Source organism: Rattus norvegicus, chromosome 11 (assembly GCF_036323735.1).
Source record: "Rattus norvegicus strain BN/NHsdMcwi chromosome 11, GRCr8, whole genome shotgun sequence".
NCBI lineage: Eukaryota > Metazoa > Chordata > Mammalia > Rodentia > Muridae > Rattus > Rattus norvegicus.
In genome coordinates, this window is record NC_086029.1 from 55,943,898 (window position 1) to 56,015,986 (window position 72,089).

Genomic DNA, 72,089 nt, shown 5'->3' on the forward strand with positions numbered 1-72,089 from the left:
TGTGTAGTGATCCTGTTTTTACAAATAAGAACTTTGATTAGTATCTGGACAAAGTCTTTCATTTGAAGACATCTGAAGAACTGTATGCAAACGAAAAGGCAGTGGAAACTAAACTTGGAATTTTAGGAACAAGTTGTACGAAAGAAAGAAAGCAAGGTCAGCAGGTGTGCCATGAGGTAAATATCCAGGCGTACGCTGCTACTCCAAGATAGTATTTAGTTGATCTTCAAAAATATAAAAACAAGACCAAGGAGCGGTCTGTCTTGGTACCAGAAATGCAACATCTTCTCCACTGAGAACTATGTATCTTAAATGTGTTATTTCTTATATCAACAGTTCTTATATCATATCTCAAAAGGATTTGCTGTTATAAATATGGGGTATGTGTGAGTGTGTGTGTGTGTGTCTGTATTCACACACACTTCTGAGTGTTGTATGGAGGCCAGAGGTTCTGCATATTGGGTATTCTCCTCTATTATTGCTCAGATTATTTTTAAAAGTATATATTATATTTTATAATATAATTATATTAATATACAAAATATATAAACATAATTAAAATATATACACTTTATGAAGTTAATTATCTAACAAATGAAGTCAACATCCAGTTGGATAAAGCAAAATGCAGGACTTGTAAATGAAATGTCATGGTAAAATGAGCAAAGGAAGAACATAGAGGAAGAATAGTGAACACACAAAAGAAATATCCATGATGATATGCTATAAACCTGCAGTTGTGTTTCTAGACAAAGACTATGAGACAGAAGCAGTATTTAAAGTGCTGATCACTTAGAATTTCCAAACCTGCTGACATTAACTAACACACACACGGCAGATGTTCAGTGAACTTGAAGACAGAAAAAATTTAAGTTATCACAATTTAAATTGAATTATGGTAAAAAAATGCTAAAAAACAAACTAAAGAAGAGATTCTCAAAAAATATTAGAGACACACTCATGATATGTTGAATGTAGCAATGGCATTCTCAGTAGAAATAAAAGTAGTCTGACGATACCAATTATTATCTTTAAAAGCTAACATTTAGACTTCTGTTCTTAAAAATTCTTACAAATGGGGGCAAATAGAGAGTTTCCCTAAGGCTAATAATGCAGAAGCTGGGAGAATATCAGGTATCATCATTGCTGTCTGCTAGAAAGTCAGGGGCACAGATACTGATACTTTTCTCATTGCTTTAAGAAGAAATACATTATGTGCCAAGAAACAATTTCAAGAGGGCTCACAATTTCCGGGTACAGCCCGTCATAGCAGAGGTCACATGACACCAAGAATATGAGGTAACTGGTTACATTGTTGTCATAGTTAGGAAACAGAGAAGGATGAATGTTGATATTCAGACTGTTTCCTACCTTTTATTTAGTCCAGGTTGCCAATATTAAGGGTCCATCTACCCTTTTTAGAAACACCCCCATATACACACCCACAAGTGTGGTCCCACAGCGCCTCTGAGTCAAGTGAAATGGACAATAAAAGTTAAGCATTTTAACCAGAATAGAAGTCCTGAGGGATGATGCACATAAATGGTTTCAATATCAGCAGACAATAGGAAAGGCTCAACCCCAATCAAAAGCCCAGGAGAATACTATGCTTTTATGTTTCCTGAAAGAACATTGTTTGCCTTGTATTCTATTCTTCCCTCCACAATTTTCAGCATCCCATTAACAAGCATGAGATCAATAAATAAATGGTTACACTTTCAAATAAAATGATCAGCAGAGTCAGATTCGCTGGGAAATACTGGAGAGGTTAACTAACTGCCAGGCAAGGACTATAAAAGTAAAAAATCCACATAAGAAAGTCTAGAGCATGAGCAGAAAGATGGGTTAGTGTAGGTTGATGTCATTATGCAGGTGAAGGCAGACAAGATAAAATGAGGTTTGTCATTGGCCAAGAAGGAAGGGAGGCAGGGACAGAGTTTTCTGAAGGAGAGGGAGAAGCAAGCAGAGGAAAAGGAGCTGGGAAAACATGGTGGCAGATGTTAAGATTCTTCTCTGCACATAGATACAGGTTGTTGTGAATATTTTTAAGGGATGGGTGTGTACAGGATTTTGTGCTGTCTAGATGGGCAAATTATATCTTATCAATTGGATCAGAGGTTATTGTGTGGTATGTTCGTCCATGTGGTGATTTGATTGAGTTCACAATAAGAGAGCCTCGAGACAGGCAGTCTCTGTATGAAACTGGAGTGGCAGCAACCCACTTTGAGAACTAGATGGGTAGAGAGATTGATGCTGGGCTCAGAGAGTAGCCATCAGCAGTATGAGATGGGATGGAGCTAAGTGGGTGAGACGCTTTGCTGACTAAGATGAAAATATCCCGTAGATGTCATGTGGCCCTTCTGTGACACCTTTTCATGGCCCTGTAGTCTGCCGATGAAATGCATAGGAGAACCATCTAGGGTAGATAAGTCAGCAGGAAAGCTTACATTTGTTCTGAGCTGGGACTTGTATAGAGTCAAGGGCACAGTCATCTGGGTTGGTGCACATACACCATTCAAATGTCAAGGCAGGGAAGCACTACAATCACTCTTGATGACTAAAAAAAAGTAGAAAAGTCACCTCTTTAATAAAAAGGGCTCTTTGCGTCAGCTTCTAAAAGCATCCACCTCCTTTGTGACAGGCTGAGGCTGAGGCTGTTGCACTGTAGACCTTCCCAATTACATTCTTGTATTCCTCAGATTTTCTAAATGGCTATGATTCCATAAAGCATGTGCACTACATAACAAAAGCTTTCACAATACACATCCTGAATCCCAAGGCTACTGCTTTTTAAATGGTGATGCTTTTAGATACCCCTAACACAGTGAGGTGATCAAAGGCAGCCCTATAATTGCTACAGTGAAAATTTTAATCATTATTATAGATGAGGGTCACACATGAGTTATTTAGTTTTGTGGAGATGGCTTTAAAGAGTTAAACTGCTTGGGTATGTTTCCTATGACATCTTTTCTTTTAATATAGTGTTAAGGACCTACTGGAATGTACTTGGCTGAAAATAACAGAAAACTCTGCTCAAGCTTATTTAAATGCAATTTAAATATTATTTGAATAATAATGTGCTTAAGTAAGCATATTTGTGAGCCCACTGGAGAGGACAAGACAAAGGTTGATCAGGCTCATGATGTTAAAAAAGAGGCTCAGTAACGGCAGAAGAAAGCCATCTCTTCTTTTTCTCTTCTGTATGCAATATTAGAAGATGATTCCTCTCATGATCATGCAATGTTTTCCAGGCTGGGCCTCATGTTTCCTCAGATTTGTGTACTGGGATGAGGATTTCACTTTAAGGGTGAGAGGGAAAAGTAAGAATCAGAAGAGAAGCCACACCCGCGGATCCCGGCCCGCAGCAGCTCTCTGCTCCCAGACCCGGTGAGAGAGAGACCCAACCGCCTGGTCAGGTGGGCACTCCTGAGGCTGCAGAGCGGAAGAGACCACCAACACTGCTCACCCCTGCCCACATCCCTGGCCCAAGAGGAAACTGTATAAGGCCTCTGGGCTCCCGTGGGGGAGGGCCCAGGAGCGGCAGGACTTCTGCGCCTGAGACACCGCCGCAGGAACCTGAAAGAAACAGACCGGATAAACAGTTCTCTGCACCCAAATCCCGTGGGAGGGAGAGCTAAACCTTCAGAGAGGCAGACAAGCCTGGGAAACCAGAAGAGACTGCTCCCTGCACACACATCTCGGACGCCAGAGGAAAAAGCCAAAGACCATCTGGAACCCTGGTGCACTGAAGCTCCCGGAAGGGGCGGCACAGGTCTCCCTGGTTGCTGCCGCTGCAGAGAGCCCCTGGGCAGCACCCCACGAGCGAACCTGAGCCTCGGGACCACAGGTAAGACCAAATTCTCTGCTGCAAGAAAGCTGCCTGGTGAGCTTGGGACACGGAAGCAGAATTTCTCTACGAGGCACGGTCTGTGTTTACCGGAAGTCCCACACCCGCGGATCCCGGCCCGCAGCAGCTCTCTGCTCCCAGACCCGGTGAGAGAGAGACCCAACCGCCTGGTCAGGTGGGCACTCCTGAGGCTGCAGAGCGGAAGAGACCACCAACACTGCTCACCCCTGCCCACATCCCTGGCCCAAGAGGAAACTGTATAAGGCCTCTGGGCTCCCGTGGGGGAGGGCCCAGGAGCGGCAGGACTTCTGCGCCTGAGACACCACCGCCGGAACCTGAAAGAAACAGACTGGATAAACAGTTCTCTGCACCCAAATCCCGTGGGAGGGAGAGCTAAACCTTCAGAGAGGCAGACAAGCCTGGGAAACCAGAAGAGACTGCTCCCTGCACACACATCTCGGACGCCAGAGGAAAAAGCCAAAGACCATCTGGAACCCTGGTGCACTGAAGCTCCCGGAAGGGGCGGCACAGGTCTTCCTGGTTGCTGCCGCTGCAGAGAGCCCCTGGGCAGCACCCCACGAGCGAACCTGAGCCTCGGGACCACAGGTAAGACCAAATTTTCTGCTGCAAGAAAGCTGCCTGGTGAACTCAAGACACAGGCCCACAAGAACAGCTGAAGACCTGTAGAGAGGAAAAACTACACGCCGGAAAGCAGAACACACTGTCCCCATAACTGACTGAAAGAGAGGAAAACAGGTCTACAGCACTCCTGACACACAGGCTTATAGGTCAGTCTAGCCACTGTCAGAAATAGCAGAACAAAGTAACACTAGAGATAATCTGATGGCGAGAGGCAAGCGCAGGAACCCAAGCAACAGAAACCAAGACTGCATGCCATCATCGGAGCCCAATTCTCCCGCCAAAACAAACATGGAATATCCAAACACACCAGAAAAGCAAGATCTAGTTTCAAAATCATATTTGATCATGATGCTGGAGGACTTCAAGAAAGACATGAACACACTTAGGGAAACACAGGAAATCATTAATAAACAAGTAGAGGCCTACAGAGAGGAATGGCAAAAATCCCTGAAAGAATTCCAGGAAAACACAATCAAACAGATGAAGGAATTAAAAATGGAAATAGAAGCAATCAAGAAAGAACACATGGAAACAACCCTGGATATAGAAAACCAAAAGAAGAGACAAGGAGCTGTAGATACAAGCTTCACCAACAGAATACAAGAGATGGAAGAGAGAATCTCAGGAGCAGAAGATTCCATAGAAATCATTGACTCAACTGTCAAAGATAATGTAAAGCGGAAAAAGCTACTGGTCCAAAACATACAGGAAATCCAGGACTCAATGAGAAGATCAAACCTAAGGATAATAGGTATAGAAGAGAGTGAAGACTCCCAGCTCAAAGGACCAGTAAATATCTTCAACAAAATCATAGAAGAAAACTTCCCTAACCTAAAAAAAGAGATACCCATAGGCATACAAGAAGCCTACAGAACTCCAAATAGATTGGACCAGAAAAGAAACACCTCCCGTCACATAATTGTCAAAACACCAAACGCACAAAATAAAGAAAGAATATTAAAAGCAGTAAGGGAAAAAGGTCAAGTAACATATAAAGGGAGACCTATCAGAATCACACCAGACTTCTCGCCAGAAACTATGAAGGCCAGAAGATCCTGGACTGATGTCATACAGACCCTAAGAGAACACAAATGCCAGCCCAGGTTACTGTATCCAGCAAAACTCTCAATTAACATTGATGGAGAAACCAAGATATTCCATGACAAAACCAAATTTACACAATATCTTTCTACAAATCCAGCACTACAAAGGATAATAAATGGTAAAGCCCAACATAAGGAGGCAAGCTATACCCTAGAAGAAGCAAGAAACTAATCGTCTTGGCAACAAAACAAAGAGAATGAAAGCACACAAACATAACCTCACATCCAAATATGAATATAAAGGGAAACAATAATCACTATTCCTTAATATCTCTCAATATCAATGGCCTCAACTCCCCAATAAAAAGACATAGATTAACAAACTGGATACGCAACGAGGACCCTGCATTCTGCTGCCTACAGGAAACACACCTCAGAGACAAAGACAGACACTACCTCAGTGTGAAAGGCTGGAAAACAACTTTCCAAGCAAATGGTCAGAAGAAGCAAGCTGGAGTAGCCATTCTAATATCAAATAAAATCAATTTCCAACTAAAAGTCATCAAAAAAGATAAGGAAGGACACTTCATATTCATCAAAGGAAAAATCCACCAAGATGAACTCTCAATCCTAAATATCTATGCCCCAAATACAAGGGCACCTACATACGTAAAAGAAACCTTACTAAAGCTCAAAACACACATTGCACCTCACACAATAATAGTGGGAGATTTCAACACCCCACTCTCATCAATGGACAGATCATGGAAACAGAAATTAAACAGTGATGTCGACAGACTAAGAGAAGTCATGAGCCAAATGGACTTAACGGATATTTATAGAACATTCTATCCTAAAGCAAAAGGATATACCTTCTTCTCAGCTCCTCATGGCACTTTCTCCAAAATTGACCATATAATTGGTCAAAAAACGGGCCTCAACAGGTACAGAAAGATAGAAATAATCCCATGCGTGCTATCGGACCACCACGGCCTAAAACTGGTCTTCAATAACAATCAAGGAAGAATGCCCACATATACGTGGAAATTGAACAATGCTCTACTCAATGATAACCTGGTCAAGGAAGAAATAAAGAAAGAAATTAAAAACTTCTTAGAATTTAATGAAAATGAAGATACAACATACTCAAACTTATGGGACACAATGAAAGCTGTGCTAAGAGGAAAACTCATAGCGCTGAGTGCCTGCAGAAAGAAACAGGAAAGAGCATATGTCAGCAGCTTGACAGCACACCTAAAAGCTCTAGAACAAAAAGAAGCAAATACACCCAGGAGGAGTAGAAGGCAGGAAATAATCAAACTCAGAGCTGAAATCAACCAAGTAGAAACAAAAAGGACCATAGAAAGAATCAACAGGACCAAAAGTTGGTTCTTTGAGAAAATCAACAAGATAGATAAACCCTTAGCCAGACTAACGAGAGGACACAGAGAGTGCGTCCAAATTAACAAAATCAGAAATGAAAAGGGAGACATAACTACAGATTCAGAGGAAATTCAAAAAATCATCAGATCTTACTATAAAAACCTATATTCAACAAAATTTGAAAATCTTCAGGAAATGGACTATTTCCTAGACAGATACCAGGTATCAAAGTTAAATCAGGAACAGATAAACCAGTTAAACAACCCCATAACTCCTAAGGAAATAGAAGCAGTCATTAAAGGTCTCCCAACCAAAAAGAGCCCAGGTCCAGATGGGTTTAGTGCAGAATTCTATCAAACCTTCATAGAAGACCTCATACCAATATTATCCAAACTATTCCACAAAATTGAAACAGATGGAGCCCTACCGAATTCCTTCTACGAATCTACAATTACTCTTATACCTAAACCACACAAAGACACAACAAAGAAAGAGAACTTCAGACCAATTTCCCTTATGAATATCGACGCAAAAATACTCAATAAAATTCTGGCAAACCGAATTCAAGAGCACATCAAAACAATCATCCACCATGATCAAGTAGGCTTCATCCCAGGCATGCAGGGATGGTTTAATATACGGAAAACCATCAACGTGATCCATTATATAAACAAACTGAAAGAACAGAACCACATGATCATTTCATTAGATGCTGAGAAAGCATTTGACAAAATTCAACACCCCTTCATGATAAAAGTCCTGGAAAGAATAGGAATTCAAGGCCCATACCTAAACATAGTAAAAGCCATATACAGCAAACCAGTTGCTAACATTAAACTAAATGGAGAGAAACTTGAAGCAATCCCACTAAAATCAGGGACTAGACAAGGCTGCCCACTCTCTCCCTACTTATTCAATATAGTTCTTGAAGTTCTAGCCAGAGCAATCAGACAACAAAAGGAGATCAAAGGGATACAGATCGGAAAAGAAGAGGTCAAAATATCACTATTTGCAGATGATATGATAGTATATTTAAGTGATCCCAAAAGTTCCACCAGAGAAGTACTAAAGCTGATAAACAACTTCAGCAAAGTGGCTGGGTATAAAATTAACTCAAATAAATCAGTTGCCTTCCTCTATACAAAAGAGAAACAAGCCGAGAAAGAAATTAGGGAAACGACACCCTTCATAATAGACCCAAATAATATAAAGTACCTCGGTGTGACTTTAACCAAGCAAGTAAAAGATCTGTACAATAAGAACTTCAAGTCACTGAGGAAAGAAATTGAAGAAGACCTCAGAAGATGGAAAGATCTCCCATGCTCATGGATTGGCAGGATTAATATAGTAAAAATGGCCATTTTACCAAAAGCAATCTACAGATTCAATGCAATCCCCATCAAAATACCAATCCAATTCTTCAAAGAGTTAGACAGAACAATTTGCAAATTCATCTGGAATAACAAAAAACCCAGGATAGCTAAAGCTATCCTCAACAATAAAAGGACTTCAGGGGGAATCACTATCCCTGAACTCAAGCAGTATTACAGAGCAATAGTGATAAAAACTGCATGGTATTGGTACAGAGACAGACAGATAGACCAATGGAATAGAATTGAAGACCCAGAAATGAACCCACACACCTATGGTCACTTGATTTTTGACAAAGGAGCCAAAACCATCCAATGGAAAAAAGATAGCATTTTCAGCAAATGGTGCTGGTTCAACTGGAGGGCAACATGTAGAAGAATGCAGATCGATCCATGCTTATCACCCTGTACAAAGCTTAAGTCGAAGTGGATCAAGGACCTCCACATCAAACCAGAGACACTCAAACTAATAGAAGAAAAACTAGGGAAGCATCTGGAACACATGGGCACTGGAAAAAATTTCCTGAACAAAACACCAATGGCTTATGCTCTAAGATCAAGAATTGACAAATGGGATCTCATAAAACTGCAAAGCTTCTGTACGGCAAAGGACACTGTGGCTAGGACAAAACGGCAACCAACAGATTGGGAAAAGATCTTTACCAACCCTACAACAGATAGAGGCCTTATATCCAAAATATACAAAGAACTCAAGAAGTTAGACCGCAGGGAAACAAATAACCCTATTAAAAAATGGGGTTCAGAGCTAAACAAAGAATTCACAGCTGAGGAATGCCGAATGGCTGAGAAACACCTAAAGAAATGTTCAACATCTTTAGTCATAAGGGAAATGCAAATCAAAACAACCCTGAGATTTCACCTCACACCAGTGCGATTGGCTAAGATCAAAAACTCAGGTGACAGCAGATGCTGGCGAGGTTGTGGAGAAAGAGGAACACTCCTCCATTGTTGGTGGGATTGCAGACTGGTAAAACCATTCTGGAAATCAGTCTGGAGGTTCCTCAGAAAATTGGACATTGAACTGCCTGAGGATCCAGCTATACCTCTCTTGGGCATATACCCAAAAGATTCCTCAACATATAAAAGAGACACGTGCTCCACTATGTTCATCGCAGCCTTATTTATAATAGCCAGAAAATGGAAAGAACCCAGATGCCCTTCAACAGAGGAATGGATACAGAAAATGTGGTACATCTACACAATGGAATACTACTCAGCTATCAAAAACAACGAGTTTATGAAATTCGTAGGCAAATGGTTGGAACTGGAAAATATCATCCTGAGTGAACTAACCCAATCACAGAAAGACATACATGGTATGCACTCATTGATAAGTGGCTATTAGCCCAAATGCTTGAATTACCCTAGATCCCTAGAACAAACGAAACTCAAGACGGATGATCAAAATGTGAATGCTTCACTCCTTCTTTAAATGAGGAAAAAGAATACCCTTGGCAGGGAAGGGAGAGGCAAAGATTAAAACAGAGACTGAAGGAACACCCATTCAGAGCCTGTCCCACATTTGGCCCATACATATACAGCCACCCAATTGGACTAGATGGATGAAGCAAAGAAGTGCAGACCGACAGGAGCCGGATGTAGATCGCTCCTGAGAGACACAGCCAGAATACAGCAAATACAGAGGCGAATGCCAGCAGCAAACCACTGAACTGAGAATAGGTCCCCTATTGAAGGAATCAGAGAAAGAACTGGAAGAGCTTGAAGGGGCTCGAGACCCCAAAAGTACAACAATGCCAAGCAACCAGAGCTTCCAGGGACTAAGCCACTACCTAAAGACTATACATGGACTGACCCTGGACTCTGACCCCATAGGTAGCAATGAATATCCTAGTAAGAGCACCAGTGGAAGGGGAAGCCCTGGGTCCTGCTAAGACTGAACCCCCAGTGAACTAGTCTATGGGGGGAGGGCGGCAATGGTGGGAGGGTTGGGAGGGGAACACCCATAAGGGAGGGGAGGGGGGAGGGGGATGTTTGCCCGGAAACCGGGAAAGGGAATAACACTCGAAATGTATATAAGAAATATAAAATAATAAAAAGAAAAAAAAAAGAAAAAAAAAAAAAAAAAGAATCAGAAGAGACCTTGGCTGGGTAGGTAGCTAAGCCAGTAGAGTGCTCACCCTACCACACAGGAAGCCCTGGATTTTATCCCCCGCCAAGGGAACTGTGAGTGAAGCAGTGTGGCATGGTGCCACACTGGAATGGCTCGCTGAGTGCCCGGGTTAGAGAGTACCATGGGGGTCAGCGTGGAGACACTGAGATAAATTAGCTCTAGTTCCTATGGCCCACTGGATCTGGAACTAGCAAGAGAGCGACTGTCCGGGTCAGAAGGAGCCCAGGAGAGAAGTGCAGAGCGATACTCGCAGGAACCAGTCAGGCCTTTTTTTTTTTAACCGCAACAGTTTAGTCTGAAAACAGTAAACATTAAATGCAAACTATCAGACACAAGTTACTTTTGATAGACAAAGTGTTAGCATGCACGTGTTAAAACCCCAGTATATTTGAAGGTAAATATAAACTAGACAAAACGAGGGACAAATCAGGGTTAACCAACAAAAAGGAGCAAGGGACACCAACTTTTCAATTTTTATAAGGAGTTCCAGGAAGAGGACAAAACAGAAGAAATAGTCAGAGAACATAAAATGACCAAGAATACCTCAAAACTAACAAAACCCAATGAAGCACGAATTAAACAAGCTATGAGAGCCTCAGTCTGAATACAGTGAAGAAAAACAGTTCTAGGGACATGAATTTCAAGTTGGTATTAAACTTGTATATCAAAACTCCAAAACTTTGCTGAAGGGAAATTAAAGAAGACCTAAACAAATAATCTGTTACCATCTCTGAGATCTGAATTGTTTAATATACTACTTCCAAATTAATCTGTAGATTCAACCCCATTATAAACATAGACATTTTAGAAACTGAGAAAGAAAATTCTCAAAATTATGTATAAATACCAGGGACTTAACCCAAATAATTTTGAAAATAATTTCATTTGATTTCAAGAGTTTCCATAAATTTCTAATCATGGAAAAATGTAACCAGTGGTGTGCTCCTCCTTGGGTAAGACTGCTTCTCTCTCTCTCTCTCTCTCTCTCTCTCTCTCTCTCTCTCTCTCTCTCTCTCAGATTTGCTTTTTTCCCCCTAGTTTAATGGTCCCCTTACAGAAAATCTGTTTCTCCTGCTTTCAACATTCTTGAGTTCACTGTAGTTCTTTGTGTAGGGTCGAGGCCTCTAGGGCTTTCCCACATCCATGGTCGCATGTCGCTTGTCTTAGTTCAGCTCTTTTAGGCAGTCATGTTAGTAGACTTCATGGTATAGCTTCTGACAGTAGTAGAAGACAGTTCCATATCAAACTCCCTGATCCTTCAGCCCTTATGATCTTCCTGCTCCATTTTCTGGAATGTTCCCTGAGTCTTAGGTGTGAAATTGCTTTGTGGATGTACCCATTGAGTCTGGGCTCCACAATTCTGCATTTTGATTGGTAGTGGTTTTCTGCAACAGTCTTTTTCTGTTACTAAGACTGGCTTTCTTGATGTGGGTATAGGGGGGTAGCTGTTGACTAGGGGAGCAACACTTACCAGTGAATATAAGGACAAATACTTATAATATAGTTAGAGGTTACCCTGGTTTTAGTAAAGTGGTAGTTACAGGTTCTCCTCCAAAAACCAAGGTCTTCACCAGCCCAGGGTAGTTGTTGAGGTTTCCAGTATTGGGCATGATTTCCCGCTTATTGAGAGGCTGTCAAGTCTAATTAGAGAGCTGTTGGTTACTACCAAGATAGGTATGCTACAACTGCAATACCAAATGCTCAGACCTGAAGACACATAAACAGATAACATTATACAGTTGATAATGTTTTACTTTTATATTTAGGAGCACATATACATAGTAACAGTTAATGAAAAAGTATTCCACATTTTAGAAAATGAGCAAAGAGTGGTAGAGGGAGGAATAGAGGGAGGAAAGGGAAGGGGGAAATATTGTAGTCATATTATAATCTCAAAAAAATCAAGGGAAAGTTTTAAAAGTGTATTATTCCTAACAAAATGTTTATGCAAAGTGAATAATAGTTCTAAATGAAACAACTAAACATTGAATTTCTAACACATAATAAGAAAAGTTTTGTGATCTTACACCAGGTAATTTCATTCCTTAGAACCAACTAAAACACTTGAACTATGGTGAAAAAGCAGAACAACTTGGAAACCATTAAAAGTAAACACATCTGTTTTTCTAAGGATACTGTGAAGGGTATAAAAGGCAAGCCATACAGCCACAAAACATATTTGACAAAAAATTAATAGTACATATTTTATATTTTTATTTTAAATAATATATAAAATAAAGTATATACATACACACATATACACACTTTAAGATTTGGAGAGCTTAATAATGAGAGAATTAACAATGCAATAACTGAATAACGTATTTAAACAAAAACTTTTGGCCATGCATGTTTTATTTTGGAGGGTATTAGTAGCATCGATTTTTTTTTTAAGTAGACTCTGAAAATTCAGGAGAATTTTTTATTTTTTTCAGGTATGCCTGGAGTAGAAACAGCCTGATAGACTTAATACATAAGGGAAAATAAAAACAAAAGGACTAATCTTTCTTTTTCTGCTGCTATGCTAATGTACCCTCACACAGGCGATTTAGGACATAAAGGATTTAGTTTGGCTCACATTCAAGTTCCAGTCCATCATGGGGGGAAGTCCGGCAAACAGGAACTTAAAGCAGTTGATCACAATGCATCCACAGCCATGAAGCACAGTGTATGAGTAGTTATGTCTAGATCACTTTCTCCTTTTTATACACTCTAGGAGCTCATCCAAGGGAATTGTGCCATGGACAGGAGATGGGTGTTTCCACCTCCATTAACCCAGTCCCCCAACAGGCATACCCAGAGACCTATCTCCTAGTAGACTCTAGATCTAATCAAGTTAATAGAAACTAAATATTAGAACCCTCCTCTTGTATCTTTGACATCAAAGCACATCCCCTAAATCATAAGCTTCCTTGCTTTGTCCACAAAGTATTATATTCATCTCATAGTGCAAAATATACTTCAAGTATCTCCATTCATTTTAATAATATCAACAATTTAAAAGTTAAATGCCTATGTAATATTTGAAATTTATGACAATCTCCTCACTGGGATTTCCTATAAGATTAACAAAAACAAAAAGAATTGCATACCCAAACATAAGCACAATAAGTATTCCCATTTCAAAAGTGAAATGACCAAATTTCTGCATGGTAAGCACCAAATACACCAGCTCCGTGGCTGGTGTCTGGACCATGTCATGAAACTGGATGGCTTCCAAAGGCCTCAGGTAACCTCACCTCTTAAAGCTCTGTCATCTGAGAAACACATGTCCTGCCTTTTAGCTTGGTTCACACCTTTACATAGTGAGTGTCCCACGGTCCTGACATCACCAATATCCTGGGGTCCTTATTACAACCCAGGCTTCACCTTCATAGCTTCAAACAACAGCCTCTCAGGGCTCTGACCCTGCTCTACATTGCCTGGCCTCTAATGAGTGATCTAGCAGGACTCCATAACTCCTTAAGTATCATACCTCCTAGGCCTTCACAGAGCAAGTAACCCGTTCAGTTTTCTTTCCTCAAATAAGTTTTGGCTTTTCTAAGATGGAGACTATGATGAGTGGTACTTTGACTTCTTATTTTTCTAGTGCAGCACAAAAGCTTTCTCATTGGCAGTTATGGTTCCTTTAACAATTAGAGCTTCTGTCTTAGCGCACACTTGAATGCTCTCTGGCACTTTGATTTTGTCTGCTGAACAAATTGGTCTCTTAATTGTGAATTAAATTTTACTTGTTCTCAGGAAACAGGCAGAATAAAACCAGATTCTTGGTAAAATATCATACAAAGGGCCCCTATCCTTCCTGATATGCCCCCGTTCCCTGTGAAACCTCAGCAGTTAGGCCACCACTGTCTGCATTTCTCTCAGCATCCATGACCTCCAAGAATGAAGTTAGCATCCACTAACCTCCTCTTACATTCGAGGGCTTTTCTAGTTCAAAGTTATAAACGCTGCCAAATCTATCCCATAAACATGCTTTTCCTGGGAACTCTGGGTAATCGGGTGGTTGATATTGTTGTTCTTCCCATGGGCTGCAAACCCCTTCAGCTCCTTCAGTCCTTTCTCTAACTCTTCCATTGAGGAGTGCTCAGGTCCATGGTTAGCTGCAAGCATCCTTATCTGTATCTGTAAGGCTTTAGCAGAGCCTCTCAGGAGACATCCATATCAGGCTTCTGTCAGCAAGCACTTCTTGGCATCAGCAATAGTGACTGGGTTTGGTGGAGAAGCCCTTGGTCCTGTGAAGGCTGTTTCTCCAGTATAGGAGAATGCCAGGGTTTTGAGGTAGGAGTGGGTAGGTGGGAGGGGGAGCATCCTTATAGAAGCAGGAGGCAGGGGGTGGGGGGAGGAGGGATAGAAGTTGGGGGAAAGGAGATAATATTTGAAATGTAAATACATAAAATATCCAGTAGAAATATGAAAAAACAGAAAAAAGAAGTGTTAGATTTATTACTTAATCAATTTTTAAATTACTTTAAATCCAATCAGTAACTGACTCATTCAAATAAAGTAAAGTTAGGTTATCACAGTGAAAAAATGATTTTTATCTTGAGTTTTTTAAGAGTAATTTTAATTCTTTAAACATTATAAGGTTTATTTGTGCACACAGTGCAGTGGAGCAGTCCATCTTATTGTGGGTATTGTGGCCATGGGAGCTTGAAGCAGGTGTCCTCTTCCATCAGAGAGAATGGATGCGTCTTTCGAGACATTGCTACGCTTTTGTACTTTTAAGTATATGGTTTTTCCAGATACGACCTATGTTTCTATACAGAAACAGTATGGTCTTAGAAAAGCCTAGGCTTACTAAAAAAAAGACTGTCATGTAAATTATTCCCCCATAAGGACATAATTTTAATTTATTTGCATGAGTCTGTTACTCATTGGATTCAATTAAATCAGTTTGCTAAAGCATTTATCTTTAGAAAGAGTTGAAGAAGTAAATCTTTATTATTTCTTATACAGAGAAGTATATAAATACTTCTGATTGTGGTTATAACTTGAAGATTTCCGAAAGAGTACATTCAGATTCTGTGACTTAAGGCAATAGTTTTAATCATAATCGCCTTACCCCCCTCCGTCCCCTATAATAGCCTTTCCTACTAAAACTACCTTTCCCATACTCATGTTTTTGTTTTTGTGTGAAGCCCACTAAGTTTATTTAGCACCGTCTGTGTAACCATAGGTTTTGAGCTACCCATTGGTACTTGGTGGGCTGATCAGTGGGTACACAACTAAAGATCATGCTTGCCCCTCATACAGAATCTAAAAGTGATCATTCTTCCTTATGGAGGATAAGGTCATAGGTCACGTGTCCTCCCCCAATCATTGATTGAGTACTGAAGAACACCCTCCAATCTTTTCTAATCAAAATGCCTATTTGAATCTGGGTATTATTTCAATAATTGATATTTCTACTTACTCATTTTTCTCAGCCTTATATCCAAGACCCTTCACAAACTCCCAAGCACATAGTTGCCCTCCATGAATACCTGTTCAATGAATCATTCAATGAAAGAAGTTTTGCTTTAGGAAAAATGTTTATTCCTGATTACATAATTTAAAAAGAAGAAATTTTTAGGCTGAATTTTAGTTATAGTTAAGTAATAATAAAGTGTTATGAGTCACAAAAAGAAATGATGTTCAAGGCAAAAAAAAAAAGCACAGCAAACACAACTTCACTTTAATTTAACCATCAAGTGATTATCCTGATGTATGAGAAAGACTGGAATTACATTTATATTTTATATTTCTTGGTTGACAATCTATTGATAATGCTTACTATTGAAAACAAATTGTAAAACTGGAATTGTGTTCCCCACGGCAGCCTTTAAACAGTAATGACTTTTTTCTGAAACCAAGTCAAGATACCACAGTATCAGAAATTCCTACAACAGAAGTTAATTCCTAACATTCTCTTTAAAATGTGCTGATGCATTTTCCTATGTAAACAACAATAGCAGCCTGACATGAGAGAAAAGTAGGGATGTCTCTAAATTTTTCTAGTATATAACATCTGTTGTGTTAAAAGAAATTCATCTGTTTTTTAAATTCTGTGGAATTCCAACTAGCCTACAAGGAGAGAATGATGTTCTTCTCACAAACACATTTAATATAAAAGCTGTTGCTGTGGAAAGAAAACCAATGTTTCCCATTCAAATTATTTTAGCCATAAGGGGAACCTTAGAAACAGAATGCTTGCTTTTTGTAAGGCAACATCAAGCCTAGATGAATTTTCAGATTAAAGCAAAATCTAACCAAGGTTTATTTTATGCCAGGTGCTTTGTAATCATTTCAGTAACCCTGTGAAGTGTACATAGCTGTTAATACTCTGAAAATAAATTAAAAGACTTCCATTTACTAACCAGTGTACATGTAAATAGAGACAAAGGGTTGATCTTGGATTCAACTATGACTCTGAAGATCTCAGGTTTTACATTAAGGTTTTTTGAAATCATTCCTTTTTCTTCTAAAATTTTGTATTTTTCCATGTGGTGGTGGCCGACACTTTTAATCCCAGCACTCCAGAGGCCGAAGCTGACAGATCTCTAAACTCAAGGCCAGCCTAGTCTACAGAACCAGTTCCTGGACAGCCAAGGATACACGCAGAAACTATTTACCAAAACTAAAACAAAACAAAAAATCAGAAACAAAACTCTAATAATCTCTCTCAATACCCCATTTCCCTATCTTTTCAAGAAATTGCATAGCCTGGCACTATAAATAAAAGATTACATTTCTAAAATGGGTAAGTCATAGTTATATAACTAATTTGAACTTGAACATCTCAGAAAGAAAAGTTCATGAAATTCTTATGTCCTACATAAGGGTAGAACTTAGCTTCTTCCTTTTCATCATTTCTGTTGACAAAAGGAGTGTCTGCATTAAATTAGTGAGCAGAGCCCATGTCCTCAGCCATGATGGAGACATTTCTAAATCTACCACCAACTTTTGAAACATGGGGGCCTTATTACAAGACTTACTTTCAGTTAACTTTATATTTGTGTGTATTCTGTATACTTATAGTGGCAATAAAGTATAGCAGAATATTTAAGAGAATTATAATGTTCAAAAATTATCGTAAAGAATATTTATTAGCAGTGGCAAAAGAGCCTAAGGCCTGATGTTCAGATTTCACTGTGGCGGCAGCAGCCTGTTAGTGTTACTTTGAACATGGTCTCCAAACTTTTGACATTATCTTCATCAAAATTCATATGCCCTTTATAGCTCTTAATGAGTTCCTGATCATGGGGACTCTGAGGCCCCCCAACACAACTTAGGTTCTTGCCATTCCTCTTCGTTGCCTTCTTGTAACTAGATCAGCAGTTCTCAACCTGCATGCTTTGACCCTTACAACAGTCACATATCGGCTATTCTGCATATCAGATATTTACACTACAATTTACGACAGTAGCAAATTTATAGTCACGAAGTAGCAATGAAGACAACTTTGCGTTTGTGTGTCAGCACAACATGAGGAACTGTATTAAAGGATCTTGCATTAGCAAGTTTGAAAGCCACCTCACTACATGAAATATCCTGTTACTGAAGATGACACAAACTTTGATATAGAGAAATCCAGTTGGAATGGAGCTGAAATCGTCTTCCTTATCTGTTGTAGTTCCAGAAGGTGCAACACAAGTTCCTAGGAAGTGTGGAGGGAAAGAGAAAAAGCATCAATGATCTTTACCCACTGACTTAGGAGATGAATGTGTGACAAGGTGTGCCAATTTGTGCCATAGTGACACTACTGCTATGGGACCAGCCAAATATTCTCTGCATGGATTTCAGACCCACTCCACAGAGAGGAATGCAGGCTTGAACACTGTAAACTTGGTCAAATATGCATGGACTCAAGGGAAAGGACAGAATATTACTGTTTCAGTAAGTTGAATCAAGCTGCCTTCTAAATATTTATGCTTATATACATACACAATATTATACTCGGCTTTAGACAGAGGAACCCTTCTTTCTAAAAATGAATGCAGAAACTTGCAGCTATAAAATTTACTAAAAACAAATGATGGATTAACTTTGAGCTCTAAACAAGACATTTATACCCTCTAGGTTTCTGGGAACATGTGGAAGAGTAGGTAGAAAGAATATGAGAGGAGAAGGGTGACTCCAGAGGAAGACCAGCAGTCTCCACTGACCTGGACCTCTATGCTCAGACACTGAGCCACACAGAGGGGCTGGTCCAAGGTCCCCAACATATACACAGCACAGGGCTCCCTGGTCTGGCTTCAGTGAGAGATAAAGCACCTAACCCTCCAGAAACTTGAGGCCCCAGGGAGTGGGAGGCCTGGCGGGGATGTGGAACTGTGGGAGGGCAGACTGGGAAGGGGTAACAACTGGATTAAAAAAAACTAAAAGCAATTAAAGAAAGAAGAACACATTTTGTATTTTGGTTTATGACTGCAGAGAGGTAAGAGTGCATCATCATGGCAAGAACCCTGGGAGAAAATGGCAAATATTGTTGGTGGTCCAGGATAAATAGAAAGCTCATGTTTTAAACTGCAAGCATGAAACACACACACACACACACACACACACACACACACACACGGGGAAGAGGGAGAGGGACAGAGAGAGGGGGAGAGAGAGAGAGAGGCAGAGTGAGAGAGAGGAAGGGGGAGAGAAAGAGGGAAAGAGAGAAAGAGAGAGAGAGAGAGAGAGAGAGAGAGAGAGAGAGAGAGAGAGAGAGAGAGAACTTGAAGTAGGTTGAGGCTACATAATCTCAAAGCCTGTGCCCATTATACATGACCACACCCCCTAACCCTCCACAAACAACACTATAAACCGGGTGCCAAGCATTAAATATTCCAGCCTATGGGGGACATTTCTCATTCAAACCACCACAATTATCACTTGGCTTTTAGGTTAAAATAATAATAACCTTGTTTTTCTGGCACATGGCTACTATAGTGTTGAAACTGAGCCAGTTTTTAATGGCCTACATCTAGTTAGCATTTAATTTATAAAGAAGAAAAATAATTAGTGAGAAATAGTTGTCAAAATAATATCTCATGTGGATTTAAGCATAATGTCCATGGAATATGATGTCATTAAAAAAATCTTATCTGTCATTTAAATCTTTGGTTTTACTTTCCTATTGATTGTTGACAACTATACACATGGCCCAAATTAACCATTTTTCTTTTTCCTGTCATAAGAGGTTAGCATCCTTGCATTCAGAGGTCACTTGGGCTTGAAACAATACACTAATATGTCAACCCTCATATTATATTGATCTGATCTGTGTAATTTTTAAAGTATTGGCTTAAAAGAACAAATATATACCTAATTAGGGTTTATTTAAAGGTATTTATATTTTGTCCAAGATTTATCTAAATATTCCACTGTACTAAGAAGTATTAGATTGGTGTAAAAGACCCAAATGTTCAATAATTGTACTTGGAGGTGCACTGGAGTGACTAAATGGGACAATACTTTTCCTCTTTCTCTCCAAAGGTCAACTAAGTTCCGTGGAATTGTGAAGTAGGTATCTCTTTAAGGGTCCTGAAGCCCTGGTGAGTCACCTGTCATTCTTGTTGAGGGATGTCATGAGGACTCCACCAAGTGGACTCTAAACAGTATACATCTGCAAAAAGGAGGGTTAACATGAAGGGAAATGTTTTCAGTGTATTCAAATGAAGCTGTAGACAGACAAGGCCTTTGTCTCATTCTCACAGAGATGGATCAACTGGCAAAAGAAATGATCTGCTGGACAAGGTGTGGACAATGCAATCAGCAACGTACAGCAGCTGCTGGTGCCTACAGAAGGGTCTGTACGGAATGGTCCCATCAACAGGGTTAGATAGAAGTGGGACTCGAAAGGCCTTACCTCTTTAATGAGGAATTATTTTCTATTAATGCATAAAGATAGAAGAGAAAACATTGCCTCCAGTTGTTTGTACACTGATAAACTAACCAGACTCCAATGAATATTTCCAATCTAGTAGTCACACAGAAGGCTTTCATTTACTAAGTCAATCACAAGACCAATCCAAAGGTTACAGACCTGGGAAAGGAACAGGTAAGCATTAGATGGAGATAGAAGAGATCAGTAGGTGAACAGTAATCAGAATATAATTTATATATACATCTATCTATCTATCTATCTATCTATCTATCTATCTATCATCTATGTATGTATCTATGTATGTATGTATCTATCTATCATCTATCTATCCATCTATCTATCTATCTATCTATCTATCTATCTATCTATCTATCTATCTATTAGCAGCTTTCCTTTGCAGATAGCCCATGGGGCTGGCATCTTGAAATGTTACAACTTCTTGTTTCAATTTCTAGGATCTGCACATAATCTTCTGAGCTCTTCCAAAGGGCCGATGTCACTTCTCCAGCTCTGCCCTCTGTAGCACTCTAAGCTCAGGTTGAGCCACTCTCCTGCTGCTCCTGTTCTTAGTGATCATCCCCTGGTACTGGCATCTTCAATATTCTGGAGTCTTCCACTGCAACTAGGCTTCACCAATAGCCTTTCATAGGCTCTCTTCATGGTGCCAAGCCTCACATCCTTTGCACACCCTTCAGTCCTGGGCAATCAACTACAACTGAGGCTGCACCTTCACCAATAGCCTTCCATGGCCTCTCATAGTGTTAAGCCTCAGCTGCTCTTCACGACTCCTTCATGCCTTCAAAACCAGTACCACCTGGGTGACTCTGACATGTCACCAAGTACAGCTGCAGCATGAGGTACAACCTTGACTAACTCTGTAACACAGCTTCTTTGTGCTGCTAGGAAACACTTCCCAGATTAATAATGCTGGTCTCTTCTTAATCACCACTAATTCTTTAGCTCCAGCTAACCAGCATTAATTGTCCCAGTAGCCCTTTCTATTCTGGACTCTAAAGCCAGAGTCATTGGTCAAGGCTGCTGGGTTCTGCTGCTTCCTTGGCCTGGAACTTGGCCCTCTTGTTATATTACATTATCACCAGCTTTCTGCTTTCTAACCCCTTCACTGCCTAAGCTTAGCTGTCCTGGAATGCTTTGAACTCAGAGATCTGCATGCCTGTCTCATGGGATTAAATGTGTGTCCTGTAGTACCAGGGAAATGTAAACGATTCCCCAAAAAACAGACAGGAGCCTATCTGATGCAGCTCACATCAGGGTCTTCATTCTATTCGAGCTAGCTTGCCCCCACACCCCCAACACACCACTGTCACAGAGGATGGTTTTGGTGGAGGGGGGAGCCCCAAATATCTGTAGTGCAAAGCTTTATAGTAAGCAGCAACAGAGAGTACATGTGCAAGCAACTAATTGCAAAGGTACTGGGACCTTTAACATAATTGGCTGGTGCTGGGAGTCATATCATAAACCAGGTATCTTTAATTCCAGAAGATAAAGCCAAGCAGATTTCTGTGTTCAATGCCAGCCCAGGACAGAGCAAGTTCTAGGTGAAGAAAAGTTTAAATCTAGGTGTGGTGGCACTGATAGGCCCTATCTAAGTTCATACTCCATTTTAATGATCTAAGTTTGAATTCAGGTAAACTAACAGGCTAGTACCTAGCATTAGTTCTAAGCTGCCCCCCAACAAAATCTAAGCCTAGCTCCAGTCTTTGGCTAATCCCCAACAAAACCAGTGTCTCAATGTTATTACCCCAACAAACCTGCACCCCCAGGTTACAAGCCCACCTCTTGCCTAAGGACCACCAATGGAGAGAGAGAGAGAGAGAGAGAGAGAGAGAGAGAGAGAGAGAGAGAGAGAGAGAGAGAGAGAGACAGAGACAGAGACAGAGACAGAGACAGAGACAGACAGAGGCACAGAGACAGAGAGACAGAGAGAAGGCAGCATGGTAGCATAATAAATCTCCAACATAAATTATAAGACATTCTGTTTTATGTGTCCTAGGGTTTAGAATCATTGAAATATTTGAAGAGCCATGTGTTCTATTTGACATCAGCCCTATTAATTCCATAACTAGGTTACTGTTTCTCAGCTATTTCAACTACATGCAGATTAATGTAGTACCATTTCAACCTTCTAGACAAGGCATGATTTTCCAGATAGTGGTGATAGAAAATCAGTTTCCTATATGTAACATCGATTTAATAGAATATTCCCCTAAATATATATGGTAAGATAAGGCTAAGGTAAATGTGATGGGGGGGTCTATTAAATATAAATGCCATAAATAGACTGAATTTAACACCCCAAAATTCTAGATGTAGTTGAATTTTTCTACTAATCATTGATCATTTCTTTTCTCCATCATCATTAATTTTGTGAATTTACACTCCAAAGCAGATATTCTTTTGAATATGTAGTGATTGTACAATGGGAAATTATTAAATGATAGTAAGAGGTAATTAAATGTATTACTGAAGTTCTGTAATTGAAATTAATGGGAAATTATTCAGACTCTTAGAATCTAAACTCATAAGTCAACATCCTCATTAATATACACTAAATCAAATCAAATACATATTTTTCTCTATGTACATATATATATTAGCTGAAATGTTGGACAAGGAGGAACATCTGAATGTATATTTTCTGTATGAGCTACAAGCTATCATTTATCCCTTACTCCTTTTCCTGGATGTTCCTTTAGACATCTCAGATTTTTATCCTACGTGCCATTGAGCCTTTTGATGTATGACATTCTGGAGAGAGAACTTAATTAGACATGATAATAGAAAGAGCTTAACCCAGGACAGGAGACAGTATTCTAATTTTAAAGAAATAATTTCAGAAGAGTTCTATGTTTTCCTGTCTGCGGAGTTCCCACTGGACAAGGGAAACCACAAAGCTGCTTCTATCATGTTTTTTTTTTTCTATCATGTTTTTACTATTGGCAAATCTCAGTAAAAGAAAATACAGCCTTTGAATGGAATGGACATGTGAACTCATTTTCTAATGGTTATCTTTGTTGTACTGGCTGCTTTTGTGTGTCAACTTGACAGAAGCTGGAGTTATTTCAGAGAAAGGAGCCACCCTAGAGGAAATGACTCCATGAGATTCAGCTGTTAGGCATTTTTCTCAATTAGTGAATGATGGGGGAGGATCTAACTAATTGTGGGCGGTGCCATCCCTGGGCTGATAGTTCTGGGTTCTATAAGAAAGCAAGTTGAGCAAGACAGGGGAAGCAATTCAATAAGCAGCATCCCTCCACCACCACTGTGGCCTCTGACTCAGCTCCTGCCTCCAAGTTCCTGCCCTGTGTGACTTCCTATCCTGACTTCCTTTGGTGATGAACAGCAATGTGGAAGTGTAAGTTGAAAAAACCTTTCCTCCCCAACTTGCTTCTTGGTCATGATGTTCTGTGCAGAAATACAAACCTTGACTAACATTTGTCAACCAGAAAGTAGACGATAAGAGAGTTCTGACTTACCCAAGCCCTTATAGCTTTATGGTGATGTAACTTGAAATAAAACTCTTTTATTTTTAATGCAACTGATTCAGGTTGCAAAGGATACCCGGAAAGGAGCATTAACCATCAAACATCCTCATTTCTTGTACCATAATGCTACCAGATTGCCATGAGTCACAGAAAACCCTTGAGCTATGTCATAAGGAGTTCACAGTCTCCTTGTTTTGTTCACATATATGCTTTGTACATTATCATAAACTGTGTGATAATGTAGTGCTGTTAATTCCTGTATTGGTTTACCATTCAGATGACTATTCAAGGATTGCTTATTTTAAGGAACTAGAATGTCTCTTCTTTTACATTTAAAAACTCTTACTTGCAGTAACAGAAGATGCTTTCTTCTCTCTCTATTCTGTGAAATTCCACCCAGTAAAACTGTCCATGAGGTTGGGAGACTTCTTTTTTTTTTTTTTTTTTTTATTAACTTGAGTATTTCTTATATACATTTCGAGTGTTATTCCCTTTCCCGGTTTCCGGGCAAACTTCACCCTCCCTCCTCCCCTTCCTTATGGGTGTTCCCCTCCCAACCCTCCCCCCATTGCCGCCCTCCCCCCATAGACTAGTTCACTGGGGGTTCAGTCTTAGCAGGACCCAGGGCTTCCCCTTCCACTGGTGCTCTTACTAGGATATTCATTGCTACCTATGGGGTCAGAGTCCAGGGTCAGTCCATGTATAGTCTTTAGGTAGTGGCTTAGTCCCTGGAAGCTCTGGTTGCTTGGCATTGTTGTACTTTTGGGGTCTCGAGCCCCTTCAAGCTCTTCCAGTTCTTTCTCTGATTCCTTCAATAGGAGACCTATTCTCAGTTCAGTGGTTTGCTGCTGGCATTCGCCTCTATATTTGCTGTATTCTGGCTGTGTCTCTCAGGAGCGATCTACATCCGGCTCCTGTCGGTCTGCACTTCTTTGCTTCATCCATCTTGTCTAATTGGGTGGCTGTATATGTATGGGCCACATGTGGGGCAGGCTCTGAATGGGTGTTCCTTCAGTCTCTGTTTTAATCTTTGCCTCTCCCTTCCCTGCCAAGGGTATTCTTTTTCCTCATTTAAAGAAGGAGTGAAGCATTCACATTTTGATCATCTGTCTTGAGTTTCGTTTGTTCTAGGGATCTAGGGTAATTCAAGCATTTGGGCTAATAGCCACTTATCAATGAGTGCATACCATGTATGTCTTTCTGTGATTGGGTTAGCTCACTCAGGATGATATTTTCCAGTTCCAACCATTTGCCTACGAATTTCATAAACTCGTTGTTTTTGATAGCTGAGTAATATTCCATTGTGTAGATGTACCACATTTTCTGTATCCATTCCTCTGTTGAGGGCATCTGGGTTCTTTCCAGCTTCTGGCTATTATAAATAAGGCTGCGATGAACATAGTGGAGCACGTGTCTCTTTTATATGTTGAGGCATCTTTTGGGTATATGCCCAAGAGAGGTATAGCTGGATCCTCAGGCAGTTCAATGTCCAATTTTCTGAGGAACCTCCAGACTTATTTCCAGAATGGTTTTACCAGTCTGCAATCCCACCAACAATGGAGGAGTGTTCCTCTTTCTCCACATCTTCGCCAGCATCTGCTGTCACCTGAGTTTTTTTTTTTTCATTTTTTTTATTAACTTGAGTATTTCTTTTTTTTTTTTTTTTTATTAACTTGAGTATTTCTTATATACATTTCGAGTGTTATTCCCTTTCCCGGTTTCCGGGCAAACATCCCCCTCCCCCCTCCCCTTCCTTATGGGTGTTCCCCTCCCAACCCTCCCCCCATTGCCGCCCTCCCCCCATAGACTAGTTCACTGTGGGTTCAGTCTTAGCAGGACCCAGGGCTTCCCCTTCCACTGGTGCTCTTACTAGGATATTCATTGCTACCTATGGGGTCAGAGTCCAGGGTCAGTCCATGTATAGTCTTTAGGTAGTGGCTTAGTCCCTGGAAGCTCTGGTTGCTTGGCATTGTTGTACTTTTGGGGTCTCGAGCCCCTTCAAGCTCTTCCAGTTCTTTCTCTGATTCCTTCAATAGGGGACCTATTCTCAGTTCAGTGGTTTGCTGCTGGCATTCGCCTCTGTATTTGCTGTATTCTGGCTGTGTCTCTCAGGAGCGATCTACATCCGGCTCCTGTCGGTCTGCACTTCTTTGCTTCATCCATCTTGTCTAATAGGGTGGCTGTATATGTATGGGCCAAATGTGGGGCAGGCTCTGAATGGGTATTCCTTCAGTTTCTGTTTTAATCTTTGCCTCTCCCTTCCCTGCCAAGGGTATTCTTTTTCCTCATTTAAAGAAGGAGTGAAGCATTCACATTTTGATCATCTGTCTTGAGTTTTGTTTGTTCTAGGGATCTAGGGTAATTCAAGCATTTGGGCTAATAGCCACTTATCAATGAGTGCATACCATGTATGTCTTTCTGTGATTGGGTTAGCTCACTCAGGATGATATTTTCCAGTTCCAACCATTTGCCTACGAATTTCATAAACTCGTTGTTTTTGATAGCTGAGTAATATTCCATTGTGTAGATGTACCACATTTTCTGTATCCATTCCTCTGTTGAAGGGCATCTGGGTTCTTTCCAGCTTCTGGCTATTATAAATAAGGCTGCGATGAACATAGTGGAGCACGTGTCTCTTTTATATGTTGAGGCATCTTTTGGGTATATGCCCAAGAGAGGTATAGCTGGATCCTCAGGCAGTTCAATGTCCAATTTTCTGAGGAACCTCCAGACTGATTTCCAGAATGGTTGTACCAGTCTGCAACCCCACCAACAATGGAGGAGTGTTCCTCTTTCTCCGCATCCTCGCCAGCATTTGCTGTCACCCGAGTTTTTGATCTTAGCTATTCTCACTGGCGTGAGATGAAATCTCAGGGTTGTTTTGATTTGCATTTCCCTTATGACTAAAGATGTTGAACATTTCTTTAGGTGTTTCTCAGCCATTCGGCATTCCTCAGCTGTGAATTCTTTGTTTAGCTCTGAACCCCATTTTTTAATAGGGTTATTTGTTTGCCTGCGGTCTAACTTCTTGAGTTCTTTGTATATTTTGGATATAAGGCCTCTATCTGTTGTAGTATTGGTAAAGATCTTTTCCCAATCTGTTGGTTGCCGTTTTGTCCTAACCACAGCGTCCTTTGCCTTACAGAAGCTTTGCAGTTTTATGAGATCCCATTTGTCGATTCTTGATCTTAGAGCATAAGCCATTGGTGTTTTGTTCAGGAAATTTTTTCCAGTGCCCATGTGTTCCAGATGCTTCCCTAGTTTTTCTTCTATTAGTTTGAGTGTGTCTGGTTTGATGTGGACGTCCTTGATCCACTTGGACTTAAGCTTTGTACAGGGTGATAAGCATGGATCGATCTGCATTCTTCTACATGTTGACCTCCAGTTGAACCAGCACCATTTGCTGAAAATGCTATCTTTTTTCCATTGGATGGTTTTGGCTCCTTTGTCAAAAATCAAGTGACCATAGGTGTGTGGGTTCATTTCTGGGTCTTCAATTCTATTCCATTGGTCTATCTGTCTGTCTCTGTACCAATACCATGCAGTTTTTATCACTATTGCTCTGTAATACTGCTTGAGTTCAGGGATAGTGATTCCCCCTGAAGTCCTTTTATTGTTGAGGATAGCTTTAGCTATCCTGGGTTTTTTGTTATTCCAGATGAATTTGCAAATTGTTCTGTCTAACTCTTTGAAGAATTGGATTGGTATTTTGATGGGGATTGCATTGAATCTGTAGATTGCTTTTGGTAAAATGGCCATTTTTACTATATTAATCCTGCCAATCCATGAGCATGGGAGATCTTTCCATCTTCTGAGGTCTTCTTCAATTTCTTTCCTCAGTGTCTTGAAGTTCTTATTGTACAGATCTTTTACTTGCTTGGTTAAAGTCACACCGAGGTACTTTATATTATTTGGGTCTATTATGAAGGGTGTCGATTCCCTAATTTCTTTCTCGGCTTGTTTCTCTTTTGTATAGAGGAAGGCAACTGATTTATTTGAGTTAATTTTATACCCAGCCACTTTGCTGAAGTTGTTTATCAGCTTTAGTAGTTCTCTGGTGGAACTTTTGGGATCACTTAAATATACTATCATGTCATCTGCAAATAGTGATATTTTGACCTCTTCTTTTCTGATCTGTATCCCTTTGATCTCCTTTTGTTGTCTGATTGCTCTGGCTAGAACTTCAAGAACTATATTGAATAAGTAGGGAGAGAGTGGGCAGCCTTGTCTAGTCCCTGATTTTAGTGGGATTGCTTCAAGTTTCTCTCCATTTAGTTTAATGTTAGCAACTGGTTTGCTGTATATGGCTTTTACTATGTTTAGGTATGGGCCTTGAATTCCTATTCTTTCCAGGACTTTTATCATGAAGGGGTGTTGAATTTTGTCAAATGCTTTCTCAGCATCTAATGAAATGGTCATGTGGTTCTGTTCTTTCAGTTTGTTTATATAATGGATCACGTTGATGGTTTTCCATATATTAAACCATCCCTGCATGCCTGGGATGAAGCCTACTTGATCATGGTGGATGATTGTTTTGATGTGCTCTTGAATTCGGTTTGCCAGAATTTTATTGAGTATTTTTGCGTCGATATTCATAAGGGAAATTGGTCTGAAGTTCTCTTTCTTTGTTGTGTCTTTGTGTGGTTTAGGTATAAGAGTAATTGTGGCTTCGTAGAAGGAATTCGGTAGGGCTCCATCTGTTTCAATTTTGTGGAATAGTTTGGATAATATTGGTATGAGGTCTTCTATGAAGGTTTGATAGAATTCTGCACTAAACTTGTCTGGACCTGGGCTCTTTTTGGTTGGGAGACCTTTAATGACTGCTTCTATTTCCTTAGGAGTTATGGGGTTGTTTAACTGGTTTATCTGTTCCTGATTTAACTTCGATACCTGGTATCTGTCTAGGAAATTGTCCATTTCCTGAAGATTTTCAAATTTTGTTGAATATAGGTTTTTATAGTAAGATCTGATGATTTTTTGAATTTCCTCCGAATCTGTAGTTATGTCTCCCTTTTCATTTCTGCTTTTGTTAATTTGGACACACTCTCTGTGTCCTCTCGTTAGTCTGGCTAAGGGTTTATCTATCTTGTTGATTTTCTCAAAGAACCAACTTTTGGTTCTGTTGATTCTTTCTATGGTCCTTTTTGTTTCTACTTGGTTGATTTCAGCTCTGAGTTTGATTATTTCCTGCCTTCTACTCCTCCTGGGTGCATTTGCTTCTTTTTGTTCTAGAGCTTTTAGGTGTGCTGTCAAGCTGCTGACATATGCTCTTTCCTGTTTCTTTCTGCAGGCACTCAGCGCTATGAGTTTTCCTCTTAGCACAGCTTTCATTGTGTCCCATAAGTTTGAGTATGTTGTATCTTCATTTTCATTAAATTCTAAAAAGTTTTTAATTTCTTTCTTTATTTCTTCCTTGACCAGGTTATCATTGAGTAGAGCATTGTTCAATTTCCACGTATATGTGGGCATTCTTCCCTTATTGTTATTGAAGACCAGTTTTAGGCCGTAGTGGTCCGATAGCACGCATGGGATTATTTCTATCTTTCTGTACCTGTTGAGGCCCATTTTTTGACCAATTATATGGTTAATTTTGGAGAAAGTACCATGAGGAGCTGAGAAGAAGGTATATCCTTTTGCTTTAGGATAGAATGTTCTATAAATATCCGTTAAGTCCATTTGGCTCATGACTTCTCTTAGTCTGTCGACATCACTGTTTAATTTCTGTTTCCCTGATCTGTCCATTGATGAGAGTGGTGTGTTGAAATCTCCCACTATTATTGTGTGAGGTGCAATGTGTTTTTTGAGCTTTAGTAAGGTTTCTTTTACGTATGTAGGTGCCCTTGTATTTGGGGCATAGATATTTAGGATTGAGAGTTCATCTTGGTGGATTTTTCCTTTGATGAATATGAAGTGTCCTTCCTTATCTTTTTTGATGACTTTTAGTTGGAAATTGATTTTATTTGATATTAGAATGGCTACTCCAGCTTGCTTCTTCTGACCATTTGCTTGGAAAGTTGTTTTCCAGCCTTTCACTCTGAGGTAGTGTCTGTCTTTGTCTCTGAGGTGTGTTTCCTGTAGGCAGCAGAATGCAGGGTCCTCGTTGCGTATCCAGTTTGTTAATCTATGTCTTTTTATTGGGGAGTTGAGGCCATTGATATTGAGAGATATTAAGGAATAGTGATTATTGCTTCCCGTTATATTCATATTTGGATCTGAGGTTATGTTTGTGTGCTTTTATTCTCTTTGTTTTGTTGCCAAGACGATTAGTTTCTTGCTTCTTCTAGGGTATCTACTCCCTTTACATAATACCAGGGCATTAATCTGTCATGAGGAATTAAAACAACTGATTGCAATAAGATTAAGTAATGGAGTTATCCTGAACTCAAATAATCAGAGAAATACAAATGAACATGACACCCACTTGTCTTTCCCTGGAGTCATAGAACAAAAGGACTGAGATGCTTATGTAATTTCATATAAGTCTGTGGGCAATGGAGCAATCAAGTGACAGAGAATGGGTCTAAGAACCAGTTTGACTTTTAGGTTTAGTGATTAGAGACACTATAATGTATCAAACATTTTAACTAGTGTCTGATCTAGTGCAATTACTACTAGCCTCTGAATATAATTTCTTATAGTTTTGGGAATCATTTGAAATATTTACCGTACAAAATAAGGACACTTTGATAATTTTAGGAAACTGAGGAAAGACCATTTAAAGTATAGTGTGCATGTGATCTGTGACTCATGATTAAACCTTGGTTTAGTTGTGCTCAGGGTTTCTGCATGGAGCTGCTCCAGGGAATCATTCACAACATTTTTATACAAGCCAAGCATCCATATGGTTAGTCTGCTTCGAAGAAAAGAGTTAATCTTAAAGATAGAAAAGAGACAACTATCACAAGCTAAAAGATCAAGAATGTATGGACTATGTGAAAAATTCTAACCCAGATGAAAGCAATATGAAGGAATGTGTGTGTGTGTGTGAGTGAGTGTGTGTGTGTGTGTGTGTGTGTGTGTGTGTGTGTGTGTGTGTGTGTAATAACGAGAGCTGTGAAAGAACTCAGGTTGGGGAGAATATCCACTCTGCTTGGTAAAGCATCATAGTCACACCTGTACAGCCTTCCTGACTCTTACCTCTTTCTGAATCATACTCAAATCTATTTGGTCCTGCCTTAAAAGTTATCTTTAAAAAATGTAAAGTGGACAAACTGCCACTTTACTCAAATCACAAAGGGTCTTTGCTGTATACTGGGGCGTGTTTACAGTGGGACATGGACTGATCTCTGTGCTCCTTTATCTCCTTCACATGCCTATCTCTCATTTTCTACCATCCTTCCCTTGCTCCAAAGCATTTGTCCCTCTTCTCTAATAGACTTAAAACACTCACACTTTGAGCCAGTTCACTCACTGTTCCTTGATGTGAATACTGCTCTCTAGAAACAGCTATAGATAAATATGGATGTAGACATATTTCCCCCGAGAGTCCTCCTGACATTTAAAAATCAGCTGATGTACTATTATCTTAGAAAGGCCCCTCTTAAGCAGCTAATTCAAGTTATTTATACCCTGACTTGTTAAGTCATGATATTTAATGTTATCAGTAGTTGAGATATTTTGACTTTTATTTGTTTGATACATTTTCTCTTCCTGTCTTCTCTCTGTCTCCCTTCTTGCCATATTTCCAGTCTTATTCTTTCTAAGTCTTAATTTACCACATATTGAAATCCTTATTATATCATCTATGATGAAAGTAGGCTTGTCAAACTCTTATATTACTTTGTTAATAAATTTCAGCTCTTAATTCCTCCAGAAATAATCAAAAGAAATCACTTTTTAATTGAATCATTTTGCACCAAGAAAACTCTGCCTTAGTCAATGTAAGCGATCGTAGCTTTGGAGAATGTGAACAATGTTCTTGGCCAGACATCTTCCCTGGTTTGCAGAAGAGTAGTTTTCAAAAGGTACAAGACAAATTAGGAATGACCACATGGCAGGGGTCTAAAAGGAGAGAGTTCTTCAGGGTGATGGAAGAATAACAATGATATTCTGATAATAGTCACTGATCACATATTTTTTTTAAATAATGAAGCCTAAGTTCTGTCTGGTATGAGATCATATTTTACAAAGACAAATAATAAAGACAGAATAAACACTGTATAACCAAAAATGAAAATAAGAATGCTATAAATTTACAATTTGACTATGACTCAAATTCAAGAATGGCCAGTGAAGCCAAAGAAAAAATAATAGGGAAATACATAACTGACTTTTAAAAGATTTAAAATTAGCTGTATCCAGAATGAAAAGAGCATAAAAGCTAAATTTGGGTAAAAAGATTTCATTAGTAAAAAAATGTAAACTCTGAAGCCAGTAAGATGGCTCGGTGGGTTGATGGTGCTTGCCACGAAGTCTGATGACCTTGATTTCATCTCTAGGACCCACATGATAGATGGAGACCACTGACTCCTGGAAGTTGTCCTGTGGTGTCTACAAATGAGCTGTGGCACTTGCCTTTCACCAGCACAGGAGTAAATGTAAAACTTTTTCTTTGAGACAGATTAGAATACATTTTTCAAAGATTTAAATTCTGTTATTGCTTTGCTTCCGACTTAATGCGTCAAGAGACAGAGTCCATAGTGAACCAATGAAACTGGAGAAGAGAAACAATAACATGTGACACAGACAGAGAATCAGATGAATGAATTAACGAACTCAACAGAGCCAGCGAATCAAAACAGCACAATGTTTAAAGAACTCTATTGAATAATGTAGAAGCTGATGGACTGAAACCTCAGTATAAAGTCACAAGGAAGGGAACACAATCTTAAACATTCTTACCTATTCATGTTAAAATTCTAAAGCATGTCCTCAGAAATGAATTAGGAATGCTGTCTTATGTTAAGATTAAACAGGCAAAACAAGACAGCTTGGTGGCGCGTTGTTTCTTTAACAAACGAGCTTGGAGAATGTTGAGATAATTGAGGCCGAGCAGAACTCTCATCAGGTTATAATGCTCAGTTTAACAGCTGTATTCCAAGACAGGGCACATGACATGCGCTGCTCTTAACATTCCACAGGGCGAGCATCTCTAAGGAAGTGCATTAGGAAACCGATTATGTCATAGCTTTTCTTTCAAAGGCTTATCTAAATTTTAATTGTGCATCCATTCTGGATATGTACATGTGTGAGTACAGGTGTCCACAGAGTTCAGAAAGGGATGTGGGATCCTCTGGAATGAAGTTACAGGCATGGTGAACCACCTGACTTGAGTGCTTGAAACTGGATCCAGGTCCTCTGCCAGATCAATGCATGCTTTTTCCCTCTCAGCCATCTCTCCAGCTCCTGCTTTACAGTTTCATGCTTTTTTCCCCCACTGATGACTCAAAAGAAGCCAATGGGTCCTACTTGTCACATGCATTGCCAACAAAAGCTGGGAGCAACAGTTAATGTGACAGATGGCTGAATCAATTTTGAAAAATATTATGACAGGCTGAAATATTGGACTAAAGCAAATCAAATAATGTTGGGTTCCAAAATCACCCTGCATGGAGAAGAGAAGAGACACCTGGCTAAAGAGAAACTTATGGGAACAAAGTCTAGAAGGTTTGCTTGTTTCACTGCAAACAGTGGAAAAAGATGTTTCACAGCAATGTTTTCACAGGAGAGAAAGGCCTGGAATCATCGGGACTCCATGGTCTGCTATTGAATGGACTCCATGGTCTGCCATTGAAGGTCATGTTAGAATGATAACATTGCGTTCCGGGTGAAGATCATAAGGAACTCAAATTGTCTGGATGTTATTACAAAACAGGAACACAAAAATTGGGATTGTTTGTCTAGATAAAGGAGTACTTAGACTAAGAGACTACACAAGAGAAAACCTGCTCTGATAATTTGCCCTTCCAGTGGGGAAAATTCGTAGTCGAATTGAGAAGATGGTGAACTTCCTTTAAAAATATTATTAATTTTTGGTGTGTGTGTGTGTGTGTGTGTGTGTGTGTGTGTGTGTGTGTGTGTGTGTTTAGGTGTGTGGGTGCCCCAAGGGCTAGAAATGATTGTCAGAGCCCCTGCTTCTTGTAATACAGATGGTTGTGAATTATGTGTCATGGATCCTCTGCAAAAGCAATCAGTATTCTTGAGCACTCAGCTCTTTGATTAGCCTCACCAGCTCCATTTTAATGCATCTATTTAAGTCAGATCAAGTGACTATTTGACTAGGATATTGAAGATAGCATTCCTATTTTCACATCTACTTTCCTAATCTAGATAGAATTTTAGAAGTCTATCCTATCATACTATATATTTCAATATTGGTTTTCTGGCATGAAACCTAAAAACATTTTCATGGACACTACTGTTGAGTGCTTAATGAGGAAGTAGTTTTAGACCGTCTGTGTAAAACTGCCATTCAGAGGTGAGAAGTGAATCCTTCTATTCTCCATCTTTTTTTGTGATTGGTATGTGCACCACACTGGATTGTACACACAACGAGGGAGAGAGAGTGGAGTTCACAAGCTTATCATTTATTATGGAAGACTATCAAACAACCAGAATTAGGGACAGACAGAAAATGTAAACTACTGAGGAATTGCAACTTGCTCTGATTAAAAGATTGGGAAATGTGTAAATTTAAAAGGGATTTAGAGAAACAACTAGGGAAAGCATTTGTTGTTTGTTTTTAAATGAAATCACGACAGTGACCTCATCCACAACCAACTCAAGGCAGAGAGCAACACAGTTCTTGGAATTGGGCTGTGACCACTTTGCATCAGATATTTCATGGCCTGGTTTCCTGTCGCCTGAGCATCATCTCAAAGAAAGACTTTAGGTTGGCATAACTTTCTAGACCCCCAAACCTATTTCTTTCTAGAAGGATATCAATCAAGGATCAAAGTGAGGCTTTCTAAAGCTCCCAAGTAACAGATATCCATCCCCACTCCAGTGTACAACATTCAATTCGATCTCAATGTCATTTTGAGGCTATGCAATTTTCTATAGAAGAAAGTAATATTATTTCTCCAGGGTAGTGCTGCTAAGCTTTGAGCCCACATTTTGGCATGTGCCCATTAAAAATTAATAAGAGACAAAAATAACATTACTCTCCTGTAAATTTTTTTGTATAGAATTTCACGCATGTATACAGTGTGGCATGGTCATATCTACCTCCCATTCTCCCCTCTATCTACCACCAATTCTCCTCTAATGCATCTCACCCCCAATTTCAGGTTCTCCCTTTTCTAAGTCCAATCAGTGATAGCCATAGGAATTAATTGTTAACTGTAAGTAAAATTATTTAAAAATTATCTCTCCATTCTTGATCAACATCCAGGAAGGCCCTTCTGAATGAACTGAAGGAGTTTGGTGAGGGTGTATACCATTTCCCCACACATGATACTATGGAATACCCTTATTCTGAGAGCTTCACAGAAGTTATCATTGGGGCATATTTCTTCTTTCAAACTAGCTTCATTAATATTTAACAATTGCTAATACTGAAGTTTTCTACTCTATATGCTAGTCAATCTGCATTTAAGTTGTAAGGTGAAATTAATTTATTTGGGGAAAGTGGGGAAGTCTTTATGAGTAGGGTTAGGAAGGACCCAATGTTTGCTAACAATGAGAAGTATTGGCTTTATTATTTTTTTTGCATATGCAGATTGAAGATAAGGAATAAATCAAGCATGGGTAGATCTGTAGGAAAGTCCCACAGGGAAATGGAGGAAGTGAGCACAACCATTCTTAGTTTACAAAGGGGAGGAGCACATGGATGCCTAGGCTCCAAAGAGATGACATTACATAGTTCTTTGTAGTTTCATATGTTCTGTGTAAACAAATGAACAGTCCCTGACTTCTCCTAGACTAGAAAGAGTAATGAAAATCTAGCAGCCAAAAGAAAAACATTGATTGTTGGTGACAAACAAGCTTGATCAATGGTCTGAGAGCTTCAACTGGCCATTCTGTTTCCTTAGTAACTTCATCCTGTGCCAGCTGCTGCTGTGTGCCCCGTTTGATTTTAGGAACTGGCTATTCATCATCCTTTGCTTTTCTCACCAAGCGAAAGGGCAGAGGAGTGCCAAGAAGGCTGTTTGCTGTCTCAACATAGCAGGTGGCCATGTTGGCAGTCAAGCAGTCAGCACAATGTCAACTTTGCTTTTACTCTTCTGCTCCAAAAAAAAAAATGAACTGAATGAGAGCCCATTTCACCACTTCCGATGTGCGTGCGTGTGTGTGTGTGTGTGCGTGTGTGTGTGTGTGTGTGTGTGTGTGTGTGTGTGTGTGTGTGTGTGTATTTTCCTATTATTACTTTAGCAGCATGGAAGTTCCTTACATTTAATGAGTGTTAACTTGTGTTTATTTTGAGAACAGATAAACAAATTCTACATAGTAGAAAGCTGCCTAAAATATCAGGTAATTTTTTTGGTAAAACAAACTATGCATTGTCTGTAGTAAGGTTTTGAGTAACTAGTTATTTAGATGATTGAGTCCCTCTATTATACGTGCAGAATTTACATCGTCCTAGACCAACATAAAACAGAACAGTTATTTCTCTGCTCAGATTCTGGGAGTCATTTTATAATTTCTAACTTGTTCCTGTGTGTATAACTCCTCTGTGCATTGAAAGTCAAGGGTTCATTTCCATACCATTTTAATGGCCTGTATCTGAATGACCAAAGTTGTCTGCACAACACTTAAGAACTGGAAATGTAGGAGGAAAATGCCCTGAGGGTAGCTCAGGTGTTATGGAATCGATCTGTGATGGAATTCATGCTTTACATTCTCCAGCAATGTAAGCTGAGGTGGAATGTAGCTTGCATTTATCTCTTCCATACTCCATCCTGAGCTACCCATGAGGCACAACGTGCCAGCACACTGTAAGAATATTGAGGAGGTTCCTCTGGCTGTGATATGGAGAGTATATTTTTTGTCAAGATTCCAAGGTGATGATAATGGCCTCTGAACACTGAACATGACACACAGTATTTCCCACTTGACTTACTTGAAACAACTAGGAAAGTACATATAAGAAAGTCAAAACAGAAAACCCTTTGGAAGTATTCATTATTCCATTCCTCAGCTTTACTTGGTCTCCTGCACAACAGTTTATTTTTTTTCATATGTTTGCAACCATTATAAACGTCTTCATATACTTCATAGGCTCCAATCACTTTCCCCCTGCTCTCTGCTCTGGGCTATAGAATATCACAGATTCGAGCTGACCTTTTCTCCATGTACGTGACAAGTTAGTTTATGAGCAACTAACTGGGACACAGGGTGCCCAGATGTTTTGTTGAACATCCTCAGCGTGTCTGTCAAGTGTTTCCAAGTGAGATAAGTGAATTGTTGGCCAGGGAGACTGCAGAGGCATCCAAAACATAAGCAGGCTATTTCTATTGCTATCAGTTACCCACTGAATTAGATGGCAAAGCGTCATTACAGAAGATACCACTCTCTGGCTTGGAACATAGCAAAAGCTGAGCTGGAAGCTTTCTTTCTGTTTGCTTTGAAGGTACCTGAAGGTTCTATGAAGGCTGCTCAGGGAGACAAGTTATCTATTATTAGCTGTTGCACTGTACATTACACTACTGACCTCCCAGGCAAGCTCTACTCACTGATGTGACAGTAGAGTGACAATAGGGGAGTAACCAACTCCTTTATTTTTGAATTTGAATCTCACTCCACATTAAAGAATTCACATCTGGTGATGGAAGCATGGTCAAAAGCTTGTGGCCAGGAAGAACATAGGGCCTAGTAGGAACATAGGCCTACATCTGTTGTTTTGCTAACTGGGCATGCTGTCCCTATCAGTTTTCATCCTGAATATTTTTGTTTATGTTCACAGATTAGTGTTGTGTTCAGCTGTTGTCATGGAAGCTTCTTTATGCAGTTGGAGGTAATTATTGCAGAGGCTTACAATGGATCAATGTGCTGGAATAAGTAAGTGTTGAATACTCAGTCACAAATGGGACATCCATATGACTACATGCAAGGCTCAAAGAACATTGCACAAGACAAGGCAGAAGGGATGTAAGAGCCAATGGAGGTAGCGTCAGGTTGCAGGAGGCTGTCGTCTAGGTATGGTATGACTGTTATTCTTTAATTCTCAGCAGCTGTGAGTACATGCACAAGAGCTGCACAATGTTAACTCATTTACATTGCATTTTGGAGGCCGGAGAGGTGGTCATAAGGCCTCCTTGAAGTAATTAATTTTTAGAGTAAAAGAGTGGAACGTCTCATCCACTTCTAATGACTTGAAAGCAGTTAGTAGTTATTAGAGAAAGGCATTATTTTCAGTAGCTACTGGCAAGTTGCCCATGCTTCCTAATTAAACTTACTGTGTCACTGCCAAAAAGACATGTAAGTGGAATGGGGACAAATGGGAAAGCAGAAGAGCATCAGCGGAAGCGAGAGGAGGAAAAGAGAAGATGCAGAAGGAAAATACGCTCTAAACATATCATATATATATATATATACATATATATGCATTAAAATGCTATCTCCAAACCTATTAATGTGTACTGTTGATGCGCACTAATGAATTTAATATTTTTGAATGAATTGATATATGCTAATAACTTTTTTAGAAAAAACCTGAATGTGTTGGTAAATGATTACAGTACACTTCCAGGTGTAGAGGGCCCCACCAAATCAATTGTACGTCTTACATTTCATTTTTTTTATTCAGAATATGTCATAGCATGAGAGGAGGGAGTAGGTCAATCTCTGCTTTGGTCTAAGTTTCAAAGCATCTCTCAGTGAATTTCTTCTTAGTAGTTGGGATTATGAAGACATACATATATCTTTGTTGATTTACTGTATCTCCTTACTGAGTCTAGATTATTTTACTCAGTCTGAATACATAGTAAATGTCTTACCTGACACTAGATCAAAATATCCATGATCAACTCCAATGCTAGAGAATATACACATGAATTAGACTACTAGAAAAAAAAAAGTTTGTGGTCCTTGCATGTATCTGCTTAAGAGACTTAAAAGACTCCTGCCTCCACTCCTAACCCCAACCCCAGCCCTGACATTTCTCCCTCTGGAGCTGAGGACCGAACCCAGGGCCTTGCTGCTCTTGCTAGGCAAGCGTTCTACCACTGAGCTAAATCCCCAACTCCAGAAAACTTTTAAAGATACTTAGGTTTTTACACAAATTTCATCTCACGCATATAGCTTTGAATCCTAGGTCAATAAAAGCTGTCATTCTATCAAGTACTATTTTCTCTTTCTTTTTAAAAACAAATCGAGTAAATAAACTAGAGCTCTTGGAAAGGAGATCAGTGAGTAAATTATGTAGCAATTTTATTGATACAGAGCCTTATTTAACACTATTGAATGCATGTAATCTTTGAAACAAATCTCTTTAGTAAAAAGAGACATTATTATCATCAGGTGAAATTGTGGTAAGGATGTAATATATGAGAGAAGAATTAAAATAAAATTTAAATAAACTCAGACCTTAAAACACTAGATTTTATCACGAATAAAGAAGAAACTTATCTTTCAAATATTAATGGAATGATAGCAAAACACAGAAAGTATACAGTTGTTTCTGAATATGCCAAGTTATTGGATCTTACTGATCTGTGGGCCCTTCATGCCTTCCTGTCTGGGGTGATTTATGCTTTCACCAAAATTCTTCATCAGCTTAGAAAATGTGTCCAATATTAAAAGAAAATTCTTTATAGTTTATCCAGACACATGATATTTTGTTAGGAGCAAAAATGTTTCCCAATATTCATGTTTCAAGATTGTAAGATGGTTTGAATAAATATTTCAAAAATTTAATAGTGTTATATTCTTGCAGAAAAGTCTATTACAGTTGGAGAACCATTCATTTATCAAGTGTACTGACATAGCAAATCATCACTTGTTGGCTAGTTTGGCTCTGCATACACACAATCTTTCATGAGTAAGGCAGAGTCTGGGTGTGGTATTATCACTGTATAGAAAAGTATGAAGAGTGGAATTTCATAAAGAAATTGATCAGGGTGTGTGAAAAGATTATGTCTACATTAAAAGGAGGGAGTTAACCCCCTGGCCAATAATGTAAGTTTTCCTAAAGCCCCAAATTAGGCTGTCATTCTTGTTCTTTTGTGTTTAGTTGTGTTGTAGTTTCTCTTGCTGGGCGGAATATCACTCATGTGGGGAATAATCATGTATATTGATATTTGAATGAACTTTTTGTTGAGCACCTTGTAGTGAGGTATATTAGGTAAGAGATATTATGCTATCTGAAAATATCATTATTTTATCATATGCATGTCTAAACCAAGCATAAATTTTCAATAAAAATTAAAATGTGCACAGAACCATTTGCTGGTAGGCAAAACCATCTGATGAAAAATAATATGTCAGTCTGAAAATCACAACAATGACCAGCATATCAGAATACCCCTAAGAGTATAAAAGTGGCACTTAATTCTTAAGGATAAGCAGGATATCTATTTGGACTCATTTAAGGAAGGAATGATATCTGGTGCTTTAAGCCTCATCAACTACCTATGGATAGTGAGGTCATTGGCCCTAGAGGAGAACCACTTACTATCATTTTCTTAAGTCATTATCATTTCTATCTGTGCTCACAATATTTATCCTTAGTCCCATACATAAGTACAGCTCTCACTCATCATTAAAGAAGCTTCTTATTGCAGCAGATTTCAGACCATCACAGAAATTCACAACTACTTAAAAAACTGCTGAGAGATGCCCAAGCCTCTACATCTATAATACAGCCCTTATGCCTAAGGGACATCACAGAAGATGGGTGTGGAGAGATTGTAAGACCCAGAGGACCAGGATTTTTGCTACAAGAAATGTCTTCTATATATGACAGGAAATCTGTACCTATAAAATCTAAACAATCTTGTTTAGGGGTTGCCTAAACAAGAACAGGATAATGGCATAGTAAATCATTTAATGGCACAGAAAATCATTTAAAAATTATAATAGATAACAGAATATTTTATAATTTGATATTTATTCTTAACCAATATTCAACTGACTAACAATAAAAAACTCTGTTCTTTTCAATGATTTTTTTGTAGCATTTTACATGTGCTGTTATATGACACACATGTGGAGGTCAGAGGTAAGCTTGCAAGAGTCAATTTTTCTCCTGTTACCATGTGACTCCCAGGGATAGAACTCAGGGTTTTGGTATTGACAGCAAGAGCCTTTACCCATAGAGCCATTGCACTGGGCTTATCTTAGTCTTTTGTTTATAAACTGCAATAAATTAGATAGCTCTTCCACTTATTTTTTATGTTCAAAATATATTTGACACATAGGACACGAAGGACCAAACAGCTTTACTTACTCTCTAGGATCATTAGTCACTCTAGAAGACTAAGCATTTGGGTGAAAAGATCCTATGGATCTTTTGCTTTTATTTTATTTCTGTATATGTGAATTTGTATTACTGTATGCCACTAGTGGGTGGGTGTCTGCAGAGGCTAGAAGAGGTTGTTAGAACCCTCGGAGCTGGTCTTAAGGCAGTTGTAAGCTGCCCACTATATGTGCTAAGATGAACTCTGGTCTTCTGGAAGAAAAGAAATCATTCTTTTTTCTTTCTTTTTTTTTTTCCGGAGCTGGGGACCGAACCCAGGAACTTGCGCTCGCTAAACAAGCGCTCTACCGCTGAGCTAAATCCCCAACCCCGAAAAGAAATCATTCTTAAACATTGACCTATCTCCACAACTCCCATTTATACTTTTATATTCTTTTCAGTATTAGAGTGTAGGCTACTCAAATGCAGTTTCATTGTTATATATACAAAAGGGGAGTAAAACTGGGTGGTGATCGTATTGATCAAGATTATATTGATTTTTAAGAAGTGATGTATATATAATCCCAGCAAGGAAAAAGGCAACACTAAGTTTTTCTAATTCATGTTTTTGGACTGAACGGGTGCTTTGTAATGTATCCAAGGGAAGACCAGACATCCATGTGGTGTTAATCATCTCTTTTTGGTTCTTGAGACTGCATAAAATGAAGAAAAAAGTCTATCATACACTATGTTCATGAGACTGTGCTTGGTTCCAATCTATAATTATTACACTTATTTGGGATACTTGGTTAGACCTGCAATAAAAGTATAATCCAAGAACAAATACCAGCAGTAAGGCCCATCACAAGTGCTTTTAATTAAACATTAGCTTAAAATGCTAAGTAAATACTCCCACAGCATTCCATTCTTCCCAATAAGCCAATGACAAACTCTCTTGATCCAGGCCCAATGACTCTTGTTCTCATTACCAAAGGAATTATATTATTATAATTTCCTGTATACTACATTCAATGTTCACAAAAGCTACAATACATCTGTGTAATACTGACCAGTACTATTTGTGAATGGTTTATTGGTGTATCCAATAGTTCTCTGAATCTATTTAATTTGAAGGCAGGAAGAACAAACTCTCCTCCTTCATTCTCCAACTAGGGCCTCCATGTTTTGCAGTCTACTTCCATTGCCTCTCGCCATATTGGTATTGAGGTAGTAATTGTGCCCTCAAAACAAGAGTCATGGGTTACATCATCTAGACAATGTTGTCAAGTCTCAATGACCTCCATTGATATAAAATATACGAAATATAAAGTGTTAATACAATCCTCTACCTTACAATCCAATTTTATTGCTATATCCTCTATGTGTAAAATAATGCCTTTCATATGTTTGTTTCATAAACCAAGTATTAATTATCTGATGAGATATTTATAGTTCTTCATATCAATTTGTACCTTATGTTTCAACTGTTACCATCTGTTACAACCAGATTCATTTGAAATTTTAAAGTTAAAATTTCCATATTTCTTGGTTTTTCAACCAATATCTTATAGTTAGGGTAAAATCGTTAATAAAAGAGATGCTAAATTTTTTCTTTTTCTTCAACTAAAGGGAACAGAAAAGCCCAGAAGAGAGGATGTATTTTCCATTTTAATCTTCAACCTCCTATAAAACCACTTATTTCATTCATGAAAAATCTGTTCTCTTTGTTTTCATAAAACCTTAAAAATATCAACAGACATTTTCCCTAGTTCATTAAAATTATCTTTAGCCTAGCCTGTGATACAGTTATACCTCCAAACACTGGCTTCCAGGATGGGTAGCATGAGGCTGGGGGTTGAAGAGCCACTTTAACCCCAAATTGCAAATGAATTTCTTTTCCATACTTAGCTTAACACCCATGGTAGTCAGGCTTCATAAACAGTGTCATGTGTCACATTAACTATCTACTTAGGAGTTGGAAAGAGGGAGACTCCTGCCCATTCAAGTGTCAGTTCTGGCCTCTGTCAACAACTGACAAGGAATGTGATTGGTGAGGTGGTGCATATTTTCTAATATGCAATCTCTTTACATACAGGAAAGATTCACCACCATGGTCTGTCCCGACTATCATAGCTCCAATACCCCACAGTTAAGCCTCACTTACTTCTTAGTCCAATTCCTAAGGGCAACTGATGCTATTTCCCTGAAGATAATGTTGGTCAAAGAGGCAAGAGTAAGGTAGAAACAACTCCAGACATTTTTATACCTCCAAAGTTTGTGGAGTAAGAACAGAGAAGCAGATGTATCAAAAGAAAAGATAAAATGTGACAAAATTAATCAATTTTACATGTGGACATTCACCCTGTGCCCTGTGTTTATGTATATGGAAAGAAATGAAGGGTGTGTGTGTGTGTGTGTGTGTGTGTGTGTGTGTGTGTGTGTTTGTGTGTGTGAGCCCATATGTGTGTATCGTAGAAAGAAGTGAAGTGCATATGTGTGTAATCAATGGAGCTTAAAGGCCTCGTCAGTCTTTTTCACTAGTTTATAATCTAGTAATGACAAAACAAACCTACTTGAAATAGAAAAGGAATGACTCACATCCTTCTAAGTACAGCAGATGTTCAAAATAGAGGAAAAGATTGTGTCACGATGCAGTCACCTTTGGTTTTTCTCATCAGTAACATTCAATCTTTACTAGCTGAATAGCTCCTAAGAAAAACAAATTATTCAAACTTATTCAAACTACCAAAGCTGTTGCCTCCCCAGCAGACCTAAACTGAAAATTTACCAAACCAGCACAGGCTAAATACAAACTCTGGAGTCAGGTTGCGAGTGCTCAGGTCGTAACTTTATTTAACATGTGGCCTTGGGTGCTTTATTTCTCTGCATAACTTCCTAGCTTATAAAATTAGATATTTCTAGAATGTTCCTAGGATTTAATTGTATAATAAATAACTTTCTATCATTTTGTACACAGCGTCTTCTGGTAAGAACCACATTAAATATTCGATATTATTTCTAGTCTGATGCTTTGGTACTGTTATATAAGAATTTGATCTCATCTCTGGTTTCTTCTACCACATGCTTGGCCTTTCCAAAGAAGCCAATGAAACCCGGGAACACTGCTGTGACCTAGCACCCAGTAATTCAAGGTATGTGATCGCTGAATGAAACACTCCAGACCAAGCAGGTACAGATAGACTGAATGCGCCAGAAAGCACTAAAATCTGTCATTTGAAACAAATAGAATTGTATTAGAGAGCAGAGTGTTGTATACCATGGTCTATAGTTATTTCAAAATATTGAAACTCTTCTTCTTTGAGCTATGTCTGCCTATGCCCAGATGACTCCTCAACCAGCTAGGGGATGGCTGTAGACATCAACACTTCCCCCTGCAGGCAGATGTCATGCAGGTAAGATCTCTCAATGTCTTCAGATTTTGAGGAGACAATAAGTGGAGCTTCAGGAAAGCATTAGCAAACGGGCAGGCTACACAGGCGGCATAGAACTAGTTGGCTCTTGGTTTCTACTTCCTTACAAAGGGACTGTCTTCTCTCCAGATAAGAAAGTTTACCTTGCTTCTGAGAAATCTGACTTTGTCATTGAGAATACTGATATCACATTAGGCAAAAGACTGTTCAGCTATAGAAGAATTCCAGTTAAACTTGAGATAACTTTAAAGATTATGGTGTCCCAATGCACTGTAAATCATGTATCTGTAATCTTTCATTGGATTCTCTTTTTGTTGCATTTCACTTTTACATATAACTTTATGAGATTGAGGGAACAGTTATTATCTTCATTCTATAGCAAGAGATCTGTGTATTAAAGAAATAAAATGCATTACCCAGTAAGCTTTCACAATAAAATGGGATTAATCACATTCTGGCTTACTTTCAACCTCATTCTTTTTTATACTCTTCATCACCAGAAATGATATTTTATAACGACTGATATAAGTGTAAAAATGGGAGTACAAGCTACCCAGAGGAAAGACTGCAACTTAGTGCTCACTGGTATTATAACCCATCATGTTTGTGTCTAGGAGAAACGTAGTATTTACCTTGTCTTTCTCCCATGTCCTCTGGACCCTTTCCCATGAGAGAGAACCCCTGGGTGCAATCAATGGACATAGGAGCTTCAAAATGTTAAAGTATCTGACTTCATATTTTATTTTTTCTCAAATTCTTGAAGCTTGTCAGACCCAGGTGGCCTCTATTCATTTTGCCCTTCTGGCTCATCTGCCTTGACTGACATCCTGACAAGGAAAAAATTTGCTCCTAACGAAGGCACAAAAAGAACAAGTGATGGTTTCTTCGTAGAGGTAAAAAAACCAAAAAACTTATATTACATTTTCTGTGTTTTTTTAAAACGACAGGGAAATAAGTAAGCTTTGGGAGAGGGACTGGAGAGGAAACAGATTTAAAACACAACACAAAGTAGATCTCTATCTCAAAGCTCCTACACAGCGGAAGACTATCAGTTACAACACTGTGGTGTGTTACACATTAGATGTGCCGGAACATCTAGGGAAGCCTTCGTGGCAGAATGACAGACTGTACAAAGGACACAGACCTTTCAGCAATACTATGTATTTGAGAAAGAAGAGGCCTTTGTTTCTGCTGATAGGGCCCCAGCATTACCAAAACGGGCTTGAATAGAGAGGCAGAAGAATTAGTACTGTTGTTCCTCTACCCAAAAATATTGTCACATAGGAAAAACCAGCCCAAAGCCTGCTTGGAACAGAAAGAAGCACACACGGGTGATCTAGAGGCAAACGGTTGGGGTGCGGAGGGGTTCTCCCATCTTCTGCCTCGGCAGCGAGGAGAGAAGTGCCTTGGTGAGGCTGCATGAGTTCAGTACTCATTTCAATCCCTCAAATGTTTTCAGATTAATCAAAAGTCAGGAAAGAATATTAACCTAGAATCACCCCCCCCCAAAACAAAGTCACAAAGAAAATAAGAGTCATGACACACTAGGTGTGAAAAACAGGTGGGAAATAGATGAGAAGAGAAGGGGAGGAGGGAAGGACAGGACTTGTTGCTGGTTTTCCTGAGGAAGAGATATTAAGCCAGTTAAATATAAGGATGCCTTTCAGGAGTTAGTTCAGAAGAACAAGAATTGCTTATTTTATTGTTAAGGGGATTCTGTTAACTTCCTCCCTTCTTTTTCGTTTTGCAAAATGTTTTGAAACATTCTGGCATACCTGAGAAAGGTTTTAGACAGTTACAAAGAAACAGTTAAATAGATGTAAATGGATGCTTCTTAATCGGTGTAACTCAGATATAACGCACTCAATGGCATAAAGAAATCAGTCAATCGACATACTATTCAGTAAATTAAACCAAGAGTCTAACAATCAATAACTACTAATGGGAAACTATGGCCAGACTATTCTTTGGAGTGATCCCTTGGCTGAAAAGACTACAGACCATCAGTAAATTTGCCTATTAGCGCTAAAGTGCATGTGAAGGGAAAATTCGTGGATCTCAGTTCCAAAGACTAAAGGGTGCTCCCATGTTCAAGAGAAGAGCAAATTGAGGTCGCATCCTCAATGGAGGCTGTGCTTCCACACTGGAGAAAAAAGAAGAAAGAAGCCATGTGGTGTGCTCTTCCCAATGCTATTTTAATCTTCAATAAGATTGTCCAGAGAAAAAGTTGGTAAGTGAGTGAAGCATTGCTATTATGTTAGTTAAGATTTTCAGTAATGAAGAATTTTTTTAAAATTTATTTTATCCTCCTCCAGATCCACACTCTGACTGTCCCACATCGAATACCTCCCCCCAACACCCCCCTATGTCTCAACAAGGATGTCCCCACTCCCCTGGCCCCTACCCCACCGACCTTCCCACTCCTTGGGGCCTCCAGTTTCTTGAGGGTTAGGTGCATCTTCTCTGACTGAACCCAGACCCCGTAGTCCTCTGCTGTATATGTGTTGGGGGCTTTATATCAGCTGGTATCTGCTGCCTGGTTGGTGATGCAATGACTGAGAGATCTCAGGGGTGCAGGTTAATTGAGACTGCTGGTCCTCCTACAGGGTTGCCCTCCTCCTTAGTCTCTTCCAGCTTTTCCCTAATTCAACCACAGAAGTCAGTAGCTTCTGTCCATTGGTTGGGTATAAATATTTGCATCTGACTCAGCTGCTTGTTGGGTCTTTCAGAGCACAGTCATGATGGGTGCCTTTCTGTGAGCACTCTGTAACCTTAGTAATAGTGTAAGGCCTTGGGGTCTCTCCTTAAGCTGGATCCCATTTCGGTTGCTGGACCTTCTTTTCCTCAGGTTCTTCTCCATTTCCATCCCTGCAGTTCTTTCAGACAAGAACAATTGTGGGTCAGCGTTTTTGACTGTAGGATGGTAACCCCATCTCTCACTTGATGCCCTGTCTTTTTGCTAAAGGTGGGCTCTACAAGTTCCCTCTCTCCACTGTAGGGCATTTCATTTAAGGTCCCTTCCCCTTTGAGTCCTGAGCGTCTCTCACCTCCCAGGTCTCTGGTACATTCTGGAGGATTCACCCACCACCTATCTCCCAAGGTTACCTGTTTCCATTCTTTCTATTGGCCCTCAGGGCTTCAGTCCTTTTCCCCCACCCAATACCTGATCATGTTCCCCTCTTCCCCTGCCTGTCCCCTTTCTCACCTAGGTCCCTCCCTCCCTCCCTCCCTCCTCCCTCCCTCCTTTCTTCTCTCTCCCAAGTGAGACTGAGGCACCCTCCTTCTGCTTGTTTACCTCTTTGAGTTCGGAGAACTGTATCTTGGGTATTCTGTACTTTGGGGGGTGGTGGTGAGAATAAAGCCAACAATGTATTTTGAACATGCATAGCTGCAATTTCTGATTGGAGGCTTCTGGTACTAATGTTACTTTGGGTTCTAAGCTTAGTAATTGCGTAGCAAAGAACCTGCTTCGTATACCAAGGTTGATGTCCATCTGTCCACTGTATACGATCTTTTAGGTTATGAGGATGAAAAGCTAGATGCTCTGAGAGCAAAGTGCTCATTTTGATTAATTTTTCTGCTGTACTATAACACCGCTGAAGTCACCTCCTTGGCAGAGTCTGACCAATTGCGACAGGTGTGCATCCTGAACACTGCAGCCTGAGTCTGTTGAGAATGGCCTCTATCTTCCCAGGCATGAGACAGGTCGCCAGGTAGGATCTGCTGGCAAGTACCTGGTAAATGGTGAGCCATGCGAAGGCAATGTATGTATTAATAACATCAAAGAGACTGACCCTGAAGCAACCAGGAATTTCTATAAGCAGGTCAGGTCCTTCAGGAAACCACTCCCTTTGCGCTCTCTCATTAGGATTTCTACCTCAGGCCTAAAGAGAAGAAAAAGACAAATGCTGCTCTCTTGAGATGTTGCCACAATCTGTGTCTTTTTCAGGCACCCAATGGGTTAATAGAGGAACTGGAGGTCTGAGGAATAGAATGTCTGCCTGCTGTTAAAATGACTTTCTTAGTTATATTTATTGGGACAAGGTTTAGATTTCTTGAAATTCGATCTTTTGACATTTGTCCTAAAACATCATGGAATATTAGATATTTATTTCGATTGTGTTGGAAAAAGCTATAACGAATCAATAATTCTGATAATCCAAAATCTATTGCATATTTTTCTCCTCATATAACTTAGGTGTGTGTGTGTGTGTGTGTGTGTGTGTGTGTGTGTGTGTGTGTAGATTTTATAATGACTGTCACAGCAACAGTCACTCATGTAAGACATCTGACTCCAAATAGTAAAATTCTAAACTTTGAGGACAGTGCAAGGCGCAGCAAGGCAGGATTTTCTTTTGCTTCTCTCTGCAGCAACTTACATGTCACAATATGGCTGCAGGAACCCCCATGACACAAGATGGCCTGGATTTTCCTTTGTGTTCTTTTGTCTACACATGCCTGTCAAGAACTAGAAAATGCTTGAATCCTAATCAAAGCTGTGCATGATATTTTCCCTCTGGATATTTGCTTTAATAGAAAAAGGAAGTGACATTATGCACTGCACATATGGAACATAGATTTTGATCTGTAACCACCATGCCATGAGAAACATGTTCCTACAAGAATGAATGATAACCAGGTACTTATGCAGATGGGAAGGTAGAGCTGACGGATCTTTGCCATGCACAAAGGTTTAACCTTGTGGGTAAAATTTGGGACTGTAAGATCAATTCTCAAAGCCTAATGTGCTTTAAAGTTATGTTCAGCCTTTATAGTAATTTTTAGGCATTTTACTAAGGTCAATCACCATTTTTTGGGATCACTTCCACAAATATTTATTGACCCTTCACTGAAGTACTATGCACAGGTCACCCAGATTCCTCTGGGATATAAAACATGAATGGATAACTCAGGATGCACCTGGTATAACATTGAGTAGGGTAAGAACTAAAAAAACCTCAAAAGGGCAGAAATAGCTGCAAACCAGGAGCTCTTTAAATGTGTGATTAGAGGAGCCTCTCTGATCTGTAGTTTATACTCACAACCAACATGCACAGAGGCTTTTCTTTCCCTACATTTATAGCAGCATTGGATGGCATTTACATTCTTGATGATGACCATTCCAACTGTGTGAAACAGGGATGGGGCCAAGACATAGAAAAAGGGGTGAGTAGGAAGTTAACCAAAGTAAGGATGCATGAAAAAGCCCTAGGAACCTCCACTAGTTTGCAAGTTACTAAAATATAATATAGGAAAGAATTTGAACAGAGGTGCCCTGTGTGAGTAAATAATGTTGCACCAAGAAAACATGGGTTCTTAAGTGAAAATCTCAGTTCTAGGGATTGGTTATTTTTTAATAATTGATCTGGGAGGTCCCTGAAACACCCAAAACAATACAGGTTGTTACCTGTTCATCATTGTCCGCAAAAACTCGATTGTAAGACCTTATTGTTGAAAAGCAAAAAACTTCAGTAATTCCTCTTGTGTAGCTTTCATAGCACAGAAAGGTGCTCTGTGTATTGCTGGCAGAAGAGAAGAATTCAACACTTGGGCCTGCATCTACAATACTGACTTGCCAAGGAAGATGTGCCTATTGTTCCAATAGGGGCAAGAAAATGTTTCTGGGGATAACCAAGGAGTCTCTTGATTATATTTGAGGCATGATCCACTGGAGAGAATTCATGCCTTTGGGTATATCCATGCTCAAAACCTATGATGGGAAGTCATTGAGCCAAGAGGAGACTCCATTGATAGTGGTTTTACTAAATGAGCTGCATGAAACTGTCTTCTATGTTTCTAATCATAAATCTGTGCTGCTTTTTGACGTGGGCCAGAGAAGCTGTTTATGGCAGTGGGTAGTAGTTAATACACAGACTCAGATCTGTTTGAAGTGTTGAGACTAAGAGACAAATAAGTGTCTAGCCTTCAAAGGAACATCTGCGTGATATATTCTATGCCTAAGACTCAGAGGACATCCTGGAAGAAGCTGGTGGAAATAAAGCTGCACAGATAAACTCACAGGAGCTGTGGTTACCTGCATAAGAACTGAATAAATTCAATCCAGTTGAATGAATGAACAAACAAACAAACAAACAAACAAACCCCAGCATAGAAGAGGAGGGACTCTAGAGGGCATAGTCCTAGGTTAAAAATAAAAATTACTGGCAGCCAGTGGTTTCTGAGGAAAGAAGACTTACTTTTCTTTAGTGGAGTGGCCATTGTTATGTTACATATAGCCCCAGTGGATGACCCCAATTCATCCTATTGTGGCACCACTGATTGGATTCGGTGGGTTGGTTATGTATTTTTTTTTTAAAGGACATGATGCTAGGAGGAAGGTGCACTGGGAGTTGATGGGTGTTGGGAGTTGATTGGTGGAGTTGGAAGGAGAGAGTGGGACTGGATATAAACAAGGTACATTGTATACATAAATGAAGATATTAAGGAATAAAAAAATAAAAGAGTACCATGCCGTAGACATGAAGAGCAATAAAATTCCTGTGGTGGGCTTTTGTTTATTTGTTTGATTTATTTTTCTTGTTTGGTGTTGAAGACTAAAAGATAATGTTCCCCGTGCTTAGTCTGATGGTTGATTGCAAGCATCCACATCTGCATTGGTCAGGCTCTGACAGAGCCTCTCAGGAGACAATTATATCAGGCTCCTGTCAGCAAGCACTTCTTGGCATCAGCAATAGTGTCTGGGTTTGGTGTCTGCAGATGGGCTGGATCCCCAGGTGGGGCAGCCTCTGGATGGCCTTTCCTTCTGTCTCTGCTCCACTCTTCATCCCTGTATGTCCCTTAGTTAGGAGCAATTCTGGGTTAAATTTTTTGAGAAGGGTGGGTGGCCCCATTCCTCAAGTAGGGGCTGTACCTAATCTCTGGATATGGTCTCTACATGTTCTCTGGTCCCTTTGTTGTGTATTTCAGTTAGTGTCATCTCCACTGGTTCCTAGAGCTTCCTGCTTTCCTGGCATCTGGAACTTTATTCTGGTTACCCCAGTTTCCCATCCCCCACTGCAACACAGGGACCCCAGTGGTGGAGTTAGGGGAAGGACTAAAGGAGCTGAAGGGGTTTGCAACCACATAGGTAGAACAACAATACCAAACAAACCCCCCCTCCATCCCAGAGCTCCCAAGGACTAAACCACCAACCAATGAGTACACATAGAGACCCATGTCTCCATCCGCATATGTAGCAGAAGATGGCCTTATCTGGCATCAATGGGAGGGTAGGCCCTTGATTCTGTGAAGGTTCGATGACCTAGTATAGGGGAATGTCAGGGTGGGGAAGTGGGAGTGGAAGGGTGGGTCGGGGAGCACCCTCATAGAAGCAGGGAGGAGGGGATGGAATAGGGGGTTTGTGGAGGGGAAACCTGGAAAGGGGATAACATTTAAAATCTAAATAAATAAGATAACCAATTAAAGAAAGAAAATATTTACTGGTAAACCTGGGGTTTTGGAAAAAAAGTAATTCAGCTTCAAAATATACAACATGACAAATTTTGTTCCTTATTTTGGCTAGAGACTTGCATGTGTGTCTAGAATTTTCTGTCGTCTGGAGAAATTCAGATCAGAGAGGATGCTGTTGTTAATCTGCCTTTCCTATTTCCTACTACAGTGTGGAGGTTCTTAGCTTAGTCTTTGGACTAAGGAGGCTAACAGGAACAACTGAGGTAGACATAAAACATGGTGTATTTTATTTCTGAAAACCACCTAACCATTTCCATCCTTTCTAACATATCCCAACAACTGCCTAGCTATCCTCCAGCAACTTCTTGCTGCATTCACTAAGTGTTTTCATGCTATCTATGATTACGGAAGGCTTCACACTACTGGATTATTATAGGCAATGCCTTTTTCTAAGAAACTTGTTTCTTTCTCCTCTAGGCTCACAGAAGTAATAGTTACCTCATGGATTTTGGATGATCACCCACAAACATACACAAAGCCCTATTTTGTGTTAGGCACCAGCGTTAATAGCTTGTAGGCAATATCCTCACCTCATAAAAATGCTCACCCAGATGTCATATACAACTAGCTACCCAAAGGTGCTGATACTAAGTGTTAACTATATAGCAGGCCAGTGAAGCCTAGTACACATTAACTCCAGAAAAGAAAGGGGCATCCATTGTGGATGACACCTCCATGTCTGAAAGCATTCCCAGTCATCTTGTCCTGTGACCTTGGTTTCATTGGTTGGGTCATACATGCAGTAGGAATAGAAGGTAACCATCAAAGGCTGGCCTGCCTTGTCCCCACTATGTCCTAAGGCTGAAAAGAGAAGAAGGAGGTCTAGGTCTAGCACAGACTGAAAAACAGTTAAATAGGTAACTATGTGTCCATCGATACTCAGAAGGTTTCCCTATCTTCTTCATCCAGCTAAAGTGGCATGTATTCAGCTCTCACAGTCACGTTATGAATAAACCAGACTGGCTTTCTTAACCCTCGGAAATTCTATAACAAGCATTTTTTTAAAAACTTTGGCCAGCACACTGAGGAGAAAATCATAATTTTCACCACTGTAAAATCCAAGGAAATCAGAATATGAGCCTACCTTTGACATATATTTTCTTCTGACATACACAATTTTACGAAAACTGCTGATTTGGAATTTGAGATGCAGAGCCATTTCCGCTAAACATTGTAAAAGGGTTTCCACAATGTTCATTGTCTTTCTGAGCTCTACCGGATTGCCTACTGGTTTGACTTCATGATATTCATACATTTAGAAGCCCTTTCGGTTGGATTCAATCTGTATGTCAAATATAAACCACTATTATTCACCTGATAATTAATGCTTCTGCCTAATACGAAAGACTCTTCACTTAGCATGCTAAGAAACAGACTCACAGCTATTTGCCAAGATTCACATTTGAGCAGAAATGCCATGGGCTCATACAGATCTCCGTCTTCTAGGAAGATACGTGAGATGGAAGTTGGCAAATTGCGATTGCACTTGAGAGTGTCTGGTGAAATTATTTTGGATCCTTGATGTATAGGAAAGTGGTTTGAATGACTGGCCAGATGAGATATTGCAAATTCTCCTGCCAAGGAAGCTTATGTAGAGCACTGGCTTGTTCCAAATCAAGGAGGAAAGTCGCTTGGATAGTAGCATTACTAGCTCCAACGAGTAGGGTTAAATGTTTGGTAGGGGAGGTTATTGGTCGATTGAAAGTTATTGGTCAGCTATGATCTGAAGACTTTTTCTCTTAACATAACAATTTGTCTTCAGACTTTTTAAAACCTCCAGTAGACTCAACATTAGCCAAGTATTTAGTGGTTTTGTGAAGTTTTTTTCTTCTTTTTTTCTTTTCTGCTGTTCATGTCAACTGCAGTTCTTCAGAAACCCCTTTAAAGTGTTTCTTTCCCATATGGTACTTCAGAAGAGAATGGGGGTTTCAAACTTAGAATTGTGACCAAAAAGAATGGTCTTTATAACTATTTATTTTAAGCTTTTTAAATGAATTTGATTTATAGTGCACCAAGATTGAATACCATGTTTATAATTAGAACTGTGAATTTTTTTTTAAAGATAAAGACATATTTTCTTGGCAACTAGAAACATGATGTGCATGGTATGCTACACTGCTTTTGATTTTCATCTTTTGCTTATTGTAAATCTGAAAAACTGAAGCTGTAAATGAATCTTGAAGACAGTTGAATCAGGTCAGCATCCTGACAACATTTACAGATCATATTTAGCCCTGTTTTAAGTCTGGGGCTCTGCAGGCTATTGGAGAGTTATTCAACCTCATGGCTTCATTGTTTTATCAGGGACCCAGACTTTCTTGAATTTCTATATACCTCTGTGGCTGTCACCTCACTCATTCTCATGTGTATAACTACCAGAAAAGACACATTCAAGGCTCTTCTGAGAAGCCTTGGAGTTTCTGCCAAGCCTCTGGTTCCCTCCAGGGTGGTTCTCCAGCCCTAATTTGCTATACTTTATTTCCTGTGATCCTCACCCCCATCTGCTAACTGTGGCTACAATTTCTCTAGCCAGAGAATGTGGGCCCAACCCAAATGCATCTATGGAATGGGCAGAACCAGAAAGGCATCCAGCTGGAGAACTCTGTTCAACAAAATGATTGAAAGACTGATCCCATCCATTCTCTCTCTCTTAGAACTAGGCTGACAGACTTACAAAATAAGGGTTGTGGGAAAAATGGTGGGAAATGATTCTGAGAAGTAAATAAAAGAAAGTAGAAGGCATATATGAGGAGTGTCCCATAGGCAGCATAGCTTGTATATGTATAGATCTAATGTCTAAGTATCAATTATAAAATTCAGAGATGGAGTGATAACTAAAGCAAGAGGAAGAGAGAGACAATAAAAATATGAATTAGTTACTGGGTGCTTTGGAAGAAGAAATAAGTAGAAAGCAAGGTCGAGGGGATATTAAGTGTTGAACTTGGCAGAGTAGGAGTGGTTTAGCCATACAGACCCATAGTCACAGATAGTGAGAGACTGTCTCATTGTGACAAGATTCCTGGGCTCTGCCAGTTTGGTTAAGAAGTCACTGAAACTTCCATGTCTCTCTTTATCCGAGAATACATCCTAACTAACTCAGATATACGGGACTGGTTTTCAAATTTCTGACAAATGGTATTTGAAGCTTAAATAGTTAATGTACAACAAAATGGAAGGCAATTCTGTGGGCAGGTATCCTGACAAATATAATACAAAACTATGAGTATGAAACTCTGCCCTCACAAGATTCACTCATGTAAAGCAGTCAGGACAGTTTTGTAGATGTGGGGAAGAGTTAAAAGCACCTTCTCTGGACTGAGGCTGCTGGCTTTTAAGTCCTGGCCCCAATATCAACTATAAGATCCTGGCCCCTTCTATGTCTGGGTTTCCTCTTCTATGAGATTGAGTCTAACTCTAAAATCTCATAGTGTCCATTACATGTGTTAAAAAAGATCTAAGAAGCATTTATAATAACCCAGTTTGTCCAAAACTCCTCCAGTGTCTTGAATCCTTGTGGAAAGGAAGGAATGGGGTGGACTCGAAGCAACTGTGCATATGCCTGTTCTTTCTGGGAGGATAGTCTTTATGCCAAAGTGGGCAGCCCAGTTAGGAAGTTACACCTAGATTCCAAGGCAGCTATCCACAGAACAGACACCCACCCAGGGCTCCTGAATCTTGGCAAAGAGGATCCCAGCTCTCATCGGTCACTCACATGCCAGGGGAGGAATTTGGCTCTCATGCCTGTCTGACTCCTCTCTGCCAGACATCTGTTACATATGCTGCTCTTGTGTCTACTTCACCTTTCTCCACATGATCTTGTTCCCTTATAGAAACGAACCAAGGGCAATTTTCTTTACAACATATGTAACCACACAAAACATACATTTCCCACTTGGCTCTGCTCTATTTGCGAGACAATCAATACCATCTGTGCTAGACTATCCAATATCCCCCAGTACACCCCACCATCTAAATCTAATCCTTTCTGTGTTATTTAACAGTATCTTTGTGCTATAAAACCCTTAATAATTTTTAAACAAAATTGCCTTAATACATAGCAATTGCTAAATATAATACAGAAATATTTATTTCTCTTGCCAGGTAGATATTGTATAGCTTGTAACTGCCTTACACAAATTGCATGACTCTATATGATACAAACCATGTAAGACACAATTCTTTAAAAAAATCACTTGTAATTTTATTAGAAGTAGACGCTGCAAATTATCAGCAAGTTAATTGCCCAAGGAGGAGTGCAAACTACCCCTATAATGTGTGCTTTGTCCTATGCTTCATATCTGATAGCAATATGATGGCATCTGATTTCCAGTTGCCAACTTAAGCTCATTGTCACTGAAATATATGAAGTCATTAGTTCTACAGACAGAAGGGAATCCAGCTGGAAAGCAACACCGTTAGAGCATCTGGGAATATGTAACATATGTAGTAAGTCATAAATAAGCACTGAAAAAAATAATAATATAGTGATGATAATAATAATATAATTTTGGTAATCTTATAAAGTTATATTAATTTTCATGAGCTTTCTAATTGATCTGGAAATGGATGAAAGGTCATTATCTCGGCGATTATTGAAATTCCATGTCTATGACATTTGCTCCAGTGAATCTTTGGTCTTTGGTTTTTCTGGATCACTTAACTAATATCAATTTAGCCCTCTATTGCGTGCAGTATAAATGGATAAACTTCACATAGAACATAACCATAGGCATGCCTCTGATCTCAGGTCATAAGAAATTTATAATCTAAGTGAAAAAATTACACACACACACACACACACACACACACACACACACAGTAGATTAACAGTTACTCAGAAATATATCTGCATCCTGATTCCTAGAAATGTTGAATAATTTGCTTTACATGGCATAAATATTTGAAAAACAAAACAAAACAAAACCAAAAGTCCCTAAGTTTAAGGACCTTGTGACAGAAGGCATTTCTGTAGACTGTTAAAGTATGGCCTAGCGTGCTTACATAATTTTATAACTAAGACGAACTTCCATCCTCTGTAGAATATATAGTTTCAAAGAGTTGCAACATCCGTGGTTTTGAAGATAGAAGTAAATCATGAGCCAAGGAGTGTGGGTGGTTTTTAAAAGTTGGAATAGGCAGGGAACTTCTCCCCTAGAATCCACAGAAAGGAAGGAGGCCACGCTGATTCATCCATGTTAGCCAAGTGGCATGTCAGATGTTGACCCCAGAGTGTAAACTAAAAGATTTGTATTGTTTTAAGCCACTGAATTGGAAACAATTTGCTATACTACAGATAGAAAACTAATACAATGCAGAATTTAGATATAAACCGAGTATCAATTGCTATGCATGATGTAAAAAAGGATCCTAGCAGAATTTTAGTATAGAAAACAACTACCTCTTCTCACCCTGTTTTCCTTGACTTCAGTGAGGTTTTATTTTGAATTTGTAACCAACAGCACCCATAGCAAAGAAGAGTCCTAAAGGAACCCCTCATCCTCCTAGAACATCGACGGTCACAAAAATGGGGTGAATGGTATGCACTCAATGGGAATTTCACAGAACTGACCACATCAAACAGTCTGCACCCAAGAGGAAAGTTTCAAAGTTGTAAGTAATTTAATAAAAGCAAAATTTCTGGTATCACAAAGACAGACATGACAGTTTCATCGTGATGCCTAATGTAACTGCTTCTAAGAAGCTTTGGTCACTTGAAAATTTCTCTTGTAAATATTTCAGGAAACTGTAGATTCCTGGTTGACCAAAAGTGATGACTGTTCCCTGCCCATGGTATAAAGCTTGAAGATCATGGAACAAAGAAGAAAGACATTCTGATAAATGGAAGTCAAAGTTTCTTCTACGTTGAATGCAAGGCAGCCTTACCACTGAGAGCACCACCCTATGGATAACCTCCACAAGTGACTCTAGGCTAGCATTTTAAGCTTATAGAATATATCAGGATCACCCATGAAGCTTAAAAAAAAAATGAAACATCCTAACCATACCACAGATCTGTAGACGAAAGACCAAACTGTAAGCCTTTGAGCTAATTCTTACAGTCAATATTTTAATACCATTGGACCACTGCTTTGGAATATCATAAAACAGAAATTAATGCCTTCACTGGTTCTTTCCCTCCATTTACCGATACAATATTATATAAAACAATAAGCAAGCTCTGAACTAAGCTGAACTTCCTAAATGAATAAGGCTAGCATTGATTTATGCAAAGTCTGGCTTCCCTAGAAATAAATTGTACAGAGTAGACAACCAGCTCTCGGTGGAAAGAGAGAATTAGGAAATTGGAAAGCAGTTGTGCTATGGAACAGAGATCTATATACCAATACACGTGTTCAGAGAGTTAAGTTTTATGAAATTATCATAGTGACACCCATATTTCATCCTTTACTGTGAAATTCTATTATAAGCCTAAAATGAAAAAGGATTTATATTTACAAACATAACTGGATTTTGAACCCAAACTGTAAACATTACAAGATTCTCCTTGAAGCACTTAGTTGATGGTCAGCAATCAGGCACACTTAAGAGCTAGGTGAGTTAAGAACAATGGCTAAAGTTTACTGAACTCATATATTTTCATACAATGGAGAGATGATCTGATGGTAATGCAGTGTTCTCTTTGTCCATCCAAAGAAATAGGCTTGACAGCGTCTTTTGAAAGAGATCCACAGGTCATTTAGATGCACACCAAAGTTACTGGCTAATGTTTCACAGTAAAGCCCTAACACTTACGTAGGCAAACCATAGGTAATTTTTTTCTTAAATCCATCACAAACTAGGTCTAAGCCTTGGGTCACATAACCTCTAGCATCTTAATGTAGTTATGTTTCTCTGTTTTCCTATGTACAAAGAAAAGAACTGGTGAAAATTAATAAGGGTAGTTTAAATTTTCAAACATCTTTTGAAATAACTAAAGATCAATTGAAATAATATTTTAAAAATAATTCCAATAGCAAAATGTTCTCAAAAGGAGGATATTAAATGTTTAAGTAACTTATTTGCTAGATGGTCCCAATGGTGATGTCTGTCAAAAGTGAAGCTGCATTTTCCCCTTGGAATTCATTTAGGTCATAATTGGCTATAGAACTTGGGAAAAAGTGAAGGAAGAAATTTGGCTGTCGGAAAAAATAAAGAAAAAAGAAAAAAAATTATCTCAATATCACAGAAATTCTTTTCAAATGTCAGATTTTCAGTGTGAAATTTAGAGTTCTAATTTCCAGTAAAGAACAGAATTTTTTCAAAGCCATATATTTCAAACATGGGAGAAGGACAAAGATGATTTTTCAAAAGTAGAAAAAACTCAGAAAGGCAAAGCTTTAGATAATTCAATGGCAGCTCTATAATGCCCACAGACAGAATGGTGCCTTGGCTAAATGTTAAGTAGGGGGAGAGCAACTTGTCCTTATAATCTGATTACAAAATATTAGATACAAATACACTGAAAGGATAGAACATTCATTTAAAGGCTTCTTTTTTTTTGTTCCCCAAACTTAACATGAGAATTTTACATCTTAGAATTGCCTTTTATCTTCTTTCATTTAATTTTGTTAATATCACAATCCAGCATTTCATTTTATATATAAGGAGTATATACACAGTTTGACTCTATGCCTTGTACCATGAAAACCACAAGGAAGTAAAACATAATAATATTTAAATAAGTCTTGATATCTTACTGTGGAAATGGAATCTGTTCGTATTGAAATTATAGGTGACCATGGTCTACACAGTTCCCACTGTAAGGATGATGTCATTTCCGGAGTGACTGCAATCAATGTGACTAGGGTATTTTGCAGAAGACCTCAGAGGGAAGTTGATCTTCATTTCAATCTTAATGCCGAGTAGGATGGTGGTAGAAACACAAACTTAGAGGTGTATCCGTCATGCTATGAGTCATTTTAAAGACTAGGGTAGAAGAAAATTGATACCCACTTTACTATTAGATTTTGAAATGTGAATATTCAAAGTTCAGGATACTGGAGTCATGGAAAAGACTAGTAGAACAAGAATGGATTTTGAAACCATATCACGATTTGCCACCATAATCTTTTATCCAACTTGTTCTACAGTTAAGAACAAGTTTTAGATTTACTTACTGATAAAAAAGCTACAAGCTTATTTTTACTTCATATTTCTCCTAGATTCTATGGTTCTCAAAACTACTTCTATTTATGTCCAAGGAACATTGTTCCCCTCCTGATAGAGGCCAATATCCTAAACTCTTAGTTTTATCGTAAAACTGTTCATTAACATTCTCAACTTTAAAGAAAGTAATGTTAAGAAAGATGCAACTTACTTCTTGGGTCCTTACAGTTTTTCACATCTTATTCAGAACTTTAACAAGTTATAAGTCTCTGGAATAACTGTGCCCTCTGCAAAACATGAGCTTTTCTGTCCCAGACTGAGAGAAGTACTAATCAGTGAATCTAACATTAATATTTAGAATGAAGTTAGACAACATGTCCACTTAGAGAAACAATAATAGTATGTTCCCTTCTTAGGCTCACAATCTCCCCAGCTTTTAACAAGGTTTATAGTAACAAATATGTATTCCTTCTCATGGAGTGATTTTAATTCAATCACAAAGCAATTGGCGACAACCACAACCCTCCCCCCCCCCCGCCAAAAAAAAAAAACCAGCCAGGCCACTAGGGCACCAGTGCACATAGCTTGCCTTGGCAGGTCTGTGTCATAGCAAGAATAATCTACAGCAGAGTAAGACCGTTGATGAGTTTGCTCCCTCAGAAACCTGCATAGGACCCTGAGGCATTATGAACACTAAATAATAGGAAAGGGGCTTCTAACTCAGCTCAACTTTATTTCTCTGTCTTTATAACTTAATTGTGTGGTGTCTTCAGCAATAGAATATTACTACCTACCCATAGTAGGAAGTCAAGAGCAATGTCAGTAGTCAGTATAAGCAATACATGTGATTATTTGCATGAGCCAGTTAAAACTTTCTGTTTATCAGTCCTTTTTCTGCCAAAAATATTAACACCAAATGTCTGGCAATAATGGTAACACCAAATTTCAAGATCATTCAGGTAGTTATACATCATTTGTTTAAAAAATGTATGATAAAATGCAGTGGATAAAATATGGATGTGTCGTGAGACTGATAATTAATATCTTACAAAATTAGGCCAGGTTCTCATTTAAAACAAGATATCTTATCAAGGTGAAAGACAGGGGAGAAAGGCAGAAATGAAACACAGAAAGAATATGTGTATATATAAATAGCAAAAATGAACCAAACTCGTATATTAATCTTTTCAGAAATATTCTCTTCCATTAAAACCTACCTACAGATGCTGATGTATACAGCCAACCATTGCCTGAGCATGGAGACCCCAATGGGGAAGTTAGAGCAAGGACTGTAGGAGCTGAAGGGGTTTGTAACCCTATAGGAATGACAACAATATCAACCGGCCAGAACCCCTCCAGAGCTCTCAGGGACTCAACCACCAACCAAGAGTACACATGGAGGGACCCATGGCTCCAGCTGGATATGTAGCAGAAGATTACCTTATCTGTCATCACTGGGAGGGGAGCCCCTGAGACAGAAGTGGATAGGTGGGGGAGCAGTCTCATAGACGTAGGGTGGGGGAGGAGGTGATAAGGGGCTTATGGAGGAGAAATTAGGAAGGGTGAAAACATTTGAAATGCAAATAAATAAAATAGCCAATAGAAAAACCTACCTACATGATAGATATCAAAGTATGAGGCAGCATAAGAATCTCCACAATATATAGAGAATAGGCTAAGATTTGAGAATGAATTTTACCCATTTACCTGTTGATAAACATTTAAGATGATTCCAGTTCTTTGCCATATCAAATAAAATAGCAATAAACATAAGGGTGGAAATATCTCTGAATATATGCCCAGGGGTGAAATGATGAAATGAAAACATGTCACATCAGGGCTTGGGAAGCCTCTGAGGCACAAGAGCAAGCATAATGAGGAGGGGAGTACAGTATAATGAGGAGGGGAGAAAGCAAGTAATAATTAAGAGATTGGGTGTAAGTGTAAAACTTAAGTAGTATTGATTATTCTTGATCAGCTGGGCACTGGGGCCTATATGAGATCTGCAGTTTAGTTTCTTATCTCCCGATTGAGGACTTTTTCCAGCTCATCCCCTCTTTCTTTTTTCTTTTTTCTTTTTTTTTTCCGGAGCTGGGGACCGAACCCAGGGCCTTGTGCTCTCTAGGCAAGTGCTCTACCGCTGAGCTAAATCCCCAACCCCTCATCCCCTCTTTCATCTACAAGAATGGCCTTTGGGCTCGGTGGTGTTCTCTAGCCCATGATAAAGCAGGGTCCTGTTCTTTCTACTTAAGCAGAATTCCTTAAGTTTGACTGTTTGGCATATTTAGACACATCTTTTTGGTTGGAAGATAAACGACCCTGGGAGAATCATCTTTGCACTGGATTTCTGAGGAGCTGTTTAATATCCTTCCTAATTCAGCATCAAGAACAAAGAGCTGGACCAAGCGTCATTGTGGCAGGAATTGGTCTCATCTACATCTCAAGAGGCTCTGCGGGGCTTTCCGACTTTCCCCTGGAGCAAGTAGTTGGAAAGGAGTTTGACTCTTGGCAACTTATCCAGTTAGTCTGATAAATGTGACTTAGATACCTTAGCTCTGGTTTGTGGGAAACAGCAAAATTTTTTGGTTTTGTGTGTGTGTGTGTGGTGTGTACTGTTATAAAAGAGAAAGCATATATAAAAGCACACACATATGTGTGTAAATATGTAAAATATGTATAAATATATATGTTTATATGTATTTACTTTTATATGTGTGGAGTTTGCAGACACAAAACGTACACAGTAACAACAAATAGCGATTGCCTCTGGAGACAGCAAACACGATAAGCAGTGCGCCTTTCTCCTCGTGTTATCGAGCTCATGGTATTTAGAAGTAACTGCCAGGTTTTATTTTACCTCAATTAGAAAACATCAGCATAAGTAAAAACATGTTACTCACTGTTGATATAACACATGGAGTAAATGTCAACTAAAGGGGAGGTAGTTCATGCTCTATGCCACATGTATGATAAGTGAAAAAACACTGCAAGTTTTTCCTTCACTTTGTAAATAAAATCTGTGAGCTGTGTTAGATGAAGAAAATTGTGTTCCTTTTAGTAATATTTTAGGGATATTATAACCATGTAAATTGTAAAGCTGAGAGAGCCCTGTGACACCACTCAGGGGTAACTAACTCCATTTCACATGCTGCATAATTTGCTCACTCATTCACACGTTCAACAAATATTTATTGAATACTTAATGTCTAACAGATATTCTGCTACATATTCATTCTATAAAGAGCAGACTTAGTCCTTAACCAAGGAGTACAGGACTCAAGTAAATTAACAGACAGATACCCATAATAAAATGTTTCAAATGCTACAATCGAGACAGTGACATCAATTCCTTACTTTAATAAAGAAACTGAGAACAGAACGGCCACGGACTCACAGTTTAAAAACAGAGAAAGGGGTGGTTAAGCAGACAGGATGGATGAGTATGAGTTATACAACAGGACAGAAGAAAGAGAAAGGCGTGATTTACAAGCAAGCGGAATGGCCTTTGGGATGATAACCAGCCAAAGAAAGATTACAGAGTATTCAGTGACCTGAAACAAATCTGCTTTCCTTAAGCTGGTGTGTGCAATGGAGGGAGGTTGTAGTCAAGGACTGTAATATGATAACTTGGTAAAAGTGTGTTTTTGACCTTAAATTTTATCCTAAAACCACATGAGATAGGTAGTATTATCTTCACTTATCAGATAAAAAAAATTAGCTCAGAGAGGTAAAATATGTTCATACTTATCCATCAAGCACATATTCCAGCCAGACGTTTAAACAAGGACTGCCTGGCTACAAAGTCTATGACTTTCACCCTGTAATTTATAGTCTCTCATCTAACCCAACCCACACTCAGCTTCCCACTGGGTGGCCTTATCTTGACCAAGTGTTACACTCAGGAACTTCGAGCTGACTTACTTAAACATAACTTTTAAAAGATGAAGCATGTACTCCTGAGCCCCAGGAACACCCCAGGATAAAAGAAGATCGAATTCAATGTTCCCAGAAAGCTTTATATCCCATGTCTACCTCTTTTGATGTCAGCAATGCCTACACTCATAAGGTTTTTTTTTTCTCTAAATGTTCTCATCTTCCTACACTCTAAACACAAAAGCTCACAATATTATCTACATAGACACTCATAAGCCTTTATTTCTTCTATGTTATTTCCCATCCATTCTTGGGATAAATGAGCCATCTACAGATTATTGGGTTCTTTTTTCTCCTCTTTCGCCAAGCAGCAGAGATGGATTGAGCTATGTGGACCCTCCTTAGAAATTCTCTTTCTGGAACACATACCACCAAACTAATCATCACTGGGAAACCTGAAATATTCAATCTCTATGGATAACCATGCACCTAGAGGTATTTCTTAGAATCCAGGGATTGCTTCTTTAAAACATACAATACAGATTCTAAATGCCATAGCCAGGAATCATATTGGGTAAACTGGCCAGACACTAAGGTGACTCTTTTAGAGTAGAGGGGCAAAAAATAGCTTGTTGGGTGCCTCTTTGTAAAACCAAACAAACTCGATTATTTTCTTAATACCACTCCCAAGCAAGAAATTCATGTCATTCTTAATTTATTCAAGTAAAAAAAATCTTTCTTTTAAATGCAATAAAAGAAAAAAATATGGACTGCATATTAGCTGATTGAGCCATTGGAGCACCAAAAGAAAAATTGTAATTTATCAAATTGTGTAGGCTTAGATTTTTCAAAACTTATATTAATAAGGATGCTTCAACCTCCCTTCTAGGCCACCAACAAAAGGGGAGAAAGATATTTAATAAGGCAAGGAGATATGGGCTTGTTTAGAAATAGTTCTTTGGGGGCAATTCCAGTCTTCATTGTCAGGATATCAGCAATCCAGTCCAAAACACGAACGACGAATCAGTAGCAGCAATCTAGTCTAGTCAGCAAACACCAAACACCAATCAGTGGCAAAACATCCTCTAGTGCTTCTGTTTCATCTAAACACCCACTCACAAGACAGCTTCCAGAAAAACATCACACGACACAGCTGAGTCTCCAAAGAAACCAGAAATTTCCACTTCAGGATGATCTGAAGAAAACCACTTTTCACCAACAGAAAGATACCACCTTATGCCATAATTTATGCCTATCCATAAGAGTGGGCATGGTTTCCAATGAGATGAAGTTGGCATCAAATAATCAGAACAATGAAAGCAGAATCGATGATAGACAAATAATCAAATGCTAACAAAGATAATAAATTAGATAAATTAGATAAAGAGTCAGAGACAGAGAGCTAGAAACAGACAGACAGGCAGACAGACAGCTCTCTCCCCCCCCCCACACACACATAGACGGTGTAACTAGGGATGCAATTTTGGCCAAAGTAAGAAAAATTCTAAATGTAAGAATTAGGGAGACTAGACTCAGTAAGTTGGTTCCATGGGCTGTGCTGTGAGTTCAATTCCCAGAACCCACACAAAAGGAAAAGGAGAGAAATTAATGAGCAGTGCTGCCCTCTGCTACAATGTGATATCTTAAAAGCATTCAGTAGTTGCTTGCTTTTTCATAGGACATAAAATCCCAACATCACTTGAAAACATCCTAGGACTTCACAAACATTGGATATTGCAGTGCCATCTAGCTAACACCTGAGCTGACAGGAATTGCATTTACAGGAGTCACGAACCCAGTAGATATTTCAACTAAAAAAAATGTTTGTGTCCAAGGATTGAGGATCCATCAACAAGGGGAGTAGTGTGATGTCCAGATTTGGACAGTAACCTAGGAAACTCTTTGGATACAGCAAAGAGAAAATAACACAAATGCTGTGAATGAGGGTCTTTGATATTAGTTTCTCTCATGCTATTTTAGATATATCACCAGCAAATTTGGACCTGTGTGCTACAATGGGGGATGTTCTGACTCCAGCCCTAGCCTTACTACATGAAACTCAGGAATTTTATCAGAAGTTAAATGGAAGACTACAAACACCAATGTCTTCGTCAGGGTACCAGACAATGCATTTTAAAGGCATAAGCCAATATTAGTAGTGCTTATACTACCCAAGAGGAAATTTCACTCACATTAAATAAATGACTCTGGAAGAGACCGGAGGCCAGGAAGGCCAGGAAGGCCAGAATAACTGACAATGGTAACCGGGACTGAGGAAATAGAGAAGAGTATTGCTCTGAAAGCAGGAGGACTACAGTTGAATCCCAGCAACCATATAGACATCTAGGTTATGTCCCTCTCTCCCCTCCCCCGCCAGCAGTTGAGATAGGTTCTGAGAAGCAGCTGTCCAACAGCCCTAGATAAAAGAGCAGCTTTCAGCTCAGTGGAAGATTCTGTTTCAAGGCAATGGAGTCAAGAGCAATAGAGGAAGACACACGTGACCTCCTCTGGCCTTCCTATGTATGGACATCTACATACTCATATGCTCCAATGCATCACACCAAAGGCAAAACGATAGAAAAAAATGGGTAACCATGAGGTAAGAATCTCATCCTACACATTACTTCATTTGACACACTCTGTGGAGCTATCTGTTCCTCTCTGGGGATCAAATCAAGATCTTGTACATCTTAGATAAGCTTGTAAATTGTTACAGATAAGAAAGCAATCACAGTAAAAGATGATGAGTAATCACACTTCTAAATTAGAAAATAGAAGGATTAGAAAATAGAAGAAAATAGAATAGAAAATATGAAAATAATATAATTGAACTGGTTTGTAGAAACTAAAATCCTTGCTTTGGGTAGCATGTAAAGCAGAGATAAATACTTATTCAAGGTTCTGACTAAATCCTGTGCATTCTTATTTTGTTATTTGGTTTTTTATGATTCAGAAAGTCCATACTAAATATATTTCAGGCTAACAAGCATTTCTTTGCAGTTTTATAATTTCCAATTGTGTTGAGCAAAGAAAACGCTATAAAAAAAAAAACAAAACAAACCGACAATAGCCCTGGTAGCTCCATTTAACCCTGCAAAGTATCAGGGGTGAGTGGCAACTGGAATAAAAGAAAAAGAAAGAAATATAAATTAAATTTTGTGGTATTAGTCATTTACAAAAGGAAAAAATGGGTTCGATATGAGAACTGAAATCTGAATAACACAATGACCACCCAGGAGATCAAGAGAGTATTTGTGGTGTCTAGGAACTCAGGAATTATATTCGCTACATTTTTCTCACATCATCATTATTTATATTACTAATATATGGCATTTCTAAAGAACAGTCTGTTTTTTAGAATACCATATTCAAATAGAATTTCCAACACTGGTTGAACAGAATGAACTTGGAGTTTGGTCAAGTAAGTATATAGTGAGAAAAAATAGGTTCAAAAAATTAAAAGGGAAAAATCATATTTTGATTAAAATTTTGTATATTCAGAAATTATATCTATCTTGATCTTTGTGGATGTTTCTAGATGATGTGTGTCAGAGTGCCTTTTCCCCCATATGGTGTTATCAATCCTTCCCCTAACAGTGCTGAGTGTTGTGAGTGAGATTTTGTGGAAGAGGCAACTAGACGAAGTTCTGCTGCTTAATGTTACAACTGAAGTCGTGAGGGACTGAGACCTTGCGCTGTTCCTGCCCTGCAGTGTGATTGGCTAACAACTAGAAGTCTCTAAGAGGTAACAAGTCTGATGATGTCATCTGGACTTTTTATTTAGAAGCAATTAGAAGACTATGAAAAATGTTCTTAATACAAATACAAAAAAAAGATATTTCAAAGACAAAGGCATGGATAACAGGAAACAGTGAATGAAATAATTGAATGATTGATCCAAGTAGTGACTAAGGAGAAAAAATAGCCACCTGCAAACATGGAGTAAGAAGAGAGGGCGCTAACCAAAAGAGCATAACTAATAGAAACAGGATTACATGGAGCAGAGGAAAATGTAGAACGAGCATCAGGAGGGAAATGACCACATAATGAGATCTGTCAGTCTGCGGAAAGTCATTGAGGGGAAGTGGTAGAAACCCCATCACTTGATTCATTTTTAGCTAAGCTGGAAAAATTGCTCTGTTAATGAAAGCTGTCCAGCCAGCAGTGGAAGAGGGGAGCTTGATGACGAGCCCTGTGCATTTTTCATCCTTCAGTTTTGAAAAAGAACTGAAAGTTAAACAAGGGAACAAGCTGGTGGTGACACTGCAGAGTCCACAGACAGCAGTGACAAGTGAAGCGTACAAATGAGAGAGAAAACCCACTAAGTCACACGAATCGGTGAAAACGTCAAGCAAAGCTAAAGAGAATGACTTTTATAAGAGCTAGGTATTATTTAAAGGCTTTTTTTTATTCACAATAAACTTCCAAACTTACCTTTCACCTTCCTTGTAAGTACTGGTGGACTTTCATGAATACCCAGGTTAGAAAAAACAGCAGTGCTCCTTGGCACTTGGCTCCTTGGCTCCTTGGCTTCTTGGCAACAAGCCTCTGTGCTTCCAAGGGCCAGAATGTTGCCATATGGCTCCCAGACATACTGGGTAATGAGTTAGTCAGAAGGCAAATAATATACTCATTAAGTTTATGACATAAAATGTTAATCAAGCAAAATTCATTGTCAGAGAATGCCAAGATGACAAATGTATCTTGGAAAAACCAAACTGATGCAATGGGAGAAACATCATGGACTTTGAGAATCTTAGTATCCACGAGTCTCCTTTGTTAAGAGCAGTTCACCACTTCTGCCTCCTCTTCTGCATAGATGCTTGAACCTTGAGGGGAGAACTTTCATAAAGACCTCAAATGTATGAATAAACGCTCCCAAGTATCTCATTGTCTATACATTCTCCAGTTAATGGTTGCTGTGTTAATTACTCTTTTCTGCACAAACGAGCTTCTCTGGTAGAAGTTCAGCGAGACACTGATCTGTGGGTATAGCAGAATGTCAGTAGATGTCAGAATGTCATTTTATTGCTTCAGTAGAATAATAGTATTAGGTTTTCCCTGGATAGGCCCATGACCTATTTAGTCTCAGGTTCTTGGCTAGTTTAGTAGTGTCAGGTGTGATATCTACCACATGAAGTGGGTCCTAAATCCAAGCAAAAAGTGGTTGGTGACTCCCTTAATATCTGTGCCACTATTACACTAGTATATCTTCCAGTCAGATCACGGTTGTAGGCTTCAGGGGTTTTAACTGGGTGATATTGTTAATTACGTTCTTCCTCTGGTAGCAAGAAGTGTACCTTCCAGCCCCATGAATGCTACACAGTAGGGGTAAAGCTTCTAGTTAAGCATCAGCTTGATTTTGCCATGTTCTAGGATGTAAATAGTATCTTCAGCAACAGGGCCTTACCATTATGTTGGGGAAAGTAACCCATAGTCTTGGAAATAGTTTGTAATGTTGGGAGAAAGACTGTGGAACCCCTTTGGCCAACTCAAGAAGTTGTAACCTATTCCAGGCACTGAAAGTTTTATTTGTGACATAAAATGTCTAGTTTGACATTCTCTCCCCCATTATATGGTGTCTACATTTATATACATACACACACACACACATATATATATATGTATGTATATATATGTATATATGTATATTATATATAATTTATGTATATATACATATATATGTATATATGTATGTATATATACATGTATATGTATATGTATATATATGTATATATATAATTTATATATTCATATTCTCAGCATTTTGGCAAAGATCAAGTGTACTATTTGACTGTATTACTTTAACAAATGTTCTTTCATTTCCAGGTCTCTGCTTCTTAGACAGTAGTTGGAAGTCTGTTTGATTACTTGCCCTCTACTTTTATTTATAACCCTCAGTGTAATCATCTAGTTGCTGCTACAACAGTAACAACAAAATTAAAGCATAGTGTCTTATCAACATAAGTTCTGATTCAAGTCACAACCCTACTACTACTTTTTGGTTGACCCCTTTAACATAAATCAAGGTTATAAAAAGATGTTCCCCAATAGGACAGTTGTTCATGCCAAATGAGAGTCTCATTAAGCAAAGAAGATATAGTTCTGAAAACAAAAGCATCCTTTAGGAGGAGGAAATTAGTCATCCAATGAGTACGTTTGTAGAGCAGATACACACTCATGATGACACACAAGAGGATAAAAGCTCATGTCCTGGGATGATGTTGCTTTGACAAGGCTCCCAAATTCAATCTGATGTCATGAGCTCTCAAAAAAAATGTCATCTGTGAGTCTTCAAAACTCCTTTTTCTAAGAAGGCATTGTCTTTCAGCTTGTACTCTGAAGCAAGATGTGTTACAGCCTGAAATATCCTTTCCAGTCTTGAAAGCTTCAAACCTTTCCACACTAAGGGATTTATGACTGTTTGCGATATATTCAATCATTTCCCCTGTATTTTTTCCTGGCACTATGTTGAAAGGGTGATTTAAACATTAAGATTTATATGCCATTTATAGTAAAGGCAGTTAGTTTGTTCTCAAGAGGTGTGATCTGGCTGCCATCTGGCTAAAGTAATGACTTCTTCCTGTTTAATGACAAGGGGGAAAGGAAGAAAAAGAACGTGAAGAGGACTGGCGAGCAATATTCTCGAATTAGGGCTAAGCAACAGATGTTACAGCAGAGCTGTTAGAAAGCATTGATTTGGGCTCAGCAAACATAGTTCTTGTCCTAAGTCTACTTACAGATATACAAAGCCTAATGAAGTCTAGACTGCTATGAACTCCAACTTCCTCTCTGGTAAAAGGGGAACAGTGGCACAGTTTCTGTAAGTATCAAATGAGGGAGAACATACATAGTATACACACACACACACACACACACACACATACACACACACACACACACTTTGCATATATAGAATTAACATATAGTAGGTTGTCAATAAAAACACAATTATCATAAAATACTTCATTAGTAGTAAGCGAAAATGATTTTTAACTACTTAATCATCACATCGCTCTTGTTCCACATGTAATATGAGAAAAATTTGTACCAAAATCCTACTCTGGTTGAATGTTAAAAATGTTCATTTCTGACTCCCATTAACTGCTATTTAATCTTCTAAATTAATTTCTCTGTTGAAAGAAGTATTTCTGTCTGTTTTGTATATACCCATCACTGGTGCTAGAAATACAGACTAGTCCTTGTTCCTGGTCTTTACAGAACTTATACTTTAGTGAAGAAAGACACAGCAAGGACATAAAGAACATGATTAGGTATATTAGATGTTACCAAGTTATATAATAACCAGGAAGGCCATTTTTGATAGTGTTATCTTGTAAAACTCTTAAGGGAGACATTTGAGATTAGCTAAGAACTAATGGAGGAATTTGGGACAACTATGACAAAAGCTAGACTAAGAACATTCTAGAAAGAACTAATAAAACCCAACAAGCCTTTACATTACAGTGAGTGAGTAAAGGAATGGAATGTAACTAGAATGCAGTGAGAGAGGGAGACAATGCGAAATTTTATTAGTGATGGAAGAATCACGAGAAGTCACCTCCACGCCTGTGTCCTATGTTCCTCTCATCCTGCTTGCTTACTTCCTCTTTTAAATGCATCCCACTTGGGAATGCCTTGTCCTGGATGAGGACTGGAAGCTTTTTCAGGGAACCATACTAGAACAGACTTCAGTTCCTGTTGGATTTCTACCTCTGTATTTTAATTCCTTTTCAACATCTTTCTCTTCTGCTGTTCATTCTGGATTCCTCTCAATGTCGATGAATACATCTGGTGCTCATTCATGTTCTGGGCCTGGTGAGATGACCAAGACTCTTAGTTATGAGCCCTAAGCTACATTGCCACTTCCAGGATATGACTGTTAGACCTTGAAAATTGAACAGAGATGGAGATGTGCTCAAAGCAATAGCTTTCTGTCCTAAGGTTGCCACACGTATCCCTTACTAGTCACACAATGCAGCAGCATCTGATTTCCTCCTGATAATCTGTTGGTCTTTTATACAGAGAATCCAAAGTAACTGCATGACCAAATGTCTCTTAGAGTTTAACAGGACTTTTGCCATGTTACTAAATGGTAGCATCATCCCTCTGAAAGCTAGATGCACTTGCCCACA

The 72,089-nt window shown here is 39.1% G+C and overlaps 1 long non-coding RNA gene across 4 annotated transcripts; it reads left to right on the plus strand.

Annotated features, from left to right (window-relative positions):
* The first annotated feature begins 23,479 nt into the window (after positions 1-23,479).
* LOC120095648 (uncharacterized) lies at positions 23,480-58,535 on the plus strand. 4 transcript variants are annotated; one of them, XR_005491298.2, is made up of 7 exons: positions 23,529-23,669; positions 37,643-37,737; positions 44,175-44,226; positions 44,398-44,487; positions 45,269-45,398; positions 57,435-57,585; positions 57,715-58,535. It is a non-coding gene; the product is annotated as an uncharacterized LOC120095648 (long non-coding RNA). The 4 variants fall into 4 exon arrangements; XR_005491299.2 differs by having other exon boundaries at positions 37,643-37,693; XR_010056112.1 differs by lacking the exons at positions 44,398-44,487; positions 45,269-45,398 and having other exon boundaries at positions 23,480-23,669.
* The last annotated feature ends 13,554 nt before the right edge of the window (positions 58,536-72,089 follow it).